Source organism: Hemitrygon akajei, chromosome 1 (assembly GCF_048418815.1).
Source record: "Hemitrygon akajei chromosome 1, sHemAka1.3, whole genome shotgun sequence".
NCBI lineage: Eukaryota > Metazoa > Chordata > Chondrichthyes > Myliobatiformes > Dasyatidae > Hemitrygon > Hemitrygon akajei.
The window spans coordinates 190,247,774-190,318,528 of NC_133124.1; the positions used below are offsets into that span (position 1 = coordinate 190,247,774).

Here is a 70,755-nt window from a genome sequence, read left to right on the forward strand (position 1 = left end):
AGGTAGACGAGTCAATTTTAGAAAACCTAGCACATTTATTTTTCAACATAGTCCCCTCCTACATTGACACACTTAGTCCAGCGGTCGTGGAGCATACAGATCTTGGACCTCCAGAAAGTGCCCACAGCATGGGGTGAATGATAAGTTCATGGCCTAAGGTAGAAGGAGATGAGTTATTAACTTCAAACTTTCTGCATTTTCACTCAAAGAGTTGAACTGCATGTGCATGTAACGAGAGCATCTAAGGTAGAGGGAGATGAGTTATACAGCTCTTGTTACATGCACATGCAGCTCAACTCTTTGAGTGAAAATGCAGAAAGTTTGAAGTTAATAACTCATCTCCTTCTACCTTAGGCCACAAACTTATCAATCACCCCAGCTGTGGACACTTTCTGGAGGTCCAAGACACCAACTTCTACAAAGAGGGGATCCGTATGCTCCACGACCGCTGGACTAAGTGTGTAAATGTAGGAAAATTAAATGTGCTAGGTTTTCTAAAATTGACTCCTTCTATCTTAGGCCTCGAAATTATCAATCACCCCTTGTAGATGCGGTCAAGCTAGAGAGGGCGCAGAAAATATTCACAAGAGTGTTGCTTGGTTTTAAGGACCTGAGTTATATTGAGAGCGTGGGTATAATGTGATTGGACTGCTACACTGCAAAGTCTCTTCCAAGGGTGCCTACCCTGAAGAAGTTTAAATCAGTCCTGAAATGTCTCTCCATAGATGCTGACTTCCTCCAGCATTCTGCTTAGATAGTACGGGTCTGCTGTCCCTGGCATGAAGAAGGCTGAGAAGCCGCGTGAAAGAGAGGCAAATAAACCTGTGAGACACAAGTAGGGTAGGGCTGCCTAAAAGTAGAGGGCTTGTGTTTAGAGTGAGAGGGAAGAGGTTTAATAGGGATCCGAGGGGAACTATTTCACAGAAAGAACAGTCGGCCTATGAAATGAACTGCCAGAGGAGGTGGTGCAGGCAGGGACCAGTTGGAAAATTTAAAGTCATCTGGGCAGATACTTGAAAGAGCAGAACATAGAGGGATATGGAATTAAAGCAGGCAAATAGGATTAGTATAGATAGGCACAAGACAGTGGGACAAAACAGCTGTATCTATGCTATAGAACCCTATAGATCTATGACTCTATTGGTATATGTACAGGTAACAAGTGGGAGATTTGTATTAAAGATAATATTTATAATCCATTGATGTTTGCTAAAAATATCAAATGCACTGTAACATCAAAAGAAATCTCTATTGCGTAACTAAACAGAGGCAACCTAGTCACTCTTGTTGTTGCTAACTTTTACAATAGATATGGTAATAAGCATTTGTGCTGTATAGTAGGTGGTCATGACAATTACATCCTGAAATGGCACAGGAAAGCACAGCAGGTTTACAGCCAATGTCAGGTCCGATACCATAAAGAACCAGGCTCCTACTGCGCCGACCAGCTTCGCCGGAGACTTCTGGTGATGGAACAGGATCTCCGCGTTGGCCCGCCAAGCCATGACCCCAATCAGGCTGCAGTAGAGGCTGAGCAGCAGGAGGTCAAATCTGGTGGAGCACCTGCTGAGAATGCCCAAGCCCACAGCGACCGCAGCAGCAATGAAACCTCCTGCTCGAAGGTTCAGGGTCTCGAATCCGAAGGCCCACGTGTAGGCGCAGTGGGCTAGAGCAAACATTGCCGCTCCTGTAGATAAAAAAGAGACAACGTCAGCAACTGTGGCTCTCTTCTTGCTCACAACCAACGTAACTTACAGTTGATTCTTGAAGCACCCAGCCCATTTCTGTGTGCAAAGGGCTTCACAGACACCGTTTCCATTAAAAATAGTAACTTAGGCACACCCAGCAACTTACTTGCTGACTTAAACAAAAAAAGAATACAGCAAGCCAAGATGTAAGTTGACGTGGCCTGGAGGAAGGAGAAGGGAGGAGGCCTCAGTTCGCAATCGATGTAATGTTCGGCTTGTTTCACTGCGTTGTCATAGACAAGAGGAGGTGTGGATGATACCCCAGAAGTATTCAGACTGCCTATTGCCTTTCACTGCCTGGGCACACGTGGAAGTGGTTGTTTGTATGAGGTACTGGATCTTACCTTACTTCAGAGGATCTTTCTCTGGGCACAAAGCCGATTTCTAATCCAATTTACTACCTCATCTTGAATGCCAAGTGACTGAAACTTCGGGGCATTTTTACCAGGGCTGGAATGGCTAGCACGAGGGGACATAGTTTTAAAGTGCTTGCAGATAGGTAAGTCACACAGAGTGTGCTGGGTGAAATGCACTGCCGGCAGTGGCGGTGGAAGAGGGTCTTTTAAGAGCCTCTTAGAAAGGTACGTGGAGCTTAGAAAGTTAGAGGGCTATGCGCTAGGGAAATTCTAGGCAGTCTCTGGAGTAGGTTACATGGTCAGCACAATATTGTGGGCCGAAGGGCCTGTAATGTGCTGTAAATTCCTATATTCTATGTTCTTGACCAACCTCCCATGTGGGACCTCATCAAATACATGGAACCTCCATATAAACAACATCCACTGCCTTGTCTTCATCCACCTTGCTGGTAACTTTCTGAAAAAACTCTATAAGTCATAACTGACCACACTATCCTTAATCAGTCCACAGCTATCCATAATACATCCGGTCCCTTCCAATAACTTTCCCACAACTGATGTCAGACTCACCAGACTACAATTTCCTGGATTATGGTTAGAGACTTTCCTGAACAGCGGAATAACAATGGGTATTCTCCAATACTCTGGTACCTCTCCTACCCTAGGGATGATTTAAATACCTCCTCTAGGGCTCTGGCAATTTCTGCACTTGCCTCCCACAGGGTTTGAGGGAACACCTTGTCAGGCCCTGGGGATTTATTCACCCTGATTTGCCTCAGGGTAGCAACCACTTCCTCCCCTGTAATCTGTACAGGGTCCATGAAGTTGATGTTGCTTTGCTTCACTTCCATGGACTCTGTGTCCATCTCCTGAGAAAATAAAAATGCAAAACATTATTTAAGATCCCCCCCATCTGCTTCGGCTCCACACATGGATTACCATTCTGGTCTTCCAGAGACCAATTTTGTCCCTTGCAATCCTTTTGCTCTTAACGTGCCTGTGGAATTCCTTTGGATTCTCCTTCACCTTGTCAGCTAGGGCAACTTCATGCCTTCTTTTAGCCCTCCTGATTTCTTTAAGTAGTCCCTTGTATTTTTTACACTCCATAAGGATCCTATTTGTTCCTATCTACCTATAACTGCTATGCAGCTCGTTTTTTCACTCAAACAGGTCCTCAATATCAATTGAAACAAAGGTTCCCTACATTTGTTCTCTTTACCTTTTAGTCTGACAGGCACATACAAGCTTTGTCCTCTCAAAATTTCACTTTTGAAGGTCCCCCCCCCCTCACTTACCAAGTATAGCTTTGCCAGAAAACAGCCTGTCCCAAATTTACTTACCATATCATTCCTGATACCATCAAAATTGGCCTTTCTCCAACTTAGAATCTCAACCTGCAGACCAGACCTATATTTTTACATACTTACTAATGACGTTGTAGGCACTAGATGCAAGGTGTTCCCCTGCACAAATTTCTGTAACCTGCCCTGCACATTCTTACTTTAAAGCTAATGACGTAGGCACTAGACGCAAGGTGTTCCCCTACACAAATTTCTGTAACCTGCCCTGCCTCATTCCTTAATGGCAAAACAAGTATCACACACTCTCTCATTGGGACTCTACGTACTGGTTAAGGAAACTTGCAGAACATATTTGAAAAACTCTAACCCATCCAGTCCTTTGACAGTATGTCAATATGCGGAAAGGTAAAATCACGTACTATAACAACCTTGTGTTTCTTGCAACAGTTTGCGATCTCTCTACAGATTTATTCCTCTAAATCCCTTGCACTGTTGGGTTATCTCTAATATAGCCCCATTAACATGGTCATACTTTTCTTATTTTTCAGTTCCACCCATAATGCATCACTAGATGAGTTCTCCAGTGTGTCCTGATGGAGCACTGCTGTGACATTTACCCTGAGTAGTGACATCACCCCTCCTCCTTTAATACCCCCTGCCCTGTCACGTCTAAAACCATGGAACCCCAGAATATTGAGCTGCCAGTCCCGTCTCTCCTGCAACCAAATCTGACTAATTCCAGGTGTTGATCCATGCCTTGAGCTCATCTGCCTTTCCAACGGTACTTCTTGCGTTGAAATATACGCAGCTCAAGACCCTAGTTGCACCATGCTCAACCTTTTGATTCTCGACCTTGTCTGGGGTCTTACCAACATCTGTCTCTGCAACCTCTCCACTAACTGTTCTGGCACTCTGGTTCCTACTACACCCCCACCTCCAAAACTCCACTTTAAACCCCAGTGTGCATCTTAGGGAAGTAGGAGGAAACCAGGCAGTCACAGGGAGAACGTGCAATCTCCACACTGTCAGAACTGGAGGTCATGGCTGGATCTGGGTCACTACCTGCTGCCATAAATATGTGATGAGCCACAATTCAAATAGCGTGGCATTGGTTCCAAGACAGAACATTACTCCACATTCTTCAGAGCTTTTTTTTCAATTTGATTTGCTGCTTCATGGCAGACGGAGTTCATCCTGGAAAAGTGTGAAGTGATACACTTTGAAAAGTCAAACTTGAAGGCGGAGTACAGCGTCAACGGCAGGATTCTTAGAAGTGTGGTGGAACAGAGTAAGCTTGGGGTCTGACCATAGATCCCTCAAAGTTGCTGCACAACCTGATAGTGTGTTGGCCTTCATAAGTCAAGGAGAGTGAGTTCAAGAGCCATGAGGTAATATTGCAGCTTTATAAAACTCCAGTTAGACCACAATTGGATTATTGTGTTCAGTTCTGATGGCCTCAATGGAGGAAGGTTATGGAAACTTTAGAATGGGTGATTTGCCTGGATTAGAGAACGCGTATATTGAGGAACGGCTGAGCAAGCTGGTGCTTTTCCTTCTGGAGCGAAGGAGAATGAGAGGAACTTGAGATCTATAAAACAATAAGAGGTATCGATAGAGTGGACTGCCAGTACCTTTTACCAGGGCAGAAATCGTGATAACAAAAGGGAATAATTTTAAGGTGATTGAAGGGGATGTCAGAGGAAGTTTTTTTTTTTTTACACGGAGTGTAGTGCATGCGTGGAACACACTGCCTGGGATGGTGATGGTGACAGAAACATTGGGATCATTTAAGAGACTCTTGGATAGGCACACAGACGAAAGAAAAATGAAGGGCTATCTGGGAGGCATTAGATTTTACTTGGAGTAGGTTATAAGGTCAGTACAACATCATAGCCGCATTGCCTGTGTTCTGTGTTTACATCCCACTTTCAATTGTAGCCAGAAGGATGGAGCAATCCCTCGACATTCAGCAAAACTTCCCGGTTAGCAGGGGTAGACACCACCAGTTCATCACAAGCATCGCCCACCCCACCGTTGAATACATTTACACGGAGCAATGCCACAAGAAAGTAACATCTGTCATTAAGGACCCCCCAACCATCCAGGTCATTCCCTCTTCTCACTACCACCATTGGGCAGGTTGAAGAACAGTTACATGTAGCTACGGGTGCCAAAGACTTTTGCACAGTACTGTATATGTTACCATTTATTACCATGAGATTCAGTGCTGTGTGTGCTTTGGTAATAAATTTACTTTCAACTTTTGTTCCTGATGTGAAGGCAAGTTGCCTCTGGTCCCAGGTCAAGTGTTGCCAATTAAGGACACTCATGTATATATCACCACAATATTACAATATTCACATTCTGTCCCCCGTCTGTGTGAGAGTTTCTGAATATTACAGCATTATGAAGGACCCCACACACCCCTCATACAAACTCTTCTCCCTCCTGCCATCTGGGAAAAGGCACCAAAGCATTCAGGCTCTCACGACCAGACATTGTAACAGTTTCTTCCCCCAAGCTATCAGACTCCTCAATACCCAGAGCCTGGACTGACACCTTACTGCCCTATTGTCTTGTTTATTATTTATTGTAATGCCTGCACTGTTTTGTGCACTTTATGCAGTCCTGGCTAGGTCTGTAGTCTGGTGTAGCTTTTTTCTGTGTTGTTTTTTACATAGTTCAGTCTAGTTTTTGTACTGTGTCATGTAACACCATGGTCCTGAACAAACGTTGTCTCATTTTTACTATGTACTGTACCAGCAGTTATGGTCAAAATGACAATAAAAAGTGACCTGATTTGACTCACCTCCAATGAAAATCTTAAGATTCTGCTCGACCAGAAGCAAGTCACCCATTGCTGAAAAGAAGAGGCCTGCGAGTAGTTTCCAAACTTTGCGGTGACGATGTATGAACCCTTTTCCATAACTCAGAATCAAAATGCACAAACAGATGATTGGCAATACTTTGCTCAGTGCCCGCACCCAAAGGGAAATCAAAGAGTCCTGGCTGATGACTATGTAGATGCAGGCAGTTATGAAGAAAGGGATCAACATTCGCATCTCGTTAATCTGCCGGCCAAGAAATCAGCAAATGACTGTCTGCAATGTAATGCATTCTTCTCATAACACCACACAACCCCCTGAACCATTAACACTCACTTTAATGCCTATTTGAAATCCTACATGTTTCAAAATCAAGTATATTTAGATAACATTCTTTTCCCAGAAGCCGCCAGAAGCTTAATTTTCTAGGAAACCCGACATTTATTCCTGCTTTTCATTTCTGTATTCTCTGAAATGTTTGTTCACCCATCTTATTCCTTGTTATTAATAACACACAATATGCTAAAAAAATATATACCTATAAAACCACCCATTTCCCTCTTTTGTCCCTAATTTACTACCTCTTACCCTAAATCTATAACCCCTAGTTTTGGACTCCACAAACCTGGGGAAAAGACTGTTACCATCTTAACTATGCTTCTCAGAACTTTAAACCATTCTGAAAAACCACCCCTCATTCTCCTTTGTTCAGAGAATAAAGATCTAGCCTGGCCAACCTCTCCCTGTAACCCAGACCCTCTAATAATATTAATAACATGATCTATAGAATACTTTTCATGATGAAGTTCAAAGAGCTTTACAATGGGATAAATGCACAAATATGAAAATGTAAACATGAAAATAAAAGACCAAAAGATGTTAGTTAAAAGCAAGGTTAAGTAAATAAATTTTGAATTGGCCTTTAGAAGCGTCAACTGAGCCTGCATGCATTAAGAGTTTTTTGGTGTTGAATTCCACAGTTTAGGAGGATAGTTCAAAAAGAAAGGTGAATTGCCAATTATCTATTTAAATTTAGAAGACCTAAGAGGTTGAGCAGGAAGAAGATTCTGTTATGTACTCCGGCCCCAGACCGTTGAGAGCTCTAAAGGTAAGGAAGAGAACTTTAAATTTCTCAAAGATACAGGAAGACACTGCAAAGTAGCTACCACAGGAAATGATAAATTCCCTCATCCTGGTTTTTGTGAAAAGTCTATTAGCAGTGTTCTGAATGAGTTGAAGTTTGTCAATAGGTTGCTTTGCAAGGCCAGTAAAAAGTTAATTGCAGTGGTCTAGTCCATTCGATATAAAGGCATGATTTAGTTTCTCAGCATCATTACGTGACCGAAATGAACGTTCCTTTGCAATATTTCTCAAGTGTAGAAATGCTGCTCCAGTCACTTTCTTTATGAGGGATTTAAAAAGTCAAATCTGAATCAAGGACAACACCCAGACTAGTTACTTCTGATTTTACGAAGGGAGCCAAGCTCCTCGGGTTTATCAAGTTGTCTCTAATTCTGACAGCGTCCTTACAATTCTTTTCTGCACTCTTACCAGTTTAACCATTACTTACCTATAAAACAAGTAACCAAAACCGTACACGGTACCCCACCATTTGCGGAGAGGGAGATCATGCATTGAGTTAGGGACAGTTCCCTGTGCGCCACTTCTCAAAAGCAAGCGAGCCCATCATGACTTATCGAGCGAGTAGGAAATCATGCAGTGAGTTAGACGCAGTTCCTTGTGGGTCTTACAAGCCAGTTTTAAAAAGCGAGCAGGGCCGATCATGACTTGGAAACAGTTCCTCATGAATTTTACCCGCCGGTTTTAAAAAAGCGAGCGAGCCCATCACGACTTGTCTACAGAGCGGGAGATTACATGGGTCAGTAGCAAATTAGCAAGGACCAGTAAAAAGATGGGAGGTGTAAGCCGAGCGGTCATTACGTGAGCGGATAGTGTTAGAGAGTTCACGCTTTGCTTCAACAGACTTGGGCCAGAACAGTCGTAGGCTAGACTTAAAGTTTGAGAATTAATGGTACAACAGGATGGTAGTTCAGGCTGGAGAATGCTCTTCCCTATGAGATATGAGATTTCAGGCTACCAAAATGTAGTCATCAGGGAGCTGACCTATCAGCACACAGCAACAACAGCCAGGCTAGTGGCACTGTGGGCAGGCCTTAGAATCAACAGGGAAGGGTAAAGTCAGGCAGGACGATAGTGAAAGGAGATTCAATTGTTAGGGGTCGGACAGCAGATGATCTTGCAGTGAGATATTGGCAGGTACGACATTGTGGGCATCACTGAGTTGTGGCTGAAAGAAGGTTATAGTTGGGAGCTTACTATCCAAGGATAAACCTTGTGTCAAAAAGACAGACAGGTAGGCAGAGAGAACAGGATGACTCTGTTGGTTAGAGAAAGGTGACATAGGATCGGAAGATGTAGAGCCCTTGTGGGTAGAGCTAAGAAACCGTAAGGGTAAAAAGACCCTGGTGGGAGATATAGACAGGCCTCCGAATAGTGGCCAGGATGAGGAATATAAATTACAATGGGAGATAGAAAAGGTATGTATAAAGGGCAAATGTTATGATAGTCAAGGAGGATTTCAATATGCAGGTAGGTTGGGAAAATCAAGTTAGTGCTACATCCCAAGAGGGGGAGCTTGAGGGATGCCTCCAAGATGTTTTTTTAGAACAGCTTGGGATTGAGCCCACTAGGGGATAGACATTTGTTGATGGGTGTTGCGTAATGATCCAGATTTGATTAGAGAGCTTAAGGTAAAGGAACTCTTAGAAGTCAGTGATTATAATATGATAGAATTCATCCTGCAGTTTGCGCGGAAGAAGATAAGTCAGATATGTCAGTGGAGTAAAGAGAATTACAGGGGCACAAGAGAGGAGCTGGCCGAAGTTGATTGGAAGGGGACACTAGCAGGAATGTGGGCAGAACAGCAATGGCTGGAGTTCCTGGGGCAGCTCGGAATGCGCAGGATAGATACATAACAAAAATTAAGTAGAATCCTATGGGAGGACAAGGCAACCGTGGCTGACAAGGGAAGTCAAAGGCAGCAAAAGAGAGAGAACATAATATAGCAAAAATTAGGGGAAGGTTAAAAGATCGAGCAGCTTTTAAAACCAATAGAAGGCAACTAAAATATATATATAAGGAGAGAAAAGATGATATATGAAGGTCAGCTAGCCAATAATATCAGAGTTTTTTTCAGATATATAAAGAGTGAAAGAGAGGCGAGAATGGATATTGGACTGCTGGAAAATGATGTTGGAGAGGTAGTAATGGGGACAAAGAAATGGTGGGCAAACTTAAAGTATTAAGGGTTCTGGAAGAGGTAGCTGAAGAGATTGTGGAGCAGCAGAGCTCTTAATGGATACGATTAAGTATTCTTGTTTCAGCCTGATACAGCTAAAAAGCACAACTGCTTCCAAGGTCAGTACAGTCAACAAAGATGTCTTAATGTGTTTAAACAAACTATCGCTGCTTAAAACTGACGGAAACAACTCTGACTGTGACGGAAGTGCCCACGGAGGAAGTGCGGATGTACGTCAGGGTTACAAGTACGTTTATGGAAACGGGGTTTTAAACTCCCAATACCAACTGTCTTGCTGGCAAACGTGCAGTCTCTGGTGAATAAAATCGATGACCTCAGAGCCAGGGTCCTGAAACAGAGGGGCATTAGGACCACGTGTGTCCTTAGTTTCACGGAATCCTAGTTAACCCCTTCCGTACCAGATGCAGTGATTCAGATCAACAGATTTACTATACACCGTCAGGATAGATCTGTAGAGTCTCTCAAAATCAGAGGTGGAGGAGTATGCCCCATGATCAACTCTTCATGGTGCACAAATATATCAGTGCTGTCCCAATTCTGCTCACCAGACCTGGAATATCTTGCAGTTAAGTGCTGTCCATTTTACCTACCACAGGAGATTTCTGTGATCGCTTTGGTAGCGGTATACATATCACCTCAGGCCAATGTCAATCAGGCTTTAGATGATCCGAGCAATGGGATCAACTTCACCATTGTTTTGGGAGATTTTAACCACCCTGTCTGAAAAATCACTCAGCAATTACCATCAACAAATCACTTGCAATACCAGAGGAAACAACACACTGGACCATTGTTACACCACCATCAAGAATGCCTACCACGCTATTCCACGCCCTCACTTGATCACCTGGCTGTACTACTCCCCAAGTAGAGGCAGAGACTGAAGACTGCAGCACCAGTAGTGAGGACCAAGAAGGTATGGACAAGGGAAGCACAGAAACGCCTACAGGACTGCTTTGAATCAGTGGACTGAACTGTATTCAAGGATTCAACTTCGGACCTGGATGAGAATGCTGCAGTTGTTACGGACTTCATTAAAACCTGTGTGGATGGGTGTGTGCCCACAAAGACTTACTGTACATTCCCAAACCAAAAGCCATGGATGAACCAAGAGGTACGTCATCTGCTGAAGGCTAGATCTGTGACATTCAAGTCTGGCGACCCAGGCCTGTACCAGAAAACCAGGTATGATCTGTGGAGGGCTATTTCAAGGACGAAGAGACGATTTCGAATGAGGTTGGAGGTGACAAATTGGATGCACGGCAACTCTGGCAGGGTCTGCAAGACATTACTTCCTACAAAGTGAAACCCAATAGCATGAATGGCAGTGATGCTTCACTACCAGATGAACTCAACGCCTTCTATGCACGCATTGAAAAGGAGAACACAACTACAGCTGTGAAGATCCCTGCTGCACCTGATGACTCTGTGATCTCTGTCTCAGAGGCCAACGTTAGGCTGTCTTTAAAGAGAGTGAACCCTCGCAAGGTGGAAGGTCCCGATGGAGTACCTGGTGAGGCTCTGAAAACCTGTGCCAACCAACTGGTGGGTGTATTCCAGGACATTTTCAACCTCTCACTGCTATGGGTGGAAGTTCCCACTTGCTTCAAAAAGGTAACAATTATACCAGTGCTTAAGAAGAATAACGTGAGCTGCCTTAATGACTATCACCCGGTAGCACTCACATCTACAGTGATGAAATGCTTTGAGAGGTTGGTCATGGCTAGACTGAACTCCTGCCTCAGCAAGGACCTGGAACCACTGCAATTTGCCTCTCACCACAATAGGCCAACGACAGACGCAATCTCAATGACTCTCCATGCACCTGGACAACAGAAACAGGATGCTGTTCATCGACTATTGTTCAGCATTTAATACCATCATTCCCACAATCCTGACTGAGAAGTTGCAGAACCTGGCCTCTGTACCTCTCAATTGTGTCCTCGACTTCCTAACCAGAAGATCAGGTATATAGGTACGACATGAAACAGAATGTTTTTAGGTGAATGCCACGCCAACACTCCACACCAAATTACTAACACATATTTGATGAATAAAGTTGATCCTTGATCTGATGGATTACAGTGCACAAATGCTAAGCTCACAGCCTAAGGCAAGAGATTTTTAAATCCTTGCTCACCACAGGTGAGGTGCCAGATGACTGGAAGACAGCAGGGATAAGGGAGGAAAATACAGGCCAGTGAGTCCGGCATCAGTGGTTAGGAATTTCATGGAAAAAAATGCCGAGCCACAGGATTAACGTGTGTTGTTTTGTGACTAGAAGCCTGAGCCCAGAGATGTACCACGGGATTCAATGCCAGGACCCTTACTCCTCATTACATACACTGGTGCTTTGAATATGAGGTAGGAGGTAAGGCTAGTGTATTTACTGAGTGTGGTATTGGCGATGAAGGCAATCACTATAGGCTATGCAGTGCTGTTAGTCAGAATTGGGTTTATTATCACTGATGTGTATCATGAAATTTGTTGTTTGTGGCAACAGTGCAGTGCAAGCTATTAAAAAGACATGACCATAAGTTACAATAAGAAATAAAATAAATAAGTTAGTGCAAAAGGGAGATAGCGAGGCTCATGGGCTACGCAAAAGTCTGATGGCAGAGGGGCAGAAACTGATACTAAAACATCTGAGTTGGTTTTCCGGGCTCCTGAACCTCAAAGTTCACAGTAAAACCTATGATCAGAGTACATACACGTCACCACATTCTTTTTCTGCAGGCACACGTGGCAAATCTATAGAACAGGAACTGTAAACAGGATCAATGGAGAACAAACTGTGCAAATGCAGATATATATAAACAGCAATAAATAATGAGCATGAAAGAGCAAGATAAAGAGTCCTTAAAGTGAGACCATCAGTTGAGGCAACACCAGAAGTAGAATGAGGGTAGTTATCCTCTTTTGTTCAAGAGCCTGATAGATGAGGGATAGTAACTGTTGTTGAACCTGGTGGTGCGAGTCCTGAGGCTCTTGTACCTTCTACCTGATGGCAGCATCGAGAAAAGAGCATGGCCTGGGTGGTGAGGATCTTTGACGATGGATGCTGCTTTTCTACGGTAATGTTTCATGTAGATGTGTTTAATGGTTGAGAGAGCTTTATCCTTGATGGACTGGGCTGAATCCACTACCTTTTGTAGGATTTTCCACTCAAAGGTCTTGGCGTTCCCATACCAGGCCACAATGCAATCAGTCAGCACACTTTTCACCACACATCTATAGAAGCTTGCCACTGGTTTTGATGACATGCCGAATCTCCGCAGACTCCTGAGGCACTGATGTGCTTTCTTTGCAATTATATTTATATGATGGGCCCAAGACAGATCCTCCACCCAGGAATTTAAAGATACCGACCCTCTCCACCTCCGAATCTCCAATGATTACAGGTTCGTGGACCTTCGGTTTCCCTCTCCTTACGTCTACTATCAGTTCCTTGGTCTTATTGACATTGAGTGAGAGGTTGTTGTTATTACACCACTCAAGCAAATTTTCAATCTCCCTCCTGCATCATCCTCCTCCCTGACGGTAGTAATGAGAAGTTAGCATGTCCTGATAGTGGACGTCATTCTTAATGATGGATTCGGCCTTCTTAGGGCATCACCTTTTGAAGATGTGCTGGATGGTGGAGAGGCTTGTGCTAATGATGGAATGGCTGAGTAGACAACCCTCTGCAGCCTCTTTTGATCAGTTGTTAAGATTAACAGAGCAATGGCAGATGAAAAGTGCAAAGTCATGCACCTTTGGCGCGACTAGTAAGGCTATCTGTCGTACAAAGGATGGTAGGACCCATGGAAGTATTGAGGAACAAAAGGACCTTGTTATACAAGTCTATTGTTCTCGGAAAGTGGCAGCATAGTTAGACAAGTTGGTGAAGAAAACATTAGGGATACCTGTCACTATTACCTGGAACTTAGATTAAGTGAGTTGAGAGATTTATGTAGAACATAGAACAGTATGGCAGGGTACAGGCCCTTCAGCCCATGATGGTGTGCTGAACTTTAACCTATTCCAAGATCAATCTAATGCTTTCTTCCCAGATTTTTCTTTCATTTTTCTTTCATCCATGTGCCTACCCGGCCAGCTGGTGGCGTAGTGGCAACAGCGCCGGACTCTAGAGCGAAGGCTCCCGAGTTCGAATCCAGCCGGCTCCCTCGCACGCTTTCTGGGTTGAGCGTCGAGCTAGCAACTCGGCCTCGTAAAAACAAGAAAGCCTGCTAAACAAAACGCTGTCACGATGGCATCCCGATGGCTTTCTTCTTCTTCATGTGCCTATCCGAGTCTCTTATTGTGTCTGTCTCTACCACCACCCCTGCTAGCACATTCCATGCACCCATCACGCTGTGTAAAAATCCAGCTCTGATATTCACTCTATAATTTTCTCCAGTCCCATTAAAATTATGCCCCCTCATATTAGCTACTTCCATTCTGGCTGTCCACTCTATCTATGCCCCTTATCATCTTATACATCTCTCATCCTCCTTCACTCCAAAGAGAAAAGCCCTCGTTCACTCAACCTATCCTCATAAGACATGCTCTGTAATCTAGGCAGCATCCTGGTAAATCTCCTCTGCACCCTCTCTAAAGCTTCTACATCCTTCCTATGAGGCAACCAGAATTCAACACAATACTCCAAGTGGACTAACCAGGTTTGTAGAGCTGCAACACCACCTCACAGCTTTTGAACTCAGCCTCCAGCCTAATGAAGACTAACACACTGCACAACTTCTTAAGCACCCTATCAACTTGCATGACAACTTTGAGGGATCTATGGACATGGACCACAAGATTTCTCTGTTCATCCACGCTATGGAGAATCCTGCCATTAACCCTTCAAGTTTGCCATTAACCCTCTGCCTTCAAGTTTGATCTTCAAAAGTGTGTGACTTCACCACACTTATCTGCCACTTCTCAGCCTAGCTCTACATCCTAACAATATCCCGTTGTAACCTGTGGCTACCTTGTACTCGATCCACAACACCACCAACCTTAGTGTCATCTGCACACCTACTAACCCACCTTCCCACTTCCTGGCATTTATAAAAAAAAGTCACACAGTAAGCGGTCCCAGAGTCAATCCCTGCACAACTCCAGTGGTCTCTGTTGTCCATGCAGAATATGTTCCATCTACTATCACCCCTTGCCTTCTGTGGACTGTATGCATCCATGCAGCCAAATTTCCCTGGATCTCATGCCCCCTGACTTTCTGAATGAGCCTCCCATGTCAAACACCTTACTAAAATCTATATACACCACACCCATTGCTTTACCTTCATTAAGGGGAGACGTGATAGAGGTATATAAAATTATGATGGGTATAGATAGAGTAAATGCAAGCAGGCTTTTTCCACTGAGGCTAGGGGAGGAAAAAAACCAGAGGACATGGGTTAAGGGTGAAGGGGAAAAAGTTTAAAGGGAACATTAGAGGGGGTCTTCTTCACACAGAGAGTGGTGGGAGCTGCCAGATGAAGTGGTAAATGCGGGCTCACTTTTGACATTTAAGAAAAACTTGGACAGGTACATGGATGAGAGGGGTATGGAGGGATATGATCCAGGTGCAGGTCAGTGGGACTAGGCAGAAAAATGGTTCGGCACAGCCAAGAAGGGCCAAAAGGCTTGTTTCTGTGCTGTAATGTTCTATGGTTCTATGGTTTAATTTCTTTTATCACTTCCTCAGAGAATTCAGTCATTGTAAGGCATGGTCTGGCCCTCACAAATCCATGCTGAACATCCCTAATCAGACTATGCTTCTCCAAATGCTTGTAAATCCTCTCTCTAAGAATCCTCTCCAATAGTTCATCTACTGTTGATGTAAGACTAACTGGTCAATAATTCCCAGGATTATGCCTATTACCTTTCTTGAATAAAGGAATAACATTTGTCACCCGTCATTAACTGGTAATACTCCTGTGGCCAGTGAGGTCACAAGGATAATCGCCAAAGGTGCAGCAATCTCTTCCCTCACTTCCCACGGTAACCTGGGGTATATCCCCTGGGGCCCCACGGATTTATCTTTCCTAATGTTCCAGCTCTCTCCTTCCAAATGTCAACATGTTCCAGCACATTAGCCCATTCTGTGCCAAAGTCCCTCTCATTGGCAAATACTGAAGCAAAGTATTCATCACGGACCCCACCTACTGTACCTCCTCTGGCTCCAGGCACTTTTCCTCTTTCATCCCTGGTTGGTCCTGCCGTCACTCTAGTCATCGTCACGTTCTTCACAGACAAGACTAAGGCAAAATTTTATTAACCATTGGTTAGACCACATCCGCAGTGCCAGGCACAGTTCTGACCACTGGGAGATTGGAAGGACATTAACTGTATTGGAGAGGCTGCAGACGATACTAACCAGAACGTTAGCTGGGATGGAGTGTCTCAGTTATGCTCTCCTTAGGAGTGGAGGTGTCTGGGGGAAGACCCGACAGAGGTATACAGCGTTATAGTGCAGATATTATCCAGAGCTAGAGAGCACAGGTTTAGAAAAAGAGGTAAGAAGTCGATAGGGTTTCTGAGGAATGATTTGGACTTGGGAACGCACTGAAAGGTCTTCTCACTACGTTTAAGAGAAATCTAGACGAGCATTTGAATCGCCAAGGCATTGAAATTACTGATCGAGAGCTGGTAACTGAAATTAATATAGACAGGTACCTCACCATCTGAAGAGCCCCCTTCTGTGCTATTTGTCTCTCTGACCCTACAATTCCAGTCACCCCATTATAGGAAGGACGTCGAGGCTTCGGAGAGGGTTCAGAAGAGTTTGTCAGGACCCTGCCTGGATTAGAAGGCATGTGTTATAACGAGAGGCTGGACAAACTTGAGTAGTGGAGGATGAGAAGAGATCTGAAAGATCTAATCTGATCTAAGATTCAGAATCAGCTTTAATATCACCGGTATACGTTGTGAAATTTGTTAACTTTGCAGCAGCTTTACAATGTAATACATGATAATATAGAAAAGAAGGTGAATTATAGTAAGTATATCTATCAAATAAGTAGTGCAAAAACAGAAATAAAAAACAGTGAGGCGGTGTTCACCGGTTCAATGTCCATTTAGGAATCGGATGGCAGAGGGGAAGAAGCTGTTCCTGAATCACAGAGTGTGTGCCTTCAGGCTTCTGTACCTCCTACCTGATGGTAACTGTGAGAACAGGGCATGTCCTGGGTGGTGGGGGTCCTTAATGATGGATGCCAACTTTTTAAGGCACCGCTCCTTGAACACGTCTTCAGTACTATGGAGGTTAGTGCCTGTGATGGAACAGACTAATTTTACAACTCTCTGCAGCTTACTTTGATCAATACAGTAGCCCCCCACCCCCCAAAGCAGACGGAGATGCAGCCCGTTAGAATATTCGCCACGTACATCTGTAGAACTTTTCAAGTGTTTTAGGTGAAACACCAAACCTCCTCAAACTCCTAATGAAATATAGCCACTGTCTATGCCTTCTTTATAGCTGCATCGACGTGTGGCGGGTGTTAGAGAGACAGATACATTAGGCATTTCTAAATAGGCACATGGATGTGAGGGAAATGGACATGGTGTAGGCATAAGGAATTAGCTTAGCTGCCTTTATTAACTTATTTGGTTCAGCTCAACTAACTGTGGGCCAAACAGCTTGTCCCTGTGCTGTACCATTCTATGTTCTAAAAAATTATTTTGATTAATTCCACTCCTGCTTCAATCACTGCACAGTACATCCTTCATGTGGTTTGCTAATGAGAAAGGAAAACAAAATTTAACTCCAGATCAGGGGTTCCTGATCTTTCTCCTGTCACGGACCCCTTTGTCAGTCTGGTCAAGTCCTTGGACCCTTTCTCAGAATAATCTATTTAAATATATAAAATAAAATCCATTGGATTACAAAGGAAACCGATTATATTTCAAATAGTGTTATCAAAATAATTTTTAAAATCTAACTTGTGATATATGTGTTTTATTAATGCTTTAAGTGACAGGACTATGCATTTAAAATACAGACAAGTTAAAATAGAGTATTTATTTTTAAGAGTCATTTCAGCGTGAAGGCTGCTGCTGTTTAGCTTGAATAAGAACTTTAAACCGCGAGGTGGTCTTTGACAACGCAACGCGCAGGTCATGTTGTGCATCATTCTGCAGGGCTGTCTGCCCAGCAGACCGCCAGTTTAATCATCTGCAGACAGAAAGACTGCGATCACGTTTGATCCAGCAGCTAGTTTTGTAACAGTCGTGATTTCGGAGTCGTGGTGATATTTCGAGATATCTCTAATAACTGTAACGCGATAAGAAAATACTACTAATACTGCTGTGGTTTGTTGCCAACAATCATAAATGAAGGGAATGCTAAAGTCATAAATGAAGGGAATGTTAAAGGTTAATGAAAATAAAGAGGTACATTTTCTCTCATCCAAGTTCCCGAACCCCCACCCCCCCCCCCCCCCCCCCCCCCCCGGAATCCGTGGACCCCAGGTTAAGAACCCCTGCTCTAAAAGGGGCGGAACTCGCGATACGTATTCGCAAATATACAGAACAGAAACAATGAATTCGCTAGCATTCGTAATAAATGAACTGAAAGAAAATTAATTCACAACTTGGCATCTGCCTACCAACAGTGATCCCATTCTCAGTGTGGTTATCCTGCTTTGTGGCTCTTAGATTCCAATTTCTTTAGAAGCTGAACTGTCCAGGTCGATTCTGCTCACTCAGAATATGGTGTGGCTGACTTATATTTCAAGAAAAACAGTTTTAACATTCTTACTGAAATTAAGCAATCCAATCACAAAAGAAGCACGGGAACTAAAAAAAAAACCTGTTCTACCAGCTAATATTCAAACGGATGATCGTCTCAAGTGAATGAACAAATAAGAGTTTTCAACTAATCATGTGACCAAGTCTTGTCGGCTGCAATCTGGATCAAGCAGAGTGACGGTGGCCTGTAGAGTGAATTCGCCTTAACCTGCGCTCAGGTGCGTGTGCCCTGCATTGCATATTCGGGAAAGTTTCCAATAACAGGAAAAAAAAACACCGGCTGTTTCCCTGATACTTTCAGAAGATAAGCTGTGGTTTGAACTCAGCGTGACTAGTTTACTGTTCCAACTCCAGTAAGTGGTGTTTATAGCATACATAATTTCACTTCCACCGTCCATGTGATATCTGTTAATGCTTATTATTTAGTCAAACGCTTGACTTTCACTGCCAAGAAGATGGGACCACCGGGAATACCCTACACAGCTGTGCAGCATAAGGCATAGGAGGAGAATTAGGCTATTCAGCCCATCGAGTTTGATCATCTTCCTTCTCAACCCAATTCCCCCCCCCACCACCGCCGCCTTCTCCCCAAAACGTTTGATGCCCTGAGTGATTCAGTATTTATCAACCCCTGCTTTGCAGATGATACAAGGATAGGCAGGTGGAGGGGCAATTAGTGCTGAGGAAACAATCTGCAGAAACGCTTGGAGCGGTTAGGAGGGTGAGCAACGAAAAGTGGCAGATGGGATACGGTGTATGGGTTGTATCTTGTGGCAGTTTCGCCAGTCCGTTCTGCGCTTTGCAGAGACTCTCGAGAAGTTTTCCTACTCCCTGAGAGAACAAGAAGCAAAACATGTCTTCCAGCACAGTGTGTTACGTGTCAGCTTCGAAGGGGAACAAGACATCCGTCTCTGAGCGTGTCCCTGACGAGGGAAACTACAAACGCTGGGGTGGGGTGGTAGTGTAGCATTACTACAGGACCAACAATCCAGGATCAGCTCCCGCCACTGTCTGCAAGGAGCTTGTTCGTTCTCCCTGTGACCGCGTGGATTCTTCCGGGTGCCCGGTTTCCTCCCGCGTTCCAGAGACGTACGGGTTAGGGTTTGTGAATCGTGGGGCTGCTACGTTGGTGCAGGAAGTGTGGCGACACTTGCAGGCTGCACCCCCCACCCCCCAGACTTCACCCCGCTGACGATCAGCGCTGGCGCACCTCCCGGACATGCGCTTGGCCCTCTGCTCTACTCTCCCTACACCCATGACCGTGTGGCTAGGCACAGCTCAAATGCCATCTGTAAATCTGCTGACATTGTTGGCAGAATCTCAGATGGTAATGTACAGGAGCAAGATATACCGCAAGGTCGGCATTGATTTGCCACCTCATCAATCATAATACGACATAGAAATGGGCCCTTCAGCCCATCAAGTCCTCCTTGCCCTTTTACATTTGTCCAATTTTATTCTCCCCCATTCATAGAAACATAGAAAACCTACAGCACAATCCAGGTCCTTCGGCCCAGAGAGTTGTGCAAAATACGTCCCTACCTTAGAAATTACTAGGCTTAGCTATAGTCCTCTATTTTACTAAGCTCCATGTACCTATCTAAAAGCCTCTTAAAAGACCCTATCGTATCCGCCTCCACCATCATTGCCGGCAGCCCATTCTATGCACTCACCACTCTCTGAGTAAAAAAACTTACCCCTGACATCTCCTCTGTACCTACTCCCCAGCACCTTAAACCTGTGTCCTCTTGTGGCAACCATTTCAACCCTTGGAAAAAGCCTCTGACTATCCACACGATCAATGCCTCTCATCATCTTATACACCTCTATCGGGTCACCTCTCATCCTCTATCGCTCCAAGGAGAATAGGCCGAGTTCACTCAACCTATTCTCATAAGGCATGCTCCCCAATCCAGGCAACATCCTTGTAAATCTCCTCTGCACCCTTTCTATAGCTTCCACATCCTTCCTGTGGTGAGGCGACCAGAACTGAGCACAGTACTCCAAGTGGGGTCTGACCAGGGTCCTATACAGCTGCAACATTACCTCTCGGCTCCTAAATTGAATCCCACTATTGATAAAGGCCAATACACCGTACGCTTTCTTAACCACAGAGTCAACCTGAGCAGCTGCTTTGAGCGTCCTATGGACTCGGACCCCAAGATCCCTCTGAACCTCCACACTGTCAACTTCCCCAAAATTCTACCAATCGGCACAGATTCTGAGCTTCTGGTTAGGAAGTTGAGGATGTAACAATGATAAACAGTTCATCTACCCGATGCAGGGCAACGTTCACCTTTGATTAAGCCTGGATCAGATACAGACAAGTGAGACTGAGCGCACTGTGTTGCCAGAAAGTGCCAGCTGCGGAGTACAGTCCATCCTGTTCAAGGACTGACTGAGCAGTGAGCACCACTGTGTGCTGGGACGTTGTCCACCCATCCCCTTTCAAAGTGTCCCATCCCTCCCTTGGCGTTCAAATATTTTACTCTCAACCCACCCACCTGTTGCTCCGCTCCTCCCCTTAGAGAAAGCAGCCAGGGCTGGAGGGGGTGACCCCTACCGCGTGGATTCACAGAGCCAGATATCTGGGCATTCTTCTCAGACGGGCTGGGAGAAGGAATGAAGGGTGTGAGAGGACGCGGGCACTGCCATTACTTCCCACCCTAGATGCGCATTGTCCTGGCATAACCGGGCACCATGCTCCCACCAGAGTGAGGGAGGGCAGTGAAGGCAAGGAGGAATCAATTGTTCGCAGTCCAGGTCAGTGTAAATGAACAGCACAAACAAAATGCTAAGGGAACTCTGCGGGTCAGGCAGCATCTACGGAGAGGAATAAACAGTCGACGTTTTGGGCCGAGACACTTCTGAAGGACTGATGAGGGATTTCCAGCACGTGAAGAACCTCTTGTGTTCATGAGTAGCCCTGATGAGTTAAGCAGTGTTCCTTCAAGACTGGAGGTCCCCTCTTTGAAAGGAGACGTGTCGAACATTACAGTGGACATAAGTCACTTATATTGACTTGCGTCGACTGCACTATTTTCCATAGATGCTGCCTGGCCTGCTGAGTTCCTCCAGCATTTTGTGTGTGTCGCTCAGATTTTCAGCACCTGCAGATTTTCTCATTTGTATATTGACCGTGCGTCAACCTGTATTGGCAGTCGGAAAGTGGTGGGAGTTCAAGTAAATCAGAAACTATCGGAGGTCTGAATTAGTTCACAGTGATATTACAAACTGAACTACATGTGGAACAGTAACAGGACCATATACTACCTTGCCTGCAAGAAAATGAATCTCAAGGTAGTAAATGGTGAAATATGCTAATAAGTTTACTTTGAACTTTGATTAACAGCGGTTAAAACAGCAGAAGGGGCCCAACCTCCTTGAAGGTGGCTACACAAGTCAATAGGGTGATTTGACTTTGTTAGTCGAGGCATTGAGTTCAACAGTCAGGAAATTAGAATGTAGTTTTATAAATCTGAGCTTAGGCTGCATTGGGCGTATGCATTCAGCTCTGGTTATAGGAAGATGTTGAAGGTTTGGAGAGGGCGTAGAAGAGGTTTACCAGGATGGACTAGACTACGTACTATAAGACGAAGATTGTTAAGATTGTTTTCTCCGGAGTGACGGAGGCTAAGGGGAGAACCGATAGGAGTTTGTAAGATTATGACAGACACTAGTAGAGTAGATGGATGGTATTTTTTATCCTGGGGTTGAAAGGTCTAAAATTGGAGGGCATGGATTTAAGATGAGAAGGGGGAAAGTTCAAAGGAGATGTGTGGGCCATATGTTTTTACACAGAGAGTGGGGCCTGGAATGTGCTGCCAGGTGTGGTGGGAGAGGTGAGAGTAAAAGAGGCCTCAAAAGGTTCATAGATGGGCACATGGGTGGGTAGAGAATGGAGTGATATAGACATTTTCTAGGCAGACAAATTTAGTCTAGTTAAGTATTTAATTACAGGTTTAATTGCTCAACACAACTTTGTGGCTTTTCCTGTGGTGTATAGCTGTATGTTCCATGGATTGATTTGTCATGGCAGAGAAGTTCCAGGCAAGGTCCCTCTCCTTTGTTGGCCTCATGGTCACACAGGATGTGTTGTACAAGAAGCTGGTGAGACTGCACTTGGGCCATTGTTCACAGTTTCAGTTGCCCTGTTATAGGAAAAAATGTTATTGAACTGGAAAGATGGTCAAGAAGATTAATGAGGATGTTGCCAGAACTTGAGGGTCTGAGTTTCATGTTTTCCATAAATATTTCACCTTTCACCCTTAACCTATGACTTCTAGTTCTAGTCTCACCCAGATTTTCTCCATAGGTGTATTCTGTAGGTTACCAGAATGGAACACAATATTCCAAATCAGGCGTCACCAACACCTTATGCAACTTCAACGTAACATCCTAGCTCCTGTACTCAATACTTCGATTTACTTATTTCCTCTTTATTAGTACTACTTACTTATGAAAGCCAATGTAGCAAAAGCACTCCTGTAGCTCTCAAAATATCAAAAGCAGATATCTCTGTGCCCAAATCATCACAGAAACCTTCTTTGTGATGTAGGCATTTCCCACGAGGTCAGCATTGATGTGCCACCTCATAGCTGTAATACAGCTTAGAAACAGGCCCTTCAGCCCATCAAGTTCACCTGGCCCTTTTACACTAGTCTGATTTTATTCTCCCCACATTTGCTTCAACGTCCCCCAGATTCCACCACCCACCTTCTACCAAAGTGCATGGCCATACAGTACGGCTATATTTCATTAGGAGTTTGAGGAGCTTTGGTATGTCACCGTAAACACTTACAAGTTTCTACAGATGTACCATGGAGAGCAGTCTGACCAGCTGCTTCAGCATCTGTTATTCTAGTATGGTGCTGCGACTGTACACGATCGAAAGAAGCTACAGAAAGTTGTAAAATTAGTCCGCTCCATCATGGGCACTAGCCTCCGTAGTATCCAAGACATCTTCAAGGAGCGGTGCCTCAGGAAAGCGGCTTCCAACATTTAAGGACCCCCATTGCCAAGGACATACCCTCTTTTTGTTGCTACCATCAGGAAGGAGGTACAGAAGCCTAAAGGCACACACGCCACAATTCTGTAACAGTTTCTTCCCCTCTGCCATCCAATTCCTAAATGGACATTGAACCCGTGAACATTACCTCACTACGTTCTTATTTCCTGTTTTTTCAGCACTACTTGTTTAACTATTTTAAATATATATATATATTTACTGTGATTCAGTTTTTTCTCTCTCTATTATCATGTATTGCATTGTACTGCTGCCGTGAAGTTAACAAATTTCACGACCATTGCCAGTGAGATTAGACCCGGTTCTGATTCGGATGTACTGAGGTACAGTGAAAAAACGTGGTTTCCGTGCCTTCCATACAGATTATTTCATCGCAGCAGTACATTGAGATAGTACAAGGGGAAAGCAGCATAGGAATGAAGAATAAAGTGTTGTAGTTACAGAGAAGTCCAGTGAAGGCCTTGACTGAACAGATTGTAAGATCAAGAGTCCATCCTAACATGTAAGAGGCCCTTTAACGGGGCAACAAGAATTGAATGCAATATTCCCATTGCGACCTAACTAGAGTTTTATAGAGCAGCAAAATAACTCTTTACAACACTGGAGTGTTTATTTATTTTATTTTCTCATTTGAGATACAGCGTGGAACATCCCTTCCAGCCCTTCGACCAGCAACCCGCCTATTTAACCCGAGCCGAATCACAGGACGATTTTACAACGACCAATTAGCCTACTGACCCATGCTTCTTTGAACTGCGCGAGGAAAGTGGAGCTCCCAGAAAAAAGCCCACGCACGCGCGGAAATGAATTCCGAACTGCAAAGCTGTGCTAGCGTGTTGCCTATCGCTCAGTATCGCTCGTGTGGCGCCCCAGTAGAAGCTGTCCTTGAGCCTGGTGTTATGGGCTTCCAGGATTTTGAATTTCCTGACGGGGAGGGGAGACCGTTCAGGTCGGGTGGGCCATTGATTATGATGGCTGCCTTGAGGAGGCAGCAAGATCAACAGACAGAGTCCGTGGTGAGGAGGCTGGTTTCCGTGATGGGTCGAGCTGGAGCCGTGGTTACTTGTGGTTGCGTTCCGAGCAGCTGCCGCGTCGAGCCGCAGTGCATCCAGATAAGGATTGTGTTGCGTCTGTCTGGGTGGATGGGTGGGTGGGTGTGAATACACGTACACAAGGGCAGTACAGTGCCACAGCAGATTGCGTTGCTACCCTACTCCGCCAAGAGTTCCAGATTTAATCCAGACTTCTGTCCGCATGGAGTTTGCACGTTCTCCCTGTGACCACATGGCATTCCCAAAGACGATCCTCTTTCCTCCTGTAGTGTATTTAATAGAAACATAGAAAACCTGCAGCACAATACAGGCTGTTCGGCCCACAAAGCTGTGCTGAACATGTTAGTAATATTTGAGTAATTGTGTGTGTGTGTGTGTGTGTGTGTGTGTGTGTGTGTGTGTGTGTGTGTGTGTGTGTGTGTGTGTGTGTGTGTGTGTGTGTGTGTGTATACACATTGACGAATATAATCAATATATTGATTAAGAATTCTTGCTCGTTTAAAATTAATTACAGGTTATATATACAAATATGTGACTTGAATATATCATCACGCTACCACTTGATACATGCGTGCCTCACTTGAAGCTAGATTCACTTTCGGACTCCTGTATCTTCCTTTGAATTAGTGGAGAACTTCAGGTTCCTGGGAACCACCATCTCTCAGGATCTGAAGTGGGAGCAGAACATCAGCTCCATCCTGAAGAAGGCCCAGCAGCGGATGTATTTCCTGCGGCTCTTGAGGAAATACGGTCTGCCTCAGGAATTGCTGCTGCAGTTCTACACTGCAGTCATTGAGTCTGTCCTGTGCACCTCCATCATTGTGTGGTTTGAAGCCACCACCAAGCAGGATAGAACCAGACCACAGCGCACAGTGAGGACTGCCGAGCGCATCATTGGAGCCTCCCTGCCCTCTATTGTGGACCTGTACTCTTCCAGGTTGAAGAAGAGGGCGGGGAACATCATAAAGGACTCCTCCCATCCTGCGCACGGACTGTTTGATCTGCTTCCGTCTGGTAGGCGCTTCAGATCCCTCCAGACTAAGACTAATAGGCACTGGAGAAGTTTTTTCCCTACTGCGGTCACTTTGCTGAACAGTTAACTGCCGGTTAACTGTCGGCTAACTATTACTTGGATTGCACTACCTGTATGTATAATCTATATTTTCATTTATATTTATCATTATTATTGTTATGAGCAGAGAGACAACATCTGCCGGAAGTAAATTCCTTGTATGTGCATAGGTACTTGGCGATTAAAGTCTGATTCTGATTCTGATTCTGATTCTGATTTATAGACTACAACACCTCCAACTTCTCAAAGAGGCATGGGTCAGAAATGAATTAGCCACTGTGTATTTCCCCCAGAGTGTAGATGAGTGGTAGAAACTGGGTGGGGGGAGGGAGGGGAAATGCTGATGAGAATGGGGGGAGAATAAAATGCGATTGGTGTAGGAATAGTGTAAATGGATGGTTCGTGGTCAGCACGAAGCCAGTGGGCCGAAGGGCCTGTTTCTGTGATGTATCCCTATAACTCACAGTTCACCTTTTCTTTACCTGTCGACGCCCTCCCGGAAGGCGCCAATAGGAATTGTCAGACTAAGGACAAAGACAGTAAGATTAGCTTTACTTGTCAGGTGCACATCGAAACATGCAGTGAAATGCATGTCAACGGTCAACGCTATCCGAGTATGTACTGAGGGCAGCCTGCAAGTGTCGCCACGCTTCCCTGCGCCAATCCACGCGGTCACGGGGAGAACGAACAAGCTCCTTGCAGACAGTGGCGGGAGCTGATCCTGGATTGTTGGTCCTGTAGTAACGCTACACTACCACCCCACCCCAGCGTTTGTAGTTTCCCTCGTCAGGGACACGCTCAGAGACAGATGTCTTGTTCCCCTTCGAAGCTGACACGTAACACACTGTGCTGGAAAACATGTTTTGCTTCTTGTTCTATCAGGGAGTAGGAGGAATGTCTCCGGTGCCTGTGCAGAGCGCGGAATGGACTGGTGGAACCGCTACAAGATCCAGCCCATTCGGACTACGCAATACTTTAAGAGGTATTGTTAAAACCACCAGGTTGCCTTTCCTTAAGTTCAATAAGGAATGGCGGTTGTCCGTCGCAGCTGTGGAAAAGCCGTTGCACTTGACTTTGGAAGTCCAGGTCCAGTGGAGCGAGGAGTCGTCACAAACTGGGGTCTTCCTTGTTCGCGTGGCTCCCTCTGTGCCTTGTCATGCGCCTCGTTCTCCAGGAAGTGTTGCAGTTCCATCTTCCTGGCCTTTGGATCTCACCCAGTCAGCCGATTTTACCCGCTCGGTCAGGCGTCTCCCTGTCTCTCTGGGGTATGCGGCAACCGGCTACCCTCACCTGCTTTAGCCCTCCTGTCGAAGCGATGCGCCAAGGTGTGTGACCGGTGCCGCGTGCGAACAGCTACTGATTGACGTAGATGAGCTGTGAGTGTCCAGTGGGGACTAAAGGCGAGTGAGCTGCCCCGGATTGGATGCGACAAGTCCCTTCACCAGAGTGCTACCCCTCCCTGGACACCCCATTTACCCCTCAGTAAGGAATAGAGAGAAACACACACACACACACACACACACACACACACACACACACACACACACACACACACACACACACACACACACACACACACACACACACACACACACACACACACACACACACACACACACACACACACGCAGTTTTGTGCTAGACCTTACCATCTACCGCCACTAATCATGTGGATAGTCAGAGGCTTTTTCCCAGGGCTGAATGGCTAGCACGAAAGGGCATCATTTTAATGTGCTTGGAAGTAGATACAGGGGAGATGTCGGGGTAAGTTTTTTTACGCAGAGAGTGGTGAGTGTGTGGAATGGGCTGCTGGCGACGGTGATGGAGGTGGATATGATTGGGTCTTTTAAGAGACTCCTGGATAGGTACATGAAGCTTAGAAAAATAGAGGGCTATGGGTCATCCTGGGTAATTTCTAAAGTAAGTACATGTTCGACACAGCATTGTGGGCCAAAGAACCTATATTGTGCTGTAGGTTTTCTATGCTTCTAATCCCAGGCCTATTAGAGTTATAACTCCATTAGTTTTATTTGTCACATATATGTTGAAACATACAGTGAAATGTCTGTTTGTGTTAGTGACCAACACAGTCTGAGCATGTGCTAGGGTCAGCCTACAAATGTCTCCAAGTTTCTGCCAGCAACATAACAGGCCCACAACTCACCAACCCTAACCTGAGTGCCTGTGGAATGCAGCAGGAAGTTTCACACGGTCACAGGGAAAAGGTGCAAACTCCCTTCAGACAGCAGCGGGAATTGAACTCCAGTCAGTGATCACTACCGTGCTTCCCTGTCTATGCCCCCCATGGTCCTATACACCCCCCTCCTCATTCACCTATGCTCCGGGGATACATTCCTAGCCTATGCAGCCTCTCCTTGTAACTCAGGCTGCTGAATCCAGGCGACACCCTGGTAAATCTTTTCTGCGCTCTTTCTATTTTAATAATTTTCTTTACTGGAACGGGGTGACCAAAACTGTGCGGCCTCACCAACGTTCTATATAACCATATAACAGTATAACAATTACAGCATGGAAACAGACCATCTCGGCCCTTCTAGTCCGCGCCGAACGCTTACTCTCACCTAGTCCCACCGGCCCGCACTCAGTCCATAACCCTCCATTCCTTTCCTGTCCATATACCTATCCAATTTTACTTTAAATGACAATACCGAACCTGCCTCTACCACTTCTACTGGAAGCTCATTCCACAACTGTGATATGACTTCCCAACTCACGTACTCAGTGCCCCAGCGGAAGACCAGCGCGCCAAACGCCTGCTTCACAGACAGAAACTCCTCTGCGGCAAACAGGAAGGCTGTACAGCGGGTAGTCAAGACTGCCCAGTGCATCGCTGGCACCAGCCTACCCGCCATCAAGGATATTTATTCAGAAAGATGAAGGTAAAGGGCCCGTAACAGCACAAAGGGCCCCACCAACCCCACTCATGGATTGCTTGACCCACTCCCATCAGGGATGAGGCTACTTAGCATCCACACCAGGACCACCAGACTCAAAAACAGTTACTCTCCCCAAACAGTCAGGCTGATCAACACCTCCACCCGCTGACCCACCCCTCCACACTGTCAGCTGTGGTGGTAGTTAATAGTGTTATTCCTAGGCACTTAGTTAGTCACTCCCTCATGGGAGGAGTTCACGTGTTGTACAAACAAAGTTATCAGTAAAGTTCAGTTGAATATCCTGATTGCTGGTGTGTTAGTGTGCTCCGCACCCGCCCTCAATAACAAACACAGCATGCTGTCAGAAGTGGTTGATTGTTGATGAATTTGGGCTAAAGACCCAGTGAGATCCCCAACAAAAAAGAATTTACCCCCCACCCCCAAACTGTTCTTGTTCACATATATCTATGAAGAGACTTAACAACCTAAACTGCCTTTGCTAGTTGCATGGAGCACGAACTGAGAACTGGCAGATTACAATAATCTGTGGACGATTATTGCCTGGGGAAGTGTACAGAGACACAGACACAGACACAGACACAGACACAGCAGAGAAGTCGGTCAGGCTCTCAGGGTGAGAAAAGAAGACTTCAGTATTCCGAACAAATAAAATAATAAATATGCAAACAAACAAACAGGAAAATGGAGCAAATACCTGCAGACCCCCATCTACTTACCCAAGACATTTGATTTCTTTAAACTGGAGGACTTTTGAGCGATGGCTCAGACACTCTGAGAGATTTAGGGTTACAAGCAATCTCACTCAGACTTCAGGAGAGCATCGAGAAAGCACACTGATATACTGCATGGGTGACAGAGCAGATGACATCATGGGTGGTTTAGAACTGACAGATGCTCAGGAAAAGTAGTACAAAACTCTGCAGGTCAGATTCAAAGAATATATCACAGGAAAGTGAAATGTCATACATGAGAGGACAAAGTTCAGCACCAGAAAACAGGAGACAGATGAAAGTGTAAATGACTTTATCACAGCTCAGCCAGACAACTGTGCATATGGAAATCCGAGAACCGAGCTCATTAGAGACAGGATTGTTGTCGGGCTACTAGACATCAAATTGTCAGAGAGGCTTCAGTTGCAGGCAGATCTCAGAAAGGTAGCGTCCATTATTAAGGAATTTAAACACCTTATATACCAGCTGGGTAGCCTCCAACCAGATGGCATGAACATTGACTTCTCTAACTTCCGTTAATGCCCCTCCTCCCCTCCTTACCCCATCCCTGACATATTTAGTTGTTTGCCTGTTCTCCATCTCCCTCTGGTGCTCCCCCCCCTTCCTTTCTTTCTCCTGAGGCCTCCCGTCCCATGATCCTTTCCCTTCTCCAGCTCTGTATCACTTTCGCCAATCACCTTTCCAGCTCTTAGCTTCATCCCACCCCCTCCGGTCTTCTCCTGTCATTTCGCATTTCCCCCTCCCCCCTCTACTTTCAAATCTCTTACTATCTTTCCTTTCGGTTAGTCCTGACGAAGAGTCTCGGCCGGAAACGTCGACATGGCTTCTCCCTATAGATGCTGCCTAGCCTGCTGTGTTCTACCAGCATTTTGTGTGTGTTGTTGTCCATTATTAAGGACCTCCAGCACCCAGGGCATGCCCTTTTCTCGCTGTTACATCAGGTAGGAGGTACAGAAGCTTGAAGGCACACACTCAGCGATTCAGAAACAGCTTCTTCCCCTCTGCCATCTGATTCCTAAATGGACATTGAATCTTTGGACACTACCTCAAATTTTTTTAAATATACAGTATTTCTGTTTTTGCACTTTTAAAAAATCTATTCAATATTGATTTACTTATTATTATTTTTATTTTATTATTTTTTCTCTCTCTGCTAGATTATGTATTGCATTGAACTGCTGCTGCTAAGTTAACAAATTTCATGTCACATGCCGGTGATAACAAACCTGATTCTGATTCTGATTCCGAAATCTCACATTAGAGAAGGCTATGACTATGGTCAGGCAGAGTGAAAATGTTTGTCAGCAGCAGGCAGAACTCAGACGCGATAACGATGCTGAGGTTAACCTAGAAGTTGTGCAGAAAGAAGGATACAAACAAAGTGCTAGAAGAAAGACTACAGAAAGAGTTAACAGTAGAGTTCAGCTCAAACAAAACAGACAAGTGAAACAAAGAGCGGGTAAAATGTCCAACTGCAGATGTGGCAAGATTCCATTCCACATCAAAGAGCTGTGTCCAGCAAAAAAGTGAACTGCTACTGGTGCAGTAGTGTTGGCCATGAAAACCAGCTTCATTCAAAAACAGTTCTTCAGGAGGTCAAAGAAGACGGTGATTCAGACGAAGAGAGAGCTTTCCTCGGGGCTCTAGATTCAAATAGACAAGGCTGGTGTGCCATGGTTCAGTTGCAAAATGGACACTGGGCCAGATGCCACAGCCATCTTCGAAGAAAACTGGCGAAGAAAACAGGCATTATGCTAAAGCCGACAAAGAAAGAGCTCATGAACACAGGGAAACAAAAGCTCAGTGTGAAAGGAATGTTTATTACTTCCATCTGTAACAATGAGAAGCAGTTAAAAGAGGGTGTCTATGTTGTTCAGAATCTCTTCTCACCACTACTGGGATGACGTGCCATCGGGAAGCTGAACCACATTGCAAGAATGGATTCACTAAACAATGTTCAGGGGCAGGAGAAATACCGGAGTTGTTCACAGTCCTGCGGGCACGGAAAGAAGAGTACTTATCCGTCTGAGGCCAGGAGTGACACCCTACGGTCTGACTACAGCGAGGCTTATACCAAGCCCATTGATGAACAAAGTCAAAGCTCAACTTGAGAGAATGTTGGCGCCTTTCTGGTGTTTCGGGGATGGGTATGTTTGCCCCCTTGCCACCTCCCACTCCTGGCACTCATTCTCTGCCACCTGTCCCACCCCCACCCACGGTGCTCCATCCTCACCATTCCCATAGTTCTTTGTATGATTCTAAACTGCAGCATTCCTTCTGTTTGAGGCAGTTCCATTGGACAGGGAATTCCAGGATTTCGACCCAGCGATATATTTCCAAGTTGGGATAGTGTGCAACATCCTGCGGGTGATTGTGCCCCGCTGTCCTTTCCCTTCTTAGTAGTAGAGGTCACAGGTTTGAGAGTTTCCCTTGGAATAATCCGGCAGGTAATGCCAGTGCATCTCGTAAGACGTCACAGCCTCTGTGTGCCAAATGGAGAATGGATGAATGTTGAAGGTGGATAATGGGCACCGATCAGACAGACTTCTTTGTTCTAGGCAGGATGAAGCTTCACAAGAGTCGCAGGGGCTGCGCTCACTGCTGACAAGTGGAGTTCTGTCTTGTAGACGTGGGAAGGCTTTTGGGTGCTGGGCGGAGTGGTGATATCGAGTGGGCTCATTCTAGAATACTAAGCTTAAATCGAAACCTTAAGCCTTATCAGTGATAAGTGGCTTCTAATACTCTCACTTTAAGGAGATTAAACTATCAACGTATTTCAAAGATTACATTACTTAACTGCTTTATTCTCTTTCCTGAAGCTGTCAGTCGTCACTATTCCAAGCAGTGGGATCTCAGGAGCAGATACTTCCAGCTAACAAAGCAGATTAAACACAGTAACTTTGTTTTAAATGGATCATACAGAGAGCAATCCTTCTGCGTGTCCTCATTTCTATAACATCTAACTTCCCTTCTGATAATTATTTTGTTTTTTCTTCTTCTGATTATTCATCTAGTAAGTCCTCCTCTGCTGATTAAACAGGATAAGCACCTTATTTAATGACAAATGCCCTAATCCTTAGACCATTTTCTTCTGCTGATGGTAATTGCTTTCTTTTCTGAGGGCAAGCACACTAATCCTTGGTGTCTGCTTCTACCGATAAGAAGCTTCATCCCTGGATAGTGAGTTGCTAAAAAGATGAGTTTAGCTGTAAGTGTCCTGGGCCAGGGCAGTGAATATCCATCACAGGATTCCCATCCTCTGATCAACAGGGTCTCTTGGCCCAAGGCATCGACTGTACTTTTTTCCATAGGTCCTGCCTGGCCTGCTGAACTCCCCCAGCATTCTGTGTGCATTGCTTGGATTTCCAGCATCTGCAGATTTCCTCTTGTACGTTTTTAGTCTACTTGATCTTCTGGTCAATGTCAAGCCCTCAGGGTTTTGATGGTCAGGGAGATGGCAATGGTAATGCCATTGAATGCCAGGAGTATGAAAAGCAAAGTGAAGTAGTAAGCCCCTGCCTTGCTGGTGATACCCATTACCTGGCATTTCTGTGGCATGAATGATAATTGCCAGATATCAGCTCTGACTGCAGGAAACGTAGACTGTATTGTGTGCTGAACAGTACAACTGGGACCGAACATTATGCAATGATCAGGAAACATCCCCACTTCCACATTATTACCAAAGGAAGGTCACCAATGAAGCATCTGAAGATGTTTGGGCACAGGACTCTGCCCTGAGGGACTCCTTCAGTGATATACAGATAAGCGCATAGAATTCTTTAGTGATACAACATGGAACAGACCCTTCTGTCCAATGAGCCGCGCAGCCTGACCACAGGATAATTTACAATGAGCACGTCCTTTTTCACTGTGGGATGAAACCAGAGCACCCGGAGGAAACCCACACAGTCACAGGGAGAACGTACAAACTCCTTACCAGCATGGCCAGGGGTTGAACCTGGGTTGCTGACTCTGTAACAGCATTACCCCACCACACTGCCCCTACTGCCGTAACTGAGAGATCTTAGGCATTCTTGTGCATGGATGGGTCTTATTGCCAGAAGGTGGGAGTTAAGATATATGGAAGTACTGTTATGATTGTACAAGGCTCTGGTGACACTGTGTAGAGCTTTGGTCTCCTTAGAACCTGGAAGAAGTCTGAAAAGCAGGACCTCCAGGGTGGTTAACTCCAGATTGCTTCCAGTTCCTCTTGCTGGTGAGGGCAGGAACAGGGAGACAGGGGATCTGAGTGTGTGGCTGAAGAGCTGGTGCAGGAAACTCTGTCTCAGATCTACGTGGACACCCAAAGTGGCAGGAATGTGCAGCAGAAACTCCAGTTCCCCCATTTTTTTTTTTACCAGTACCGTTACGAACTTTTGGACAGAGACTTCTTTACGTGGGGGTAGAGAGTTGTTGTACCATCCAAGCAGAGAGCGAAAGTGTTGGAGGAGCTACATGTGGTCATCCAGACCTGGCTAAAATGGAAGTGTTGGTTCGAAGTTTTATCTGATTCAGGACGCTAACGTGTCCAGAAGCTGCCAAGGGCAGTGCCTCTCCATCCCTGGCAGGTGATTCATGCAGATTTTGCCAGACCATTCATGGGCACAAATTTCTTGGTAGTAGTGCATTACAAAGTGGGCAGAAGTGTTCCCAATAGCCTCCACTACAGCCTCACACACTGCTGATATGTTGAGAAGCCTCTTCTCAGGGACTGGAGTTCCAGAACATTTAATCAGTGACAATGGACCACAGTCCATTCCTACGAGAGGAATAAGAGATATTACATATGCACTATATCATCCAGTTACAAATGGCTTGGTGGAAAGGTTTATCCAGAGTCCGAAAAGCATGTCAGCAGCACACTCTACACTGACACTGAATCAGAAGTTCGCTAATCTTCTCCTTGCATATTGCAATACAGCACACTCCACGACCGACAACTCACCATCCTGGGACATCCCTTGCGTTCACGCTTGGATCTCCACAAACCCAATTTCGGAAGGAACGTGTAGACTCAACAGCTGAGGCACACTGAGAGCGCCTCAGACAATGTCCTGGCAAGACGGTCAAAAGTGGGTGCTCAAAAAGATCGAGGACAGAACTGCACACCGTCCGACACACTGGAGATTGTGTCTGATATCACCTGAAGATGACACATCGATGGGTTGGCGAGAGCAGAGGCAATCGTCGGAGAAGAAAGGTGGCCACAGCTGTCAGAACCACTTCCTGCGGTGTCAGAGCCAACTCCTACCACCACCACGGAGGAGGCCCCAGAAGCTGAGCTTGTTTCACGGCCGCAAGTCTCACCTGCCAAGCAGAGTGATCCCCCTTGTCAGGAAAGACATTATCCCACAAGAATAAGAAAGCTTCCACAGCGATTAAACCTTTAGCCTTGAATGGGACAATTTAAAATTTACTATGCTGTAGATGTCTGTGTATAGTAGTTGTATTATATAGTACACTGTGCATACAGTTGAGATGCATTCTCTATTGAGTTGGAGTTTATAGCTAAGCAGGGAGGAGTGCTGTGTATTTAACATTTGAGTAATATTGTAAATATATAGTTTGATAAGCATTCTTTATTGTTTACATAATGCATTGTTGGTTATCTGTGAAACTATGGAAATGACATATTTTACATTCATGCCTCACTTAAAGTAAAATCTATATTAGACTTCTATTCCGAGCTCCATCTTTTTCTAGCAATTAGATTGATGTTTTTGAGTTTCAAAACATGACAGTACATTCTCCCCGTAACTGCCTGGGTTTCCTCTGGGTGCTTCGGTTTTCTCCCACGATCCAAAGGTGTACCGATTAGTAGGCTAGTCGGTCGTTGTCAATTGCCCTGTGATTAGACTAGTGGTAAATAGGTGGGCTGCCGGGTGAGGTTCATTGGGCCAGAACGGTCTGTTCCACACTGTCGCTCTATATAAAATGAAAAACACACTAGTAAACTCTGATTGGACAGAGAGCCTAGACAGAGTTTAGTACTCAGAAATGGGAAGTGAAACCTTTGGCAGTGAAAATAAGGAAGGACAAATGAACTAAGTAGCAGATTTCTAACAGAAGTGGGAGGGCTTCAGGTCTGCATAACATCTTGAAATTAGAAAAGCGCATTACAGACTGGTTAATAATACAAATATAACTCAGGGATTTATAAATAGAGGTGTCGGGTGCAAGGCCAGGAAGTTATGTTGAAGTCACAAGAGACTGTAGTTGCAGAAATCTGGAGCAGCAACAAACTGGACGGCACGGTAGCATAGTGGTTAGCACAATGGTTTGCAGTCCAGGTGACTGGGTTCAATTCCCACCACTGCCTGTAAGGAGTTTCTACGTTCTCCCCATGACTGCGTGACTTTCCAATTTCCTCCCAAAGACCTACTGGTTAGTAGGTTAAGTGATCATTGTCTCAGATTAGGCTCAGATTAAATCAGGAGATTTAAGCAGCACAGCTCGAAGGGCCGAAAGGGCCTATTCTACGCTGTATCTCAATAAATAGATAAGGAAATCTGCTGGAAAGACTCTGTACGTTGAGCAGCATCCACTGGGGGAGAAGGAACAGTCAATGTCAGGACTGAGAGCGAAGAGAGGTGGTGGTAAAGTGAATAGTGTTTGTGGTGAGACGGGGCCAGGCGGGGTGAGGGGTTGCTGAAGGGTGGCAGACAGACTGAGCCAGATATGGAAGGGAGGGGTGAAGCTGGGAGACAGGGACAGGTGGTTGATAGAAGGAGGAAAACAAAAGGGAAGATGGATCCAGGCGGGGATTGAAGAAGATCTGCTTAGACCACAATCAGGATCAGGTTTATTATCACCAGCATGTGTCATGAAATTCGTTAACTTAGCAGCAGCAGTTCAATGAAATACATAATATAGATGAAGAATAATAATAATAAATAAATCAATTACAGTATACATATATTGAATAGATTTTTAAATCATCCAAAAAACATAAATAATATATATTTTAAAAGTGAGGTAATGTTCACGGGTTCAATGTCCATTTAGGAATCGGATGGCAGAGGGGAAGAAGCTGTTCCTGAATCGCTGAGTGTGTGCCTTCAGGCTTCTGTACCTCCTACCTGATGATAACAGTGAGAAAAGGGCATGCCCTGGGTGCTGGAGGCCCTTAATAATGGACGCTGCCTTTCTAAGACACCGCTCCTTGAAGTAGTCCTGGGTACTTTGTAGGCTAGTACCCAAGATGGAACCGACTAAATTTACAACCCTCTGCAGCTTCTTTCGGTCCTGAGCAGTAGCCCCCATCCCCCCCCACCCCCATACCAGACAGTGATGCAGCCTGTCAGAATGCGCTCCATGGTACATCTATAGAAGTTTTTGAGTGTATTTGTTGACATGCCAAATCTCTTCAAACTCCTAATGAAGTATAGTCACTGTTTTGCCTTCTTTATAACTGCATCAATATGCTAGGACCAGGTTAGATCCTCAGAGATCTTGACACCCAGGAATTTGAAGCTGCTCACTCTCTCTACTTCTGATCCCTCTATGAGGATTGGTATGTGTTCCTTCGTCTTACCCTTCCTGAAGTCCACAATCAGCTCATTCGTCTTACTGACGTTGAGTGCCAGGTTGTTGCTACGACACCACTCCACTAGTTGGCATATCTCACTCCTGTAAGCCCTCTTGTCACCATTTGAGATTTTACCAACAATGGTTGTATCATCAGCAACTTTGTAGATGGCATTTGAGCTATGCCTAGCCACACAGTCATAGATATATAGAGAATAGAGCAGTGGGCTAAGCACACACCCCTGAGGTGCACCAGTGTTGATCATCAGCAAGGAGGATATAGAAACATAGAAAAGCTACAGCACAATACATGGCCCTTTGGCCCACAAAGCTGTGCTGAACATGTCCCTACCTTAGAACTACCTAGGCTTTACCCATAGCCCTCTATTATTCTAAGCTCCGTGTAGCCATCCAGGAGTCTCTTAAAAGACCTATCATTTCCACCTCCACCACCACCGCCAGCAGCCCATTCCACGCACTCACCACTCTCTGTGTAAAAAACTTACCCCTGACATACAGACATACTTTATTGATCCCGAGGGAAATTGGGTTTCGTTACAGCCACGCCAACCAAGAATAGTGGAGAAATATAGCAATATAAAACTATAAATAATTAAATAATCTGCAAACACGAGGAAATCTGCAGATGCTGGAAATTCAAACAGCACACTCAAAATGCTGGTGGAACACAGCAGGCCAGGTAGCATCTATAGGGAGAAGCGCTGTCAGACATCTACGGCTCTACCTTCATCAATGTGCTTAGTCACATTCTCAAAAAATTCAGTCAAGCCCGTAAGGCACGACCTGCCTTTGACAAAGCCATGCTGACTATCCCTCATCATATTATGCCTCTCCAAATGTTCATAAATCCTGCCTCTCAGGATCTTCCCCATCAACTTACCAACCACTGAAGTAAGACTCACTGCCCTATAATTTCCTGGGCTATCCTTACTCCCTTTCTTGAATAAGGGAACAACATTAGCAACCCCCCAACCTTCCGAAACCTCTCCCATCCTCATTGATGATGCAAGGGTCATTGCCAGAGGCTCAGCAATCTCCCACAGTAGCCTGGGATATATCCCGTCCGGTCCCACTGACTTATCCAACTTGGTGCCTTCCAAAGGCTCCAGCACATCCTCTTTCTTAATATCTACATTCTCAAGTTTTTCAGTCCACTGTAAGTCATCCCTGCAATCGCCGAGATCCTTTTCCATAGTGAATACTGAAGCAAAGTAGTCATTAAGTACCTCTGCTATTTCCTCCGGTTCCATACACACTTTTCCATTGTCACGCTTGATTGGTCATACTCTCACGTCTTATCCTCTTGCTCTTCACATACTTGTAGAATGCCTTGGGGTTTTCCTTAATCCTGTCCGCCAAGGCCTTCTCATGGCCCCTTCTGGCTCTTCTAATTTCATTCTTAAGCTCCTTCCTGCTAGCCTTATAATCTTCTAGATTCATATCATTACCTAGGTTTTTGAACTTTTTGTAAGCTCTTCTTTTCCTCTTGACTAGATTTACAACAGCCTTTGTGCACCACAGATCTTGTACCCTACCATCCTTTCCATGTCTCATTGGAATGTACCTATGCAGAACCCCACGCAATTATCCCCTGAACAGTTGCCACATTTCTTCCATATGTTTCCCTGAGAACATCTGTTTCCAATTTATGCTTCCATCCCTGCCTGATAGCCTCATAGTTCCCCTTATTCCAATTAAATGTTTCCCTAACTTGTCTGTTCCTAACCCTCTCCAATGCTATGATAAAGGAGATAGAATTGTGATCACTATCTCCAAAATGCTCTCCCATTGAGAGAGCTGACACCTGGCCAGGTTCAGTTCCCAATACCAGACCAAATACAGCCTCTCCTCTTGTAGGCTTATCTACATATTATGTCAAGAAACCTTCCTGAACACACCTAACAAACTCCACCTCATCTAAACCCCTCACTCTAGGGAGATGCCAATCAATATTTGGGAAATTAAAATCTCCAGCACAACAACCCTGTTATTATTACTCCTTTCCAGAATCTGTTTCCATATCTGCTCCTCAATGTCTCTGCTGGGTGGTCTATAAAAAAACACCCAGTAAAGTTATTGACCCCTTCCTATTCCTAACTTCCACCCACAGAGATTCTGTAGACAACCCCTCCATGACTTCCTCCTTTTCTGCAGCTGTGACACTATCTCTTATTAACAGTGCCACACCCCCACCTCTTTTGCCTCCCTCCCAATCCTTTCTGAAACATCTAAAGCTTGGCACTTGAAGTAGCCATTCCTGTCCCTGCACCATCCAAGTCTCCGTAATGGCGACAACATCATAGCTCCAAGTGCTGATCCACACTCTAAGCTCATCCACTTTACTCGTGATACTCCTCACATTAAAATAGACACATCTCAAACCATCAGACTGAGCACGTCCCTTCTCTTTCACCTACCTATCCTCCCTTTCGCAGTCTCCAACGTCCTTTTCCTCCATCATTTCAGTTCAGTTCCCACCCTCATCAATTCTAGTTTAAACTCTCCCAATAGCCTTAGCAAATCTCCCCACCAGGATATTGGTCCCCCTGGGATTCAAGTCCTTTTTGTACAGGTCACACCTGCCCCAGAAGAGGTCCCAATGATCCAGAAATCTGAATCCTTGCCCCCTGTTCCAATCCCTCAGCCACGCATTTATTCTCCACCTCATTGTATTCCTATATTCACTGTCACATGGCACAGGCAATAATCCCGAGATTACTACCTTGTTATCGCCAATCTGCACAGATTGTGGTCTTCCGGTTAGGAAGTCGAGGATCCAATTGCAGAGGGAGGTACAGAGGCCCAGGTTCTGCAAATTCTCGATCAGGATTGTGGAAATGATGGTATTAAGTGCTGAGCTATTGTCGATGAACAGCATCCTGACATTGGTGTTTGTGTTGTCCAGGTGGTCTAAAGCCGTGTGAAGAGTCATTGAGATTGCATCTGTCATTAACCTATTGTGGCGATAGGCAAATTGCAATGGGTCCAGGTCCTTGCTGAGGCAGGAGTTCAGTCTAGTCATGACCAACCTCTCAAAGCATTTCATCACTGTAGATGTGAGTGCTACTGGGCGATAGTCATTAAGGCAGCTCACGTTATTCTTCTTCGGCACTGGTATGATTGTTGCCTTTTTGAAGCAAGTGGGAACTTACGCCCATAGCAGTGAGAGATTGAAAATGTCTTTGAATACTCCAACCAGTTGGTTGGCACAGGTTTTCAGAGCCTTACCGGGTACTCCATTGGGACCTTCCATCTTGCAAGGGTTCACTCTCTTTAAAGACAGCCTAACGTCGGCCTCTGAGACAAAGATCACAGGGTCATCAGGTGCAGCAGGGATCTTCACAGCTGTAGTTGAGTTCTCCTTTTCAAAGCATGCATAGAAGGTGTTGAGTTCATCTGGTAGTGAAGCATCGCTGCCATTCATGCTGTTGGGCTTCACTTTGTAGGAAGTAATGTCTTGCAGACTCTGCAGAGTAGCAGTGCATCTGATGTCACCTCCAACCTCATTCGAGATTGTCTCCTTAAGAGGGGCATTACTTTCAATCATGGTCTCCAGGCAGTGGAAAAACGTGAAATTCTGCAAGTGGTGAAGAAATGGATTACAGATATGATTTGATGGATTTCACAGCGACAGATTGACAGATTTCACAGACCAGAAGGGAGAAGGTCACAATGAGAATTAGGATTGTGGGGAGATTTGAAAGAAAACGACAAGATCACCAGTGTTTGGGCAAAGTAAATGGAAGAAAGCTATTCTCACCTGTGGACAGTTTAAGGACTAAAGGTTCTCAGGTTTAACATTTTGAGCAAAAGATAAAAAGAATGTGAGGTTCTTCTTACAGAGAGTACTCAGGAACTGGAATTCGTTGCTCATGAAGTGGTTAAAAGCAGTCCCTTACATTAGAGTTCTCAAAGGGGAGTTAGATACTTGAGAAAGAACAATTAGCATGGTATCAGGGAAGGAGAGGGAAAGCAGAACTGCTGGATTACTCTCCTCAGAGCAAATGTAGACTCTGGTCTGGCTGGCCACCTGTTGAGTTCTGATCTGTGATTTCAAACTTTCTCCGAGGAGTAATGTCAGAATAAACAGGAAAAAGGATATCAGTTGGCTGGTCAGTGGTGGTGTCAGCTCATTGGGATGGTGGCAATAGAGTATGGGTTGACTGACTTCTATTTGGTTTGCCAATAAAAAGTCGTCCCATTGGCTTCAGGTGTCCTCTGCCTCTCCATATTGTTTATGAGATCATTAATTAATTCCATTCTCACTGTCCTCAGTTCCTAAACATTGCCATTCTCTGCACGCAACGGTCCTAGCTCATGCCTACTCCCCCCGTACCTCTTGCCCTAATAAGCACCCTCCTCAAAAGCAGTAGGGTCATGACAGCTGTCCTTAACATCCCCAGGTTATGGGCAGCAATACCAGTTATACTTCCTAGTGGGGAACCTGTGGACTCTGACAGTGTTCATTTGGTGTAAGGTTCACAAATGAAGAATTGACATGGAATGATGAATGGAGATTTTTTTTATTTAAAAGAAGAGATGGTTGTACAAAAATATTAACTTGGCATGTGGAAATCTTTTTACAAATGGTTATGGATATCGGCAGTCCCAAGTCTGAAAACTGGAAGACAGACAGACCGTTCCTTGTTCCTGAAGGACACAGATACCAACGTTGACGTGGAATTTCGGTGCAGGTTGAAACATCATTGGAAGGGTTGGTTGGCGCTCATGGTCGGACAGAGTGAAGCAATAGGGTGGCATCTTTAGTCTGGTTCTGCTCATTAATCAGGATCAGTGATTTCTGCTGATAATACTCAATCAGTTCTGGAATGTTGTTAAAGGTCTAAAAGCAAACCAAAAAAAAGTGTGAGTTAGAATACAAAGACTGCTTAGGAAAAACCCTGGCCTAGAGATGCAACATCTAGAACATACTGAGGAGACTATAGCTAGATGGTTTTGCTACTTTCAGAGGTGCCCTCCCTTCGTGACTACTTGTAGAAAGGAGGATTGGGAAGGAGACTGAAACCGGGAGATGAATGGTGGGAACGACTGGGATGGGGAGACTTTCATCGATGGGGAGCAGGATTAAAGAGGTGAGAAGATCAGGAGAGGTGATGGTGCGAGGCAAAAAGAGGCCATGAAGTGTCCTTGGCAGGTAAGGTTAAAGAGAATCCTAAGTTATACATATAGGAGCAAGAGGGTAGCTCGAGAAAGAGTGGATTCCTTAAGGATAAAGATCTATGTGTGGAGCCAGACAATGTCCTAGATAATTATTTCTCATTTGTATCCACAAGGAGAAAGTAGTAAAGGATAGTGAGTTCAGGGAGAGATGCATTATCAGTCTGCACTATGTCAGTATTAAAAAGATGGAAGTGATATATGTCTTGGAATGTATAAGGGTGGTTGAATCCCCAGAGCCAAGTAAGATTGATCCTAAAGTGGTATGGAAAAACAAGGAAGGGGAAAGCTCGAGTCCTGATGAAGATCAGCCAATAGGTAAAGCACCAGAAGATGGAGGAGAGAAAATATTGTTGCTTTATTTAAGAAGGGTATATTTGTAATGCAGTTTGATGAAAGGAGGGCAGGAGATGTCCACATGGACATTCGTAAGGCTTTAAACATGGTCTTGCTTGGTAGGCTGGTCCAGAATGTTAAAATACATAGATCTAAATTTGGCTTTGTGTTAGGAGTCATAAACTAGGAGTGGAGGAAGTCAAAGTTCAAAGTAAATTTATTATCAAAGTCCATGTATCACTATATACAACCCTGAGATTTGTTTTCTTGTGTGCATGCTCAGTAAATCTAAGAACCATAACAGAATCAATGAAGAACCACACCCAACAGGGTGGATAAACAAACAATGTGCAAAAGACAACAAACTGTGAAAATACAAAAGGGAAACAAGAGATAATAATACATGAATAGGCAATAAATATCATGAGATGGCAGGTCCTTGAAAAGGAGTCCATAGGTTGTGGGAACATTTCAATGATGGGGCAAGCGAATTTGAATGAAGTTATCCCCACTGCTTCAGGAATCTAATGGTTGAGGGGTGATAACCATTCCTGAACCTGGAGGGGTGAGTCCTGAGGTTTCTGTACCTTCTTCCTGATGGCAGCAGTGAGAAGAGAGCATGACCTGGGTGGTGGGGGTCCCTGATGATGGATGCTGCTTTCCTACGACAACATTTCGTGTAGATGTGCGCAGTGGTCGGGAGGGCTTTACCCATAATGGACTGAGCTGTATCGACTACTTTTTGTAGGATCTTCCGTTCAAGGGCTTTAGTACTTCTATAACAAGCCGCAATGCAACCAATCAATATACTCTCCACCGCACATCTATAGAAGCTTGTCAAAATTTTAGATGTTATGCCGAATCTTCATTAACTTCTAAGGATCTGAAGGCACTGCCTTGCTTTTTCTGTAATTGCACTTCCGTTAGGGCCCAGGACAGGTCCTCCGAGATGATAACGATTCAAAGTTGCTGACCCTCCCCACCTCCGGCTGCCTGATGAAGACCTCTGGTTTCATCCTCCTGAAGTCGATAATTAGCTCCTTGGTCTTGCTGACGTTGAGTGAGAGACTGTTGTGGCACCAATCAGCCAGATTTTCAATCTCCCTTCTATATGCCGATTCAGCCAACGACCGTGGTGTCGTCAGCAAATTTAAATATGGCATTGGAGCTCTGCTCAGCCACACAGTCATAAGTGCAAAGCGAGCTGAGCAGGGGGCGAAGCACACTGCCTTGTCGTGCACCAATGCTGCTGCAGATTGTGGAGATGTTTTTGCCATTTAAACTGACAGGGTTTCGCAAGTGAGGGAACAGAGGATCGAATTGCACAGGGAGGTATTGAGGCCAATATCTTGAGCCAGTAGTGTCCAACAGGGGTCAGTGCTGTGGTACACCATTGTTGCTTGTGAATTCAACTTGCATGTTAATATAGAAGTTATGATGAGTAAATTTGTAAGTTACAGGAAAGTCAGTGATTTACGGCAAGGAAGGCTGTCTTATTCAACAGTGGATATAGGTCAGATGGAAAGCTGAACAGATTTGATGCATTTTGGGAAACTGAGAAGAGGTAGGACATATACAGTAAATGGTAGGACACTAGGGAATCTGGATGAGCAGAAGGAGCTCGTAGAATTAAGTTTGTGATTCTGTGAAAGGAACAACACAGATAGATAGGGTGGTGATAGGCTGATAGCCGGATTCTTAGGTCAGGACATAGAATATAAATTTGGGACTTAATGTTGCAACTATAGATAATTCCTAGGCCACATTGGGGCTTTGGGTGTGTTACAGGGTGCCGCACTGTAGAAAGGAACACGGCTGAGCAGAGGAGATACCACCAGGATGCTGCCTGGATATTAGGACTTTAGCTATGAGAAGGGACTGGATAGATTGGACCTGCTTTTCCTGGACTGAAGGAAGCTAAAGGCTGATCTGATCAATGTATATAAGTTTATAAGAGGCGTAGATAGGGTAGGCACTCAGAGTCCATTGGTAGGGGTATCAAAATCAAGCGGGCATAGGGTTAAAGTGAGAGGAAGAAGATTTAAGTGGGACCTGAGGGATAGGTTCTGTTATACAGAGAGTGGAACGTGCTGCCAGAGGAGGTGGTAGAACCAGATACAATCACTATGTTTGAGATTCACTTAGACATTTACTCAAATAGGGAAAGCAGAGGAAGATGGTCCTAATAGGGGGAAATGGGATCAGTATAGAGGAACAAAATGGCTGACATGGACACAGGCCCAAAGGGCCTGTTTCTGGGATTAAAGCTAAACTGTATAACCTGGAATATCTAGGGACCTGAATGATTCTAGACCATAAGAGTGTGGAAGCAAGAAAGGCAACAGTCTCCCCAGCATATTTTCCAGTCCATAGCCATGCCTTACTGTTTCATAAAACCAGACACACTGATCATTTCAGTCAGTTTGCTAGAACTCAACTACTGTTTGCAGGTTAAAGTTTGCAATACACGTTGCCGCTGAAGCAAGGTCACCAAGAGAGGGGTGGGCAGAATCCATGTTGTAATTCAAGGTCACTTTTCGTACTGATGATGAACTCACGGGCAAACCTACGGAGGCTGACATCAAGGGAGGTCCCATTACATTGAGCAAAGGATGGTCGTGGCTAGATCAGTTCATGATATCAAAGAATGAGCCACCAATGGAAGTGATAGGTACAATGACAACATTTTAAAGACACTTAGACAGATATATGGTTAGGAAAGGGAATGGGCCAACCATGGTGAAATGGGACTAACTCAAGCAGACAACTTGAGTTGGCATGGACAATCTGGGCACACCTGGCATACAACTTTCCACGCATATTAAGATGAGGAACAGCCTTCTACTCACCTTCTCTCCTGCCTTCGCCTTGCCAAGAATATAGTGACTTCTGAATTCATTAGAGCGAATGGGAATGTTGAAAACTTTTCTCTGGTACAACACTGCCAAAGTATAGGGTTGGTTTTTGCTCTCTCTTGAACTAGGTCGCACTAGGAATGCACCATCCTTAGGTTTACAAAAAAAATGCGTTATTCGTTACTAGATACACTCTTACACTCTTGTTTCCTCAGCTGATTTCCATTGACTCAATTCCCTTTTGGTTAAAAAGAGCAAGGATGTAATGCTGCAGCTTTGTAAGGCATTGGTGAGACTGTGCTTGGAGTATTGTGAGCAGATTTGGCCCCTTATCTAAGAAAAGATGTGCTGGCGTCAGAGAGAAGGAGGTTCGTGAGAATGTGCTTGGGAATGAAAGGGTTATGTTAATATGAGGAGCATTTGATGGATCAGGACCTATACTCACTGGAGTTTAGAAGAATGGAGGGCAGTAGTGGAATCTCAGCGAAACCTATCAAATGTTGAAAGGCCGAGAAACAGTGGACGTGGAGAGGGTGTTACCTATAGTGGGGGAATCTAGGACCGGAGGGTACAGTTTCTTCTAAACTCCAGGATGTCCCTTTAGAGCAGAGATGAGGAATTTCTTTAGCCAGAGTGTGGTGAATCTGTGGAATTCATTGCTGTAGATGGCCAAATCACTGGGTATATTGAAAGCAGAGGGTGATTAGTAAGGACGTCAAAGGTTATGAGGAGAAGGCAGGAGAATGGGGTTGAGAGGGATAATAAATTAGCCATGAATGGTGGAGAAACTCATGGGCCGAATGAGTTAATTCTACTCCTACGTCTTATGGGCTTATGGAAAGTGCTTAAGCCCAAAGTGCAAAAATCCACCAAACTTGAAAGAGGTATGCAAGATGATGTGTCAGTACTGAAGGAGTGTACACAATATGTAGAGGTTATATATAAAGAAAGGCTATAGTTGCTCCCTCACCATTGTTGGATCGAAATCCTAGAACTCAATCCCAAACGGGAGAAAATCTGCAGATGCAGGAAATCCAAGCAACACACACAAAATGCTGGAGGAACTCAGCATCCATGGAAAAAAGTACAGTCAACGTTTTGGGCCAAAACAACAACATTTTTGGAGCAATTTTCCTAATAATGACTGCTGCCTTTTGAGAAGGTGACTCACAGGCCAGTGGCTACTGACATTTCCACGTATTGTGAATACATAATAAATATTTTATGGGTATAATGTCCTGAAGGGGATTTCAAGTGCTACTATTCAAACCCTTCTATTGGTGAAACAGGAGAAAAAACAAAATGGCCTCGGAAAGCACGGTGAAAAGCTGCTGGAGTGTGTGTGTGCTTGCGTGCTAAAGGACAATTGAGCTGAAGGAAGCACAAGGAGGAATAAAGGGGAAAACCAGAAAAATCTGCAAGTGCACGGCTATATTGCCAAGCAATATTAGGGTCATAGTAACAACATCTGGAGTCAAAGTGAGAGATTCATTTAGACATGAAACAAACCAACATGGGAACCAGTGAAGCATTTTTTTTCCCCACAATACATGCTGAAAGAAGATTGACAGTATTGAAAATCCTGTTCTACAATTCATCAGAACTTAAAAATATTTCCTGTCTTCACCAAGCGAGCTCAACCAGCCAAGTGCAATTTTTGGAAGTGGAACGTTTCGAGCAGAAATAGGGGGGTGAGATTTCTGAAATATGGCTTAGACCATTAATTTTGTCTCTTGGAATACTAATGGCTTAAACCATCCGATTAAACGGAAAAAGATTTTCAAAGTATTCCAAAGACTTAATGCTCATATTATTTTTGTACAAGAAATTCATGTGAGGAAAGAGGATAATTATCGCTTTTTTAGGTTTTGGAGGGATCAATAGTATCATTCGAATTCGAATGCCAAAGTAAAGGGAGTTTCAATTTTTATTGACTCCTCTATTGCATTTGTCCAACATGATATCTTTTCGGATCCGAATGGTAGATTTTTGTTAATTACTGGCTTACTTTTTAACAAAAAGGTTGCTATGGTTAATGTTTATGCTCCAAATGTGGATTGTCCCGATTTTTTTAAGTCCTTATTTACTTCCTTACCTAATCTAAATGAATATAAGTTAATAATGGGTGGTGACTTTAATTGTTGTTTAAATCCTTTGATGGACAAGTCTATATCTACTCAGACTTTACCTAATAAGTCGGCCACTTGTATTAACTCTTTTTTGACTGATAATGGAATTTTTGATATTTGAAGATTTCGGCATTCTAAGGACAAAGAGTTTTCATTTTTCTCACATGTTTATCATTCCTACTCAAGAATTGATTATTTTTTATTGACTCTTGTTTTATTCCATCGATAATTGGTTGTAATTATGATATTATAGCCATCTCTGATCATGCTCCAATGAAACTTACTATTAAATTTACGGATACAGCTTCTAGTGCTAGACAATGGCGATTTGATTCTACCTTACTGCAAGATCCGGATTTTATTATGTTATGAAGGAACAGATTGATTTCTTCTTTTCAACTAATTCCATGGATGATATTTCTTGCGGAACACTTTGGGACACTTTTAAAGCATATATACGTGGACAGATTATCTCCTACTCTGTTGGTCTGAGAAAACGCATTAAGAAGGAAACTTGTTTATTGGTTGATAAAATTAAAGAGATTGACAAGAAATATTTGATTACTCCTAGTAAGGAGCTTTACAAACAAAGGGTTGAACTTCAAACGGAACATAATTTATTACTTACATCTTCAATTGAAAATCAATTAATGAAAACCAGATCTGATTTTTATATACATAGTGATAAATCGGGTAAGCTGTTAGCTAGTCAATTGAAGAATGCTTTGGTTAAACGTCAAATTACTAAGATCCGTCAGCAGAATGGGGATCTGACAGTTAACCATGATGAGATAAATAAATCATTTCAAGATTTTTATACCTCCCTGTATCATTCCGAATTCCCTCATGATCGTAATACCATGTGTGATTTTCTTGGGAAATTGAATTTTCCAAAATTATCATCAGATGATCTTTCAATGTTAGAAACTCCTATTACGGATGCAGAAATTAAAGGGGTTATTTCCTCTATGAATTCTGGGAAAGCACCAGGTCCAGATGGGTATACAGTAGAATTTTTTAAATGTTTTTCCGCTACTCTTTCTCCTTGGTTATGCAGGGTTTTTGAAGAAGCAATTAGATTGTGCAATCTGCCACAATCTTTTTATAGAGCTTCCATTTCTTTAATATTGAAGAAAGATAAAGACCCTACTGACTGTGCATCCTATAGACTAATATCTTTATTGAATGTAGATTCCAAGATCTTTTCCAAGTTACTGGCATCCAGGCTGGAGAAGGTATTACCCCAAATTATTTCGGAAGATCAAACCAGTTTTATTAAAAATCGCTATTCTTTTTTCAATGTTAGGAGATTATTGAATATTGTTTATACTCCTTCACATAGCACTTCAGAACGTGTCATTTCATTAGATGCAGAGAAAGCATTTGATAGAGTTGAATGGCCATACTTATTTAATGTGCTTGAGAAGTTTAATTTTAGTCCAACAGTCATTTCCTGGATTAAACTGATATATCATACTCCAGTAGCCTCGGTGCTTACTAACAATCAAAGATCTCCCTTTTTTCATTTATTTCGGGGTACTAGACAAGGCTGTCCTCTTAGTCCATTATTATTTGATATTGCTTTAGAACCCTTGGCAATTGCTATCAGAGAATCACAGAACATTTTTGGCATTAATCGTGGGACAGATATACATAAGTTATCATTATATGCAGATGATTTATTATTATTTATTTCTGATCCTGAGAAATCCATTCCTGTAGTTTTATCATTGTTGGCTCAATTTAGTGATTTTTCCGGGTATAAATTAAATCTTAATAAGAGTGAATTGTTTCCTTTAAATAGACAGGTTTCAATTTATGGAAATTTACCTTTTAAATTAGTTAATGACTACTTTTATTTACTTAGGGATTAAAATCACAAAAAACTATAAAGACTTACTTAAGGTTAATTTTTAACCCTTAATCGATCAGATTAAATGTTTGTTTACTAAGTGGTCACCACTATCTTTATCTCTGATAGGTCGGATTAATGCTATTAAGATGGTTATTTTACCCAAGTTTTTATATATATATTTCAAGTGGTACCAATTTTTATTCCAAAATCTTTTTTTGCTAATGTTGATTCAAAAATTTCCTCATATATATGGCAGAATAAAAATCCTAGGTTAGGTAAAATATATTTACAGAAGGCAAGGAAGGAAGGTGGATTGGCATTGCCTAATTTTAGATTTTATTATTGGGCAGTTAATATCCGATATTTGATACGTTGGTTAAAGGATTGGGATATATCTTTTAGCCCTCATTGGGTGAACCTGGAAATTAAATCTGTACAAGGATTTGCATTGGGTTCTATTTTAGGGACTTCTCTTTCCTTTGCTCTTTTTTAAATTGCCGAAACAAATTGACAACCCGATAGTTAAACATACTTTACGTATATGGTTTCAATTCCGGAAATTTTTTGGGTTGACTCAGTTTGTTTCAAATATTCCTATTGTATCCAATTGCTTTTTTTATCCTTCTATTATAGACCAAGCTTATTCAGCTTGGAAGACTAAAGGATTACTACGATTTTCTGATTTATTTTTGGATAATTGTTTTATGTCTTTTGAGCAATTATCTAATAAATATAATTTGCCTAGATTTCATTTTTTTAGATATTTACAGATTAGGAATTTCTTAAATACTGTACTTCCTACTTTTCCAAATTTTGTGTCTTCAGGTATTTTGGAGAATTTGTTTGAACTAAATCCTTTTCAGAAAGGGCTAATATCAAAACTTTACAATATAATTATGAAGATACGTTCAGAGCCCTTTTATAAGACTAAAAATGATTGGGAAAGAGAACTTAACCTTACTATCCCTATTGAGAATTGGGATAAAATTCTTCAATTAGTTAATACATCATCTATATGTGCTAAGCATTCATTAATACAGTTTAAAGTTGTGCACAGGGCTCATATGTCCAAGGATAAATTGGCTCATTTTTATTCCTATATAAATCCTATTTGTGACAGATGTCATTCTGAGATAGCGTCTTTAACTCATATGTTCTGGTTGTGTCCGCTTTTGAAAAAATATTGGAAAGATATTTTTGATATTATTTCTGCGGTATTGAACATTGATTTACAACCTCATCCTATTACTGCAATTTTTGGTTTACCAATGATGGACTCACTCCATCTATCCTCTTCCACTTGTCGAATAATTGCATTTCTTACATTAATGGCTAGAAGATCTGTTTTGTTGAATTGGAAAGAAATTAATCCTCCTACCGTATTTCATTGGTTTTCTCAAACTATGTTATGTCTAAATTTAGAAAAAATTAGAAGTGTTGTATTTGATACTTCTATTAAATTTGAAAAGATATGGAGACCATTTATTCAATATTTTCATATGATGTAATATGACCCTGTTCCAAGCCTATTTGTTTTACCAGTTTCGATTTTATATGTTGAGAGGATCGGAGTTGACGACACTGATGATTTTGTATTTTTGTGAGATATTATAAACAGCCCTTTTTTTTCCATTTTTTCTTTTCCTCTTTTTTCTTTTTTGTTTTTTTTTCCTTATTAGTGATTAGATTATTTGATTAGTTTTTTTACATAATTTTTTTTCTTTTTCTTTTTTCTGCTTTTTTTAATATATATTATGATATACCTAGGTTTGCCTTGTTTATTTGTATATTGTATCGTCCATGATTTGGGAATACTCATTTATACTGTAATCATTGCTTATGTATTCTTTCATGTTCAGTTGAAATGTGTATGTTTGTAATCCCATTATCTATGTATCAATTTTATTTTGTTGATATTAATAACAATAATAAAAAGAAAAAAAAGAAATGGGGGGGTGAAGGAAATCTGACGCCTACCTTGCCGTTTTCAAACAATGCAGCTTCTGCTGTCTTTCGATCACACTTGCTTGCAAACCAGGGTTTAGCTTGTAAACTGGCATTCTGTGGAGTATGATAAAAAGATATTTTTCATTTATTGCATGATATTAGATTTTCTCTATCCCACCTGACAAGCACAGTGAAAGAAAATTAGTCATGGTGCAAGTGAGTGGAAGATCCGGCATCACTTCCTTAATGGCCCTGCTGCATCTTTGCTTTGTGAGGAAGAATTAAATCTAACCATCTTAATGAATCACAGGAGCTGCAGTGCACAGCTTCTAACCTCTACATGCATCAGGTGTTTGGAAGATGACACCACTGGTGGAGTTACCACTCAATATTTTAATCTGGAAAGTTCAAATGGAGGGTAGTACTTTGAGTAATTTTGCTTCTAGAACCATGGGAAAGAAGAACGTAGACTATCTAATCACTGACCTGGTCTCTACAATGGTAAGACACCTCAGTAACTTGAAAGCAGCAGCTTTTTAATCTTATTTGCAAGAATTGAATTGACTTTATTTCTTCATTTCTTACCTCCTTCACATACATGAGGAGCAAAAATCTTTACATTACATCTCCGTCTAACTGTGCAACGTGCAATCATAGTAATTTATCATAATTTATAATAAATAGAACAGTCAATGTAATATGGAGTACACTCAAATCAGCGTGAGTTCATTAGTCTGATGGCCTGGTGGAAGAAGCTGTCCTGGAGCCTGTTGGTCCTGGCTTTTATGCTACGGTACCATTTCCCGGATGGTAGCAGCTGGAATAGATTGTGGTTGGGGTGACTCAGGTCCCCAGTGATCCTACGGGCCCTTTTTACACACCTGTCCTTGTAAATGTCCTGAATCATGGGAAGTTCACAACTACAGATGCGCTGGGCGGTCCGAACCACTCTCTGCAGAGTCCTGCAATTGAGGGAAGTACAGTTCCCATACCAGGCAGTGATACAGCCAGTCAGGATGCTCTCAATTGTGCCCTTGTAGAAAGTTCTTGGGATTTGGTGGCCCATACCAAACTTCTTCAACCGTCTGAGGTGAAAGAGGCCTTTTTCACCACACAGTTGGTGTGTACAGACCACAGGAGGTCCTCAGTGATGTGGATGCTGAGGAACTTGAAGCTGTTCACCCTCTCAACGCCAGATCTATTGATGTCAATAGAGGTTAGCCTGTCTCCATTCCTCCTGTAATCCACAAACAGCTCCTTTGTTTTTGCCACATTGAGGGAGAGGTTGTTTTCCTGACACCACTGTGTCAGAGAGATGACTTCTTCCCTGTAGGCCACCTCGTAATTGTTTGAGATAATGTAGTGTCGTCTGCAAATTTAATTAGCAGATTAGAGCTTCCCTCCGCTTTGATAGCCTTTGCTCTCCACTCTGTCCTGTCCCACCTGGGAAATGCCAGGCTGCTGGTTATAGACTTCATTTCGGTGTTTAACACTTCCATAGCCCAGAAACTGGTGGACCTCAACGCTTCCCTCTGCAACTGGATCCTGGACTTAAGGCCACAGTCAGTCCATGTGGGCAGCAACGTCTCTACTCTGTGAGCAGCCTCATCACGCACAATGATGAGTCAGAGTACGGAGATGAAAAGAGCGGCTGGTGGACTGGTGTGAGAAGGACGACCTAAGCCTGTACATGGAGAACACCAAGGAACTTATTTGTGAGCTTCAGGAAGATGCAGACAAATCATCCTGCTCTGCATTTACATGGCTCCTCCATAGACAGAGTTGAGTGCACCAAATTCCTGGGAGTTCACATCACGGATGACCTCTCCTGGTCCCTTAACATCACCCGCCTGAACAAGAAGGCACAGCAGTGCCTCCACTTCCTAATGAAATCGAGGAAAGTGAGGCTCCCCCTACCCCATCTTAACTGCATTCTACAGGAGCACCACTGGGAGCATCCTGACAAGTTGCATCTCCATCTGGTATGGGAGCAGTTGGGCATCAGGCCGCTAGTCCCTACAAAGGACTGTGAGAATGGCTGAGGAGATCACACAGTCTCTCTACGATCCATCCACCAGGGGCATTTATCAGCAGCGCTGCATACACAGGGCTCCCACCCATCCAGTCACGTTCCTCTTTGACTTTCTATCATCACGATGCATAAACACAAGAACGGTCCGAGTGGAAACAGTTTCTTCCCTCAGGCCATTAGGCTTCTGAACTCCCTGCCATATCGCATTCAAAGTGTCACTGTTCTGTACCTTACAATACTTAATCTATGCACTTTAGTTTGCTTATTTATATCTGTAGATGTTATCCTTACCTTCGTAAGTTACTATGTGTTAAGTGTACAACAGTGCTGTACATCCTGCTTTGGAGAAACATCTCATTTGACAGTATGCATGTACTGTATATAGTTAAATGGAAGTAAACTTGACTTAATGTTCTCAATGACATATTCAGGAAATGTGGTATGTTCAGGTAAAGAAATGCAATATTTCCAAAGAAATCTAGCATTGACTAAATTAGTAATCTTATCCACAGTGTCTTGTTATCTCACGTGCCTGCCCTATTCCAGGCTTTTAGATAGATAGATAGATAGATAGATAGATAGATAGATAGATAGATAGATACTTTATTCATCCCCATGGGGAAATTCAACTTTTTTCCAATGTCCCATACACTTGTTGTAGCAAAACTAATTACATACAATACTTAACTCAGTAAAAAATATGATATGCATCTAAATCACCATCTCAAAAAGCATTAATAATAGCTTTAAAAAGTTCTTATCAGTACTTTCCAGCCACAGTCCCAGCTTCCACTGTATATAAACAAGTTCTTCTACTGATATTCTAAATCTTGCCATTAGCTCTTAGTCCACAAAGACATACATTTTAAATTTCTCATCCCTCGGTATATAACCCACTATCTTTCTAAAAACTCTTCTCTCTCTCCCACTTTCTCCCACTCTCTCCCACTCTCTCTCCCTCCCTCCTCCCTCCCCTCTCCCTCTCTCTGCTCCTCTCTCTCTCCCAGTCCCTCTCCCTCCCATTCCCTCTCCCCGTCCCTCTCCCTCCCTCTCCTTCTCTCTCCCTCTCCTTCTCTCTCCCTCCCCTCTCCCTCTCTCTCCTCCCCCTCTCTCACTGTCTCTCTCTCCCAGTCCCTCTCCGTCTCCCCATCCCTCTCTGTCCCTCCCCTCCCTCTCTCCCTCCTCTCTCCCTCTCTCTCCTCCTCCCTCTCTCACTCTCTCTCTCTCCCAGTCCCTCTCCCTCCCATTCCCTGTCCCCCGTCCCTCTCCCTCCCATTCCCTCTCCCCCTCCCTCTCCCTCCCTCTCTCTCCCTCCCCTCTCCCTCTCTCCTCTCCCTCTCTCTCACTGTCTCTCTCTCCCAGTCCCTCTCCCTCTTCCCATCCCTCTCCCTCCCTCCCCTCCCTCTCTCCCTCCTCTCTCCCTCTCTCTCCTCCTCCCTCTCTCTCACTCTCTCTCTCTCTCCCAGTCCCTCTCCCTCCCATTCCCTGTCCCCCTGTCCCTCTCCCTCCCTCTCCCCTGTTCCCCTCTCTTTCCCTCCTGAACTGCACTGGGGCACACCCAAGCCAAAATGTCTAAATTCTTCCTGACAAGTTGTAATCAGGGCCTTACAACTGGACCTCAGAGAAGTAAATGACCAGGGGTTCACTGGACCAACACCCACCTCTCCACCAGGACTCTGCAAAGAAGATGCCACGCTGCCACTCACGTTCCCTGACGACAGAAGACACAACAGATGAAGAAGTATAACATGACAAATCTGCTGAAATTTCTATTCTAAGACGTTCACCACTTTATTCTTGTTCATCATTTCTTTATCCTCTATCAACCAGTTAGTGAAGTTAATTATGATTGGAAGAGTTATGGAAAAATCAAATACAAACTGGTAGCATGAGGGTTAACGTGATATTATTACAACTCGGGGCGTTCAGGAGTTTAAAGTTCAATTTCGATGACTACAGTATTTTTCCCGTTTATTTTTCTGTTTGTGCTTGTGGGGGAGAGAGGGAGAAATGGGGGAGTAAGGAGAGAGATTTATTTAGAATTATTGCTGAATTGAAGTAATTATATGACGTTCTTCCCTGAGAAGTAACCACAAGGGATAGCAAACCTTCAACAAATGAACACATTTTGCAGTGAAATTCAGACAAATTCCTTTGTCTATTTCTACTCATGTTGATTTGCCGTCTTGCTAATTAGCCACCTTTTCTATATAATAGCTGTCACAGCGTTGTTGATGAAAATCTAATTACCTTCAGGATATATATATGAGATGTATATGCAATATAAATGAATGTTGTGTCCCATCCCCAAGGTATCTCATTATATAGATGCAAATATCCCAAAATCCAAACATGTACAAAGTTCAAAACATTTTGGATCAGAGGTATTCAACTTGTAGCATCACTTCCAGTAAGATGGTGGTACAGTCACAGTGGCTTCTCCAGGTCAAACCAAAGGTATAATTGTTTGTCCTTTATGTTTTTTTGTGCAATCACAAGACACTGCTGGATAATAAAAACTTCAAGTACTGCAGGTCTACCCACTAGCGAGTTGCTGGAGAGTGATGGAGCTAGACGTATTCCATACCATGTTGTCTCCTGGACTTGGTATATACTGTTGATGTGCAGAGGCAGTGCGTGGTCCAACAAATGGTGCAGGTCATTGTCTTTGTCGTTTTTATTGTGATCACAAGACTCTGTTGGACATTGGTAATGGAGAATACTGCGAGTCCGGTTCACTTGTTCTTTGGGAAGACCGATGGTGGGGGCGCCGCATTGCCTCGGCTGTGGTACAGACCAGGCCCTCGTGCCGCAGTGGTGTCTGTTGCAGCTGTTCAGGAGAGGAGATGCTGGAGGCGGTGGAGGAGAGAGCAAAGTCCTCTGTGTGCGCTGTGGAACCTGTACAGTGTTTGGGGCTGCCCTCCAGTGTTCGCTCGGTGGAAGTCAAGCTGGCTGAGAACAACATGCCATCAACGCCAGTTTACAGGCCACGCCATTCAGGGACTTCAGCTGTGTTATTATTTTTTGCGACTGCATGTTTCTTGCTATTGTAACTATTTGTGCTGTGTGCCGTTGGCACTGTGTTTTGCACCTTGGTGCCGAAGCAATCCTTGTTTCATTTGGCTATACTCGTGTATGGTTGAATGACAACTAAACTTGAATATAACATGGAGAAGCGGCTTTCAGTGTCTGAGTTAAACTCAAGTTTGCTAGTGAGAGGAAAAAGTCAAGTGCATCCTTTCACAGCCAGTGCTCATTGTCTGTTCCTTCACCTAGTTTTCAGATAGTTGTCTAATGTCACTTACCCACGCAGTTTTCCTGCATTCTTGGGAAGGATCTACTGCAAATTAAAGCAGACAGGGTTAGGGTTAACTGAGAACCATAAATGCAGTAAGATGATGCACCACAAAAAAAAAAGTCTTGGAAGTACTCAGAAATCATTCAACGTCTGTGGAAAGAGATGACGTTTCAGGTCCGAAACCCTTCAACTGCTGAAGGGAGAAAACAAGCTAGTTTTCATTGTGGAGAAGTGGGGTGGGTATAGAGGGATGATAAATACGTATATTAGTTTATTATTGTCAGATGTACCAATGTACAGTGGAAAACTTCGCAGGTCATTTCATCACAACTCTGCATTGAGGTGGTATAAGGGAAAACAGCAACAGTATCTCCTGTTCTTGAATGACGACACATTCATGATGTTCTGCTGAAGATGCAAGAATGGACAAGGATTGTCTATATTTGTTTACTGAGTCACATCGTGGAATAGGGCTTTCCGGCCCTTCGAATTGCCCCACCCAGCGACCCCCGATTTAATCCTAGCCTCATCAGGGGACAATTTACAACGACCAATTAACTTATCAACCGGGATGTCCCTGGACTGAAGGAAGAGATCGGGGCACCTGGAGGAAACCCACACAGTCACAGGGAGAACAAATAAACTCCTTAGCGGCAGCGATGGGAATTGAATCTGGTTTGCTGGTACTGCAAAATGTTGTGCTAACCACTACTCTACCCTTCCGTTCCTATTTAATCTCTCACAGCAGCAGCCTGGGCACCATATGATAAGAATGCAATGAAAAGCCCCTGTTTCCACCAATAGATCTCCAATAATGTCCCCGGTTGATAGTACCAGCACAGAAAAGTCTATTCAGCCCATCTAGTGCATGTCAAACTGCCTAGTCCCATTGACCAGCAGCAGGACTATAGTCCTCCACACCCCTCCCATCCATACACTTATCCAAACTTCTCTGTAATGTTGGAATCGAACCCATATTAATTCCATTAACCCACTTAATTCCATCCGGGCTGAGATACTAGATGAATTGCTGATGACTAATGGATCCATCAGTTGGTCTGTGAACCTCCACTAGTCCCCACGTTGCCACGGCTGCTTCAACAACAGGTTTGTTTTCCCAACTAGTGCGATAAATAGAGAACAGATTTCTCCAGAATCAAGCCAGGATACAGTCACTTACCTCTGAACGAATGGAGTTGGCACAAGTAGACCAAATCTAGGTTGACTCTGTGGAATTGCCATTGAAGATCTCCTTCGAACTTCTGTATACAAAGAATGTCTTGTGTAGTAAGAGACTTGTATTTATAGGATAAACTTAACAAGATCAGAACCTTCTCTTATACTGTTGAGAGGATAATTGTCATATCGCTGCACACACAGCTCAACACTCCCATTACAGCAGGGGAAAGGAAAAGGCTTCAGAGAAATGCGGTTGATGCTGAGAATCCACCACCTTAGGTCATGCTCTATGTCCATTACTTCTAAAAGCATTTTGATTGAATTCTTACTTAGGCTTCTCACAGATCTTGAGATTGTAACATTGGAAATGTTTGTTACGTATTGAGTGTTGTGCATTCAGATACACAAGCTAGTTTGTGGTATTCCTAGGCACATAGGTTATGGTAACTGTTATTGTTTCCTAGTGAATACTCTTTGGTCGTTGAATGAATTTTTGGAATTAGATGCTTTAAAGTTAATTTGATCTGCACATCTTTAACAGACAGTGTTGACAAGAATTAAAACATATAAAAAGTGTTAGCAATTGATCTGTTGTAAACATAGAAACATAGAAAATAGGTGCAGGAGTAGGCCATTCGACCCTTTGAGCCTGCACTGCCATTCAGTATGATCATGGCTGATCATCCAACTCAGATCCCTGTACCTGCTTTCTCTCCATACCCCCTGATCCCTTTAGCCACAAGGGCCATATCTAACTTCCTCTTAAATATAGCCAATGAACCGGCCTCAACTGTTTCCTGTGGCAGAGAATTCCACAGATTCACCACTCTCTTTGTAGATGGAAAGGATACGGTGTTGTGAGATTGAGAATAAAAGAGAAATTAAAATATGTACCTTCTGAAGGTAGGACAAGTTTCCCGGGAATCTGGAAAAAAGAAACTTACATTCTAAGTTTTGCTTTTAAGAAAGTAACTATGATTTAATTTAAAGATTAAATAATTATTTTTAAAAATCTATGTTTGCAGGAAGAGGAATGATTTATTATTATTCACGTTAAAAATACGTTCTCCCGCAAACGTTCTCCTCCAAAACAATACGTTCTGGAGCAATCTTGTTAGTATTGTCCCAAGTAGTCTTATCCTGATATGTTGTAATTGAATGGAAAATTCCCAGATTCCTTCCCTGATATGAGTGGAGTCAGGCAAGGCAGCAAATCCATTTCTTCACACTCTTTAGTAAAGTCAGGAATAAACCTTCAGCTGTCTGCTACACTTTGTACTAAGGCAGTTATGGTCACATATCCCACGGACACTCAATGTTCAGGGCTCAGAAATGAGGATGGACTACGTATGAGGTAAAGGCACCTGTGGGTGCAAGCACCAGGGAACTTAAAGGGAATAAAACTGGAAAGTTGAAATTTTCTCATCTGATTTTTAAAAAACTATTTAACAATCCTTTAACACAAGAAGTGTGAAGCAGGGAAAAAAGAAAATATTGCTAGATTTTGAGAAGAATTCAATTGAAAGCAGAAATTCTGCAGGTGCTGGAAATCTGAGCAGCACACACAAAATGCTGGAGGAGCTCAGCAGGCCAGGCAGCATCTAGGAAAATAGTACATTCGACATTTTAGGCCAAAACCCTTTGGCAGAACTCTTTAGAATGTTTTCAGACTCAGCTAATCAGGCAACATCTGTGGAAAGAGAAAGTTTCAGGATGGAAAACCTTTGTTGGAAGTAAGAAAACGAGGAATTAGTTTGAAGGTACTAAAAGCTGATCTTCCCTGGGGTGACCCCCCCCCCCCCCCCCCCCCGTGTGCAGTTTTGGACTTCACACCTAAAGGTGCATATTCAGATTATCATTCTCAGAAAGGAGAATTGAATAAAATCAGTTTATATTCACAGGAGGTTAGAAGATTGAGAGACAATCTCACAAATTCCAATAAGGATTAGATACACAGGAGACTGCAGATACCAGAATCTGGAGCGAGAAGCAACCTGCTGGAGGAGGCCAGCAACCCGTCCTGATGCAGGGTTTTGGCCCAAAACATCAACTATTTCTCTCCTCTCACAGACGCTGCTCAACCTGCCGAGTTCCTCCAGCAGATTGGGGGCACCATGGTAGCTAGCAGTTAGCGCGGCTCCTCGAGGTTCGGAGCTCATTTCCGAAGCCGCCTGTAAGGCGAGTGTAAGCCTACGTCCCTCCCATGAACGTGTGGGTTGCCTCCACCTGCCCTGGTTTCCTCCCACTTTCCAGTGACCTCCTGATTAGTAGGTTGATGGGTCATTGTAAGTTGTCCTGTGATTAGGCTTGGGTTAAATAGGTGGGTTGCTAGGCGATGAGGCTCGTTTGGCCAGAAGGGCCTGCACTCTAAAATAAAAAGATCTTTTGTTGCTCTGAAAGGGATTGATCGGGCCTGTGCTGAGAGGCTGACTCATCACGCTGGAGGCCCAGCAGCTGTTTCAGGATAAGGGAACGCCCATTAGGATTGAACGACGAGGATTTCTTTCCAGTCAGAGAGTTGCGAGGCTTTGAAACTTTTGAACTCCCGTGAGTGTGCATTTGCATTCACTGAACGTATAGGATGTATAAGACATTGAGAGGCATTGATCATGTGGATGGCCAGAGGCCTTTTTCCCCAGGGCTCAAATGGCTAACACGAGGGGCATAGTTTTAAGATGCTTGGAAGTAGGTTCAAGGGGGATGTCAGGGGTAAATTTTTCACACAGCGAGTGTGTGGAATGGGCTGCCGGCGATGATGGTAGAGACGTATACAATAGGGTCTTTTAAGAGACTCTTAGATAAGTACACGAAGCTTACAAAAACAGAAGGCTATGCAGCAGGGAAATTCCAGGCAGTTTCTAGAGTAGGTTACATGGTCGGCACAACATTGTGGGCCGAAGGGCCTGTAATGTGTTGTAGATTGCTATGTTCTATGCTCTATAAGTGTGTCTGGGGAGAAGTGAATAAAATGAAGGAGTAAGGACACTGTGGCAGTGGATCAGTCAAGATACCAAATAGAGGAGTATGTTTATGGGGAAGAGTGACATACTCTTGGTTTATTTCTTCTGGTCTTTACCATCTCCAGGCTTGGACTGAATTCAGAACACGGCATCGAAATGATATGTAGGAATTCTGAAGGAAAAGCAGGGAATGCTGCAGCTATAGGACCAGATCTAGTGGATCTAATGGGGAGATGTTGTGAATACTTTGGGAAGACTCTCTATCGTTTTACCTAGTGGAGCATAAGACAATGAGGCCACAAGATACAGGAGCAGATTTAGGCCATTTGGCCCTCGAGTCTGCTCCACCATTTCATCATGGCTGATCAATCTTCTCTCTCAGCCCCAATCTCCTGCCTTCTCCCCGTATCCCTTCATGCCTTGACAAATCAAGAGTCTATCAACCTCTTTCTTAACTATTTCCAATGACTTCTAGATTCACCACTCTCTGCCTAAAGAAATTCTTCCTCATCTCCATTCTGAAAGGACTCCCCTCTATTCTGAGGCTGTGTCCTCTAGTCTTACTCCCCCACCATAGGAAACATCCTCTCCACAACCACTCTTTCGAGCCATTTCAACATTTGATTGGTTTCAATGAGGTCACCCCTCGTTCTTCTGAATTCCAGTGAGTAGAGGCCCAGAGCCATCAAGTGCTCTTCATATGACAAGCCTTTCAATCCCAGAATCATTTTTGAAAACTTCCTTTTAACCCTTTCCAATGCCAGCACATCCTTTCTTAGATAAGGGGCCTAAATCTGCATTACATCCTTGCTTTTATATTCTAGTCATCTTGAAATGCATGCTAACATCACATTTGCCTTCCTCACCACTGATTCAAACTACAAATTAACCTTTGGGGAATCCTGCACAAGGACTCCCAAGTCCCTTTGCACCTCAGATTTTTGAATTTTCTCTCATTTAGAAAATAATCTAGGCTTTTATTTCTTCTACCTAAATGCATGGCCACACACTTCCCAACACTGTATTCCATCCGCCACTTTGTCGCCCACTGTCTAAGTCCTTCTGTAGCTTTTCTACTTCCTCAAAACTACCTGCCCCTCCATTTATCTTTGTATCATCTGCAAAAACTTGGCCACAAAGCCATCAACTCTGTCACACAAATCATTGACACATAACATAAAAAGAATCAGCCCCAACTCAGACCCCTGAGGAACACCACTAGTCTTTGGCAGCCAACCAGAAAAGGCTCCCTTTAATCCCATTCTTCGCCTCCTGCCAATCAGCCACTGCTTTATCCGTGCTAGAATCTTTCCTGTAATACCATGGTTTCGCAGTTTGTTATGCAGCCTCGTGTGTGGCACCTTGTCAAAGGACTTCTGACAATGCAAGTACACAACAACAACCGATTCTCCTTTGTCTATCCTGCTTGTTATTTCTTCAAAGAATTCCAACAGATTTGTCAGCCAAAATTTTCCCTTAAAGAAACCCATGCTAACTATGGCCTATTTTATCATGTGCCTCCAAGTACACCAAAACATGGAAACATAGAAAATAGGTGCAGGAGTGGGCCATTTGGCCCTTTGAGCCTGCACCGCCATTCAGTATGATCATGGCTGATCATCCAACTCAGAACCCTGTACCTGCTTTCTCTCCATACCCCCTGATCCCTTTAGCCACAAGGGCCATATCTAACTTCCTCTTAAATATAGCCAATGAACTGGCCTCAACTGTTTCCTGTGGCAGAGAATTCCACAGATTCACCACTCTCTGTGTGAAGAAGTTTTTCCTCATCTCGGTCCTAAAAGGCTTCCCCTTTATCCTTAAACTGTGACCCCTCATTCTGGACTTCCCCAACATCGGAAACAATCTTCCTGCATCTAGCCTGTCCAATCCCTTTAGAATTTTATACGTTTCAATAAGATCCCCCCTCAATCTTCTAAAACCAGCAAGTCTTTTATTGTAATTGTATCTCACCATACTTATGCACATGGTAATAAATTTGACTTGACCTTATCCAGCAGTTTCCAATGTTAACATCGAAATTTCAACAAAAGTTTTAATTCAACACTTCGATGCAACTTTACTCTCGAGGTCATGGGCTGCCGTTACGTTTTGCTGTAACCTCAGCTACGTTCTTCGTTCAGTTCTTTTTGCATACGGTTCAGCGACAATACTCACTGATTTTCCGACAGGAGCGGCAGGAGTCCCCCTGAAAGATAATACACTTTTATGAATTCACGACCTAATGCTCTAGGAGAAACACAATCCTTGGAAAGCAAAGGGAGAGGGAGAGAGGGATACTTCTATCCAATATGATCACCAGAATCTTGAGAAAATGTCCAGCGTCGTGCTAAAGAAGAGAGTGCAGCAAGCCATAGAGTGGTGGGGGTTTGTTGTGGCAAATGCGGTGAGAGAGGGTCTCACAGAACTCCCATTGAACGGATGAGTAAAGGCAGGCATGTCTTGAACTAAAGAAGATCGGCTTCACTTACACTGGAGGTAAACTTGGCAGTGACCTGGGACTATGTATAGTTTTATTTCCTTTCCCTGCAAAAAAGAAAGAAGAGCTGAAATGTAATCTATGCGAAGGGCATGGCAGAGTTTTTCAGTCAGCGCAGACAGGAAGAATAGTTATTCTGCCACTCACTAATTTAGTGCATTGAATTTACCAAATATGCACCGCCTGATTTTTCTCTCCACTGGTGCTGTACCTTTCTGCTTCCCCAAAACCCTTTAACATTAAGAGTTCCAAAGTCTAGGTAGAAGACATTGGTGGAGACTTACTGTAGGGGCTGGGGCCCGCATTATGCACTTGTCATTCCATTTTAACCCCCAATATTGGCCGCTGCCTTCTATTTAACCGCAGGAGTGACAGCATCACAATCGAACCCAACTCTCACCAAGAAATAGGTGGACCCAGTGAACATTGTGGCAGGAAGGGCCGCTCAAAGATAAAATGAAGGAACATGTGCTTGGAGGCAGAGGATGTGAGCGGGGTGCTAAGTGAGCACTTTCCATCTGCACTTACCAAGGAGAAGCACGTGGAGGATAGTGAGATCAGTGCTAATATGCTAGAGCTTTTTGAGATAAAGGAGGTAGTGTTGGGTTTCCAGGGCCAGGTTATTGAGAGAGGCAAGAGATGAGGTTGCTGGGGCATTGATCATATCTTCTCTAGTCGCAGGCAAAATCCCAGAGGATTCCCACAGCAAACAGCCAATGTCGTTCTGTTGTTTAAGAAAGGGAATAGAGATAATCATAAGACTATTAGGAGCAGAATTAGGCCATCAGCCATTGGGTCTGCTCCAACATTCCGTCGTGGCTGATTTATTATCCCACTTGGCCGTATTCTCCTGCCTTCTCCCCTTAACCTTTGACACCCTGATTAATCAGAAACTTATTAACCTCCGCTTTAAGTATTCTCAAATCCTGGAAACTATAGAGCAGCGAATCTTCTGTCAGTGCTGAGGAAGCTATTGGGAAGGATTTGTGGGGTTAGGATTTATGAGTATTTGGAAAGCCATGTCCTAATTAGAGACAGTGACCATGGCTTTGAGAGGGGCATAGTAAAGTGACTGAGATGTTCAAGGAGATGATGAACATGATTGATGAAGGTAGAAGTATGAATGTTATCAACGTGTATTTCAAGTGAGGAATTTGTCAAGGTCCTTCCCATAGGCTCATCCAAAAGATGAAGATGCATGGTATCTATATTAGCTTGGCTATTTGGATTCAGAATTGGCTCAGCCACAGAAAATAGAGGGTCGTGGGACTTATTCTGGTTGGAGGTCTGTGACTGGTGGTGTTCCACAGTGATCAGTGCTGGGAGCTCTGCTGTTATATCTAAAAATGACCTGGATGAAAATGTAGATAAGCCTGTTGATAAAAACACAGATGGCACAAAGATTGGTGGGGTAGAGTGGAATATAGATGAGCTGCAGATATGAGAGGAGAAATGGCAGATGAAGTTTAATCTGGCATTTTGGGTGATGGAATGTAAAAGGGCCAGTACACTGTTAATGGCAGGACCCTTAACGGAGCTGCTGTACAGAGGGACCTTGGAGTTCAGGTCCAGAACTCCCTGTACATGCCAGCACAGGTTGACTGAAGGCATGCGACATACCAGTTGAGGAACTGAGTTCAAGCGTCAGGAAGTTGCGTTGTGTTGCAGCTTTACAAAACATCTGGAGTATTGCATTAAATTCTAGTCACTCCATTAGGAGGATGCAGGGGCGTTGTAAAGGATGTAGGAGGTGTTTACCAGGATGCTGCCTGGATAAGATGGTGCTATGAGCAATTGGTTGGACAAACCTCGTTTGTATTCTCAGGAGCCGTGGAGGCTAAAGGAAGACTTGGTGAGGCTTATAAGATTATAACAGGCATAGACAGACAGCCAGTATCATTTCCTTCAGGGTCCAAATGTCTAATACCAGATTGCATGAATTTAAGCGAGAGGCATGAGCTCAATGGAGATGTGAGGGGCGAGTCTTTCTAAACAGAGTGGTGGGTGTCTGGAATGCACTGCCAGGGATAGAGGAGGAGGCAAATGTAAAAGAGGCATTTAGGAGTCTCTGAGGTAGAATGTGCAGAGAATGGAGGGATATGGACATTGCGTAGGCAGAAAGGATTATTTTAGTTAGATATCTAATGATAGTTCGGCACAACAGCACAGGGTAAAGGGCCAGTTCTTACGCTGGGCTGTTCTATTTCCTACAAAGATTAGAAATAGCTTTAATCATTCAGTCCCTGCCCAAATACCATAGTGGAAAATATGGCTCCTGGGAACAATTCTGGATTCAGGAGTCAACAGAAAGTCTGAGAGACAGGACTAGTACAGAGACGAGAAGACGGGTCTGAGAGGGATAGTTAAGATAAAGCGGAGGGCGGGACTGAGGCTGCCAGAGGAGGTTTGGAGGAAGCCAACGGGGACAATGTTAATCAAGGAGGCAGAGGGGCCATTGCATGGGGAAGTCGGAACATGAGCAGATGGGGTGGTCGGTGGAGTCTGACCTGAGCCTTGGGGTGAGCTCACAGGATGCTGAGAGGCTGGGGAAGTGCCTTACAGGGTTTCAAGGTGATGGAGTGGAGGGGGTGGGGAGGCAACAATACAGGACTTACACCTCACCTCGCCTGGAGTGCGCTACAGTTGGAAAGGGTCATTCTGGCTCACTTCTGGGGCAACCTAGCCTAGTTTTGCCCGTGGTGCTCCAAATGGAAAACTGCATGGGGAATTACTTCATTCTATGCATGATTACATCACTTGTACCATGGGCGTGTCACCCCACAACTGTCCGATTGTTGTCCCATTTTGCCCCATCTAAAATCCATTTCAGTCTCATTATGAAGTTGAAGTTCTAAGCACTTATTCTAATGTAAATTCACACATGCACATATACAATTCCCCCACCCCCATTTCTCTTGTCTGGGGTCAGTCGCATGAACCTTAGAGCTTTAGTCCCAACAGGAAAACGCTTGGTCCCTTGGGAAATACTATATGCAACCAAATATTTTTATAGAGTGCATCAGTGATTATTCTTCCAATCTTTGACGTTCATATGACGATCAACAGTCAGCAGGATGTGAAATTCCTAATGGATAACAGGCTGAAAGTGAGAACAGATTTAAAAAAGAGATGGATGAATAACAGGAATATTATTGGAGAGGGAGAAATTGAGAGAAATGAGAGAGTGGCAGATGCAGTTTTGATTGCAACTTTTAAGAGACATTTGGATAGGTACGTGGATGGGAGGGGTATGGAGGGCTCTGGTCCAGGTGCAGGTCAATGGGACTAAGCAGAACAACAGGTTGGAATGGACTAGATGGGCTGAAGGGCCTGTTTCTGTGCTATCACGCTCTATGACTCTAAAGAGGAGACAGTTTGAAAGGGTGATGTGATTTGAAAACAGTGTGCACAAGTGGGACAAAATGGACTTACCTTCTATGTTGTCAAACTCCAGGTATTCAGCATTGTCAGCATCCTGTGCAAAAGGAGAGTGCACCGTAACCAACAAACCCAAACACACTGCTCGGCCATCACATCGAACTACAGAAAATATTGTGTACCTCTGTGGGAAGGGGCATCGGAGGCCGTACGTGGCTTGGTGGAGGAGGCGCTGGTGAAGAACCTTGAAAGACGTTATTCATCATAGAAGCAGAGAACAGAAAATGTTAGATATACTGGTTCTAATTCCCTGTACTACATTAAGTGAGCAGGTACTGTACATACTGGGGAAACTAAATACATCCCTCATCCCTGCAACAAATTCTGCTCTTTAGACACCACCTTTATCCTTTGGCAACAGCTGATGCTGAACCAGGCTGTCCAGAGACCGTGTGTCATATTTGGCTCCAGGCTGAGCTTACCCATGCCTTAACTAAGATGCTATTCCTATTTCAGCAATCTTGCAGAATCTGATTTATTATCACTGACTTAGATTACGTCTAATTTGTTGTTTTGCTGCACCGTAAGAGCAGAATTAGGCCATCTGGCCCATTGAGTCTTCTCCTCCATTCCATCATGGCTGATTTATTTTCACTCTCAACCCTATTCTCCTGCCTTCTCCCAGTAACCTTTGACATCCTGACTAGTCAAGAACCTAAAGCCTCCGCTTTAAATAATCCCAACGACTTGGCCTCCACAGCCGTCTGTGGCAATGAATTCCACAGATTCACAACCCTCTGGTTAAAGAAATTCCTCCTCACCTCTGTTCAAAGGGGATGCCCCTCTGTTCTGAGGCTGTGTCCTCTGGTCTTAGACTCCCCCACTACAGGAAACATCCTCTCCATGTCCACTCTATCTAGGCCTTTCAATGTTCAGTACCTTCCAATGAGATCCTCCCCTCATCCTTCTAAACTCCAGTGAGTATAGAGTCACCAAATGCTCCTCACATGTTAACCCTTTCATTCGCGTGAACCTCCTCCAGACGCTCTCCAATGCCAGCACATCTTTTCCTAGAAACGGGGCCCAAAACTGTTCACAGTACCGCAAATACAGCCTGACCAATGCCTTATGAGGCCTCAGCTTTACATCCTTACACCAGTACTGTGTGAAAACATAAAATTGTTTGAAATTAAAGAAATAAATAGTGCAAAAAAATAGGAATAACAAGGTAGTGTTTGTAGCTTTATGAACATTTCACCAACCTGATGGTGGGTGGGAAGAAACTGTTGTTAGGTCCTGCCCTGTCTCAGAATTCTATCTACCAATGTACCCATCACTTATATCAGACTCACTGGCCTGTAGTTTCCTGCTTGTTTTTCCTACTCTTCTTAGACAATGTTACCACATTAGCCACTGTCACCTGTGGCCAAAGATAAAGGAAAAATCTCTACAAGGGTCTCTGCAATTTTTTCTCCAGCTTCCCACAAGGTCTGAGAATGCACCAGGTCAGGGCTGAATCAGAATCAGGTTTATTATCACCGGCATGTGATGTGAAATTTGTTAACTTAGCAGCAGAAGTCCAATGCAACACATAATCTAACAGAGAGAAAAAAATAATAATAAATAAAATGAAAATAATAATAATAAATAAAGTAAATCAATTACAGTATACGTATATTGAATAGATTTTTAAAAACGTGCGGAAACAGAAATACTGTATATTGAAAAACAATGGGGTAGTATCCAAAGATTCAATGTCCATTTAGGAATTGGATAGCAGAAGGGAAGAAGCTGTTCCTGAATTGCTGAGTGTGTGCCTTCAGGTTTCTGTATCTCCTACCTGATGATACCAGTGAGAAAAGGGCATGCTCTGGGTGCTGGAGATCCTTATTAATGGACGCTGCCTTTCTGAGACACCGCTCCCTGAAGATGTCCTGGGTACTTTGTAGGCTAGTACCCAAGATGGAGCCGACTAGATTTACAACCCTCTGCAGCTTCTTTCGGTCCTGTGCAGTAGCCCCCCTCCATACCAGACAGTGATGCAGCCTGTCAGAATGCTCTCCACAGTACAACTGTAGAAGCTTTTGAGTGTATTTGTTGACATACCAAATCTCTTCAAACTCCTAATGAAGTATAGCCGCTGTCTTGCCTTCTTTATAACTGTATTGATATGTTGGGGCCAGGTTAGATCCTCAGAGATCTTGACACCCAGGAACTTGAAGCTGCTCACTCTCTCCACTTCTGATCCCTCTATGAGGATTGGTATGTGTTCCTTCATCTTAACCTTCCTGATGTCCACAATCAGCTCTTTCATCTTACTGACGTTGTTGCTATGGCACCACTCCAGTAGTTGGCATATCTCACTTGTGGACACCCTCTCGTCACCACCTGAGATTCTACCAACAATGGTTATATCGTCAGCAAATTTATAGATGGTATTTGAGTTATGCCTAGCCACATAGTCATGTATATATAGAGAGTAGAGCAGTGGGCTAAGCACACATCCCTGAGATGTGCCAGTGTTGATCGTCAGCGAGGAGGATATGTCATCACCAATCCACACAGACAGTAGTCTTCTGGTTAGGAAGCCAAGGATCCAATTGCAGAGGCAGGTACAGAGGCAACTTCTCAATCAGGATTGTGGGATTGATGGTATTAAATGCTAAGCCATAGTCAATGAACATAGGGGTTTGTGTTGTCCAGGTGGTCTAAAACCATGTGAAGAGCCATTGAGATTGCATCTGGCATTGACCTATTGTGGCGAGAGGCAAATTGCAATGGGTCCAGGTCCTTGCAAAGGCAGGAGTTCAGTCTAGTCATGACCAACCTCTCAAAGCATTTCATCACTGTCGATGTGAGTGCTACTGGGCAATAGTCATTAAGGCAGCCCACATTATTCTTCTTAGGCACCGGTATAATTGTTGTCTTTTTGAAGCAAGTGAGAACTTCCGCATGTAGCAATGAGAGGTTAAAAATGTCCTTGAACTCTCTGAGTAAAGGCAGAGACTAAATACTGCAGCACCAGTAGTGAGGACCAAGAAGGTTTGGACAAGGGAAGCACAGGAGCGCCTACAGGACTGCTTTGACTGCTAGTTGGTTGGCACAAGTTTTCAGAGCCTTAACAGGTACTCCATCGGGACCTTCCACCTTGCGAGTGTTTACTCTCTTTAAAGACAGCCTAACGTCGGCCTCTGAGACAGAGATCACTGGGTCATTAGGTGCAGCAGGGATCTTCACAGCTGTAGTTGTGTTCTCCCTTTCAAAACAGGCATAGGAAGTGTTGAGTTCATCTGGTAGTGAAGCATCACTACCATTCATGCTATTGGGTTTCACTTTGTAGGAAGTAAAACCAACAGCAGATGACGTACCTCCTGGTTCATCCATGGCTTTTGGTTTGGGAATGTACAGTAAATCTTTGTAGGTACACACTCATCCACACAGGTTTTAATGAAGTCAGTAACAACTGCACCATGCTCGTCCAGATTTGAAGATGAATCCCTGAATACAGTCCAGTCCACCGACTCAAAGCAGTCCTGTAGGCGCTCCTGTGCTTCCCTTGTCCAAACCTTCTTGGTCCTCACTACTGGTGCTGCAGTCTTCAGTCTCTGCCTGTACTCAGGGAGTTTGAGTAGAGCCAGGTGATCAGAGCATGCAGATCTATCCACCTTAATGCATTTTAAGCCTCCATTATCTCCTCCCTGCTATTCTGTATGTGGTCCATGACAACACCACTCATTTCCTTAACTTCCGTCATTTTCTTCACAGTAAACACTTCCTAGAAATCACGTAGATTTCCTTTGTTACACATGCACAGACATGCTGGTTGTTAAGGAGATCTAATCTCTCCCGAGATACTTTTATATACCTATAGAATCTCTTGGCATTTTGCCTCATCTTGCTTGCCAAATTCTCGTCCCATCTTCTTTTTGTTCTCCTAATTCCTTTCTTTAGTGCATTCCTACATTTCTTGCAGACAACAGAGATTCACTAGTTCCCAACAACTTATGCACAATGTATGCCTTCCCCCTTTTTCTAAACAAGAGACTCAATGTCTCTTTAGTCAGCCAGGGTTCCCAAAACCTACCAGCCTTGCCTTCGACCTAATAGGAATGTGCAGGCCCTGAAATCCTCACATGGTACTTTTAAAGTCCCCACATGTGGCCGACACTCCTTTTCCTGCAAACAATCTCACCCAATCACCCACACTGTTTGATCCCTCCTAATATCCCCAAAACTTGCTCTGCCCCAGTTCAAGGCCTTAAACAGAGAACCAGTGATACCCTTCTCCATAACTCTTCTAAAACTAATAGGGTATGGTCACTAGACCCAAAGTTCACAATGGCAGATACTCCCACCTCTTGCCCTACCTCATTCCCCAGGAGGTGGTCCAGTGTGGCACCCTCTCTGGTAGGTCCCTTTATATATCAATCAAGGAAGCTTTCTTGGATATATTTT

General features: G+C 43.9%; 2 protein-coding genes across 6 annotated transcripts in view; both read right to left on the bottom strand.

Annotated features, from left to right (window-relative positions):
* Positions 1–459: 459 nt before the first annotated feature.
* Positions 460–29,155, bottom strand: LOC140733760 (lysoplasmalogenase TMEM86A-like). 5 transcript variants are annotated; one of them, XM_073057512.1, is made up of 4 exons: positions 29,088–29,155; positions 16,710–16,826; positions 6,215–6,476; positions 460–1,687 (listed from the first exon to the last, which is right to left on the bottom strand). In XM_073057512.1, exons 1-4 carry the CDS (start codon positions 29,094–29,096, stop codon positions 1,275–1,277), a joined length of 801 nt encoding a protein of 266 aa, XP_072913613.1. In that variant the 5' UTR covers positions 29,097–29,155; the 3' UTR covers positions 460–1,274. The 5 variants fall into 5 exon arrangements, with proteins under 5 accessions (XP_072913613.1, XP_072913603.1, XP_072913625.1 ...); XM_073057502.1 differs by lacking the exon at positions 29,088–29,155 and adding an exon at positions 18,162–18,428; XM_073057524.1 differs by lacking the exons at positions 16,710–16,826; positions 29,088–29,155 and adding an exon at positions 18,162–18,424.
* A 12,072-nt stretch (positions 29,156–41,227) lies between these two features.
* LOC140738608 (B-cell linker protein) overlaps positions 41,228–70,755 on the bottom strand; it is a 51,026-nt gene continuing 21,498 nt past the window's right edge. The window contains exons 5-15 of the mRNA XM_073066190.1: positions 66,483–66,544; positions 66,355–66,397; positions 62,915–62,969; positions 62,601–62,631; positions 58,357–58,387; positions 57,464–57,545; positions 56,291–56,325; positions 54,647–54,696; positions 50,984–51,067; positions 45,017–45,172; positions 41,228–41,496 (exon numbers count right to left, since the gene is read on the bottom strand). Of these exons, the coding sequence (XP_072922291.1) occupies positions 41,380–41,496; positions 45,017–45,172; positions 50,984–51,067; positions 54,647–54,696; positions 56,291–56,325; positions 57,464–57,545; positions 58,357–58,387; positions 62,601–62,631; positions 62,915–62,969; positions 66,355–66,397; positions 66,483–66,544 (746 nt within the window). The 3' untranslated portion in view covers positions 41,228–41,379. The remainder of the gene's footprint in view (positions 41,497–45,016; positions 45,173–50,983; positions 51,068–54,646; positions 54,697–56,290; positions 56,326–57,463; positions 57,546–58,356; positions 58,388–62,600; positions 62,632–62,914; positions 62,970–66,354; positions 66,398–66,482; positions 66,545–70,755) is intronic.

Excerpts from the sequence above, each read along its gene's own strand:
- LOC140733760 (XM_073057502.1), bottom strand. Across the intron at positions 6,477-16,709 it reads GTTCTCACAGTTACCATCAG|ATTAACGAGATGCGAATGTT; the intron begins GTAGGAGGTACA and ends CTTGGCCGGCAG. Across the intron at positions 1,688-6,214 it reads TCTTAAGATTTTCATTGGAG|GAGCGGCAATGTTTGCTCTA; the intron begins GTGAGTCAAATC and ends TTTTATCTACAG.